The sequence below is a fragment of the Pseudonaja textilis genome, chromosome 6 (assembly GCF_049901715.1).
Source record: "Pseudonaja textilis isolate UNSWEBS1 chromosome 6, rPseTex1.2, whole genome shotgun sequence".
In the NCBI taxonomy this organism is placed as follows: Eukaryota; Metazoa; Chordata; class Lepidosauria; order Squamata; family Elapidae; genus Pseudonaja; species Pseudonaja textilis.
Genome location: NC_141995.1, coordinates 27,750,018 through 27,822,106, shown reverse-complemented (window position 1 = coordinate 27,822,106; position 72,089 = coordinate 27,750,018).

Genomic DNA, 72,089 nt, shown 5'->3' with positions numbered 1-72,089 from the left:
CCTCTTAGGCTGAATGGTCTTGGTCTAATTTTCTGGTGTTCTGACTTTTCTACATTATCTGTGGCTGGTATCTTCAGAAGCTGAACATGCTCCTTTGAAGTGTACTTACTGGAATTTCACAGACAACACAAAGGTAACTAAATGTGCTCTGTATTTAAATCTGGCAAATTGGTCTCTGTTTGGAACATATCACAGGAGTGAAAGAAAACTAGTTCCAGATTGTTTCCTTGCCTAAAGAGACTTCTGTCCTTCCTTAAAAATTTGCCAGATAGAAAGATAGAAAGGCAATAAAATACAAAAATGTAACTAAAAATAATAGCTAATCTTAAATTTAAGGTTAATAAATATACAAGTAGAAAATATGTAAATAATTTCTTAGTATTGCTGCCTCTCTATTTAAGGTCAGGAGCACTGTTCACAAATAAATTTTGCATTTCATCTGGAAATAGTTTTTAAACTTGGTGATAAAGTAAATTTCCACAGAAATATGGAAGGGAATATGCAAAGAAATATTATATTTAGTGATCAATGATTTTCAATACTGAGGTTCCACTGTGTAGTTCAACATTGTAGTCAGGATGGGCCATTTGAAAAGCTACATCCAAGCTAAAAATGGGGGGGGTTTCCAAAGGAAAATACTAACAACAATAGCAAATGAGGATAATGCTAAAAAAGTATTGAAACTTGTTTAATGAAGTGTTTGACAAAATTCATTTTATATGATACCTCATTAATTAGAGGTAATTGCTGGCATCAAAAGTTCTCTATAATAAACAAACATTTGGATGTATTTCAACAAATAGACCTTTTCATACTATGGGATTCAATTCACTTCAGATAATCATGTGTAACAACTCATATAAAAACATTTTAAAATTAATGTTAGTTCTATGTAAATAGAATACTGATCATTCCTGAATTCCAAGACTTTAATTTTCATTTGTAGATTTGTAAATGTTACATTTTTCACATAAAAGCTATTAAGTTGATGGCAGGAATAACAGGGGTGACACGAGTGAAACTTCAGCAAGCTTTATTTAAACAGAATAGAGTGGCAGAGGCTGCAGCATGCTAACAGGGTGGCCAGCTGACAGGCAACAGCTGATGCCGCTTGACAGTTCCCTTTTATACTCAGCTGTCAAGCAGCTCAGCCAACAGGAATGGCCCACATTCCCACTGGAAATAAGGGAGAAAGTCCACAGAATGCAATACTCCTTTCTCCCAGAACATAGCATGCATAGTCCTTTAAGTAGGCAGGGTGCTTTCCTGACCTACACAGTTCAGTCTGGACTGTCAAGGGAAGAGGATCTTCTGCTGGGCTCTACTTCTCCGTAGGGGCCAATGATGGAACCTTGGCCTTGAGCATCTCAGGACCTGGTGTCAAGGTAGATCAGCTTTGATGTCAGATCTGGGAAGTCTCTGGTCTGATTTCATCAGGCTGGCTACCTGAGTACTCCAACACTCCCTTAGATGGTCAATATGGCATCACCATATGTGGCCTTCCTGGAGCTGGACCCTATAGGATTTGGGGCCTGTCACTGCCACTATTTGGCCTGGCACCCACAAGGGATGACCAGTGAAGTTTCTGGCATAGACTAGATCATTTAAAATGAAGGATCTGGCCTGGCTAATGGAGGCTAGGGGTGCAGATGGAGCATAATTGGGGTGAAGCCTGTCTAGGTGAGTTTGTAAATGGCAGCCCATTAAAAGTTCCACTGGGATAAAATTCTGACCTATCCATCTCCCACTTCAACATCCCAGTTACATCTTGTTGCACCGTTGTTAATTTGCTAACAATATTTCCAATTGTCTCATCTCTTTGTTTATCTTTCTCCTCAATTTTTTGGAGTCTCTCCTCCTGTTTTGCCATCATCTGTTGAAAGTTTTCAATTTTTTCATCAGTCTTTGCAATTCTTTGTTCAATACTCTCTGTTCTTCGGTCAATGCTTGTTTTGAGTTCTTTTATTCCTTGTATAATCATCGCTAGATCCATTTGTACTTTATCTTGCTTCGCCATTATTGATAGTCGTCCTCCAGTTGATGGAGAAGCAGGAGCAGAAGTTGAACTGCCAGAAGGTAAAGTTTTCTTACTCATTTGAATATTTTACCCATTTTATATTTATATTTATATATTTATATTTATTCCAAACCATACCAATTAGGCTTGGTAAAGATTACTTTGAAGATTTAAATAAAATTGTGTTGAAGTTTATATGGCAAGGTAAGAAAGCCAGAATAAAATTAAAACTTCTGCAAGAGGCTAGAATTAGAGGAGGTTTTGGCCTTCCGAATTGGGAGTTGTATTACCAAGCGGCAAATTTAATGTGGGTTAAGGATTGGATAACATTAAAAAAGACTAGATTGTTGACACTAGAGGGGCATGATTTATTACTGGGATGGCATGCTTTTCTGTGGTATAAGGGAACTAAATCGCAGGGCTATTTTAGAAGGCATTATATAAGGGAGTCTTTATGGTTGAATTGGGAGAAAATTAAGAGAAAATGTTATTTGAAAATCCCAGTCTGGTTATCAACTATTGAAGCCTTTTCTTATCCTATAATATATGAGAAGGAACAAACAGTTAGATATGGGGAAATATTGGATGAAAAGAGTGAACTTAAAACAATGCAAAAACTAGAAGAACAAGGCATAAAGATGAATTGGTTTTCATATGCGCAAATACATTCAAGGTATCTTATAGATTCTAAAGCGGAGGGATTTTATGATAAATTGACTGATTTAGACAGGATCTTGACAGGTACTGATGAAAAAATGATTAAAAAATTATACACTTATTTGTTGGAAATTTTATTAGAGGAACAAGTTAAAGAAACGATGTTTTTTGGGGGGAAGAATTTTGGATATGGGATTGATTTGGAGAAATGGGAAAAATTGTGGTCTCAAAATTATAAAGTGACAATGTCAACAGCTTATAAAGAAAACTTGTATAAGATGTTTTACAGGTGGCATTTTCCCCCGACAAGAATTGCAAGAATGTTTAAGAACAAATCTGAAAAATGTTGGAAATGTCATCAGATACCTGGCTCATACTACCATATGTGGTGGACTTGTGAGGACGCTAGAAAATATTGGACTAAAATCCGCATATGGTTGGAAAAAATGATAAAGACACATATAGACTTGAAACCAGAGATTTTTTTATTGGAAATCTTACCTGATATATATAATAAAAATTTGAAGTATTTGATTGTAAATATATTAACAGCGGCTAGGATTGTATTTGCTAAGAACTGGAAGAGTGAGAAAATTCTATCAGAAGAAGAAATTATTAAGAAAATATTGGATTGTGCTGAAATGAGTAAATTGACATTTGAAATTAGAGAACAAGAAGATAAACAATTTTATGAAGTTTGGGATCTTTTTATCAATGGTTAGATAATAAAACATAATGATAGAATATTTGATTTAGCATAAAAAAATTTTCTTCTTCTTGATATTATCTTTATAAAACATTATCAAGGTAGATTTGGTATGATCTTATGATTTATTGCAAAATAAATTAAGCAAATTATAGTTATCTCGTTAAAATATGAATTAACAAAATTATAAATGATTTTTTTCTAGTGATGATATTAGGTTATACAATTATTGATTGATAATATGAGCTATTATGTAATATAATTATACTAGTGACTAGGAAATGGATGCACAAAAAAAAAGTGGTAAACCAATCGATGCACTGTATGTAAATTTATGAAGAAGGATATTTTTATGTTTTTTGTGTTACGTTTATGTTTATTTTGTTATGTATGCTTATGTTTGTTATTAAAAAATAAAAAAAAATTATTTTTTAAAAAAAAGTTCCACTGGGGAGCAGTTAGTGGCAGCACTGGGAATTATGTGCTGTATTAGCAAGCATTTGGCCAGCCTGGTGTGCCAGTCAGTAGGCCCCAATCTACCCAGATCTACCAATCTACCTACCTTGACTGATCTGACAGTTCATTCATCCTGTCCATTCGATGTAGGGTGAAAAGAGGCTGTCAAGGCGTGTCTAATTCCTTGATTAGCAAGAAACATTTCAAATGTAGTAGAAATAAATTGGGGGCATTGTTTGACACTAATACGTCAGGGAGGCCATTGTTGGCAAAAATTCATTGCAAGGCCTTGATCATTGCCTCAGAGGTGGTGGAAGGCATCAGGGTGGGTTCCAGCCATTTTGAGAAGGAGTCTTCCACGACCAGGAAGGTCTGCCCTTGAAAAGGGCCTGCCAGGTTTATATGGATCCTTGAAGGTGTTAGTCTTAGTGTTTTCCCATTCTCCTGGGGTGGCAGCAGGAGGGGCTGGCCTGGTGGCCTGGCAGGGCAGACAGGTGTCAATCCAATTGAATATCTGGGCATCCATGCCAGGCCACCACACATAGCTACATACCAATACCTTCATTATTCCAGGATGCCGCTCGTGTAAAACTTTTAAGACTGGTACTTGGGAAGCATCACAGACTAAAATTAGAGGAAGGTCTTTGTTAAACTGGATGAGAATGCTGTGTGAAGTCAGTAGCATTTTGACAGTTTTTAAAGAAAAAGCTTCTTTGTGGCCCCACTTCCAAGGGGCTTGCTTATCTAAAAGTCTATGCAGAGGTTTTGTAATAGAAGCTTTGTGAGGTAAAAATGAAGTGTAAAAAATTAGTAAGCCCAGAAAGGATTGTAGCTCTGTTTTGTTTGTTGAAGTTGAGACATCATGGATGTACCTTTGATTTGATATCCGAGAAAGTCCACTTGAGTGGCAGCAATGGTGCATTTTTCTCTTTTGAGTTTGAGTCCTGCTCTTTAAAAACAAGTTAAAACTTCACATACATGATTGACTGTGGTTTGTCTGTGGCTGATATGAGTATGTCATCAAATTAGGGGTGACTCCAGGGATGCCTTGTAGCAACCATTCCAAAAGGCATTGAAAAATTCCTGGGGCCACGCTGACTCCAAATTGTAGGCACTTACATTTAAAGGCACCCCTATGAGTGATTGTGGTCTGAACCTCAGCAATGAGGTCATCTACAGGGAGCTGTTGATAGTCCTGTGTCATATCCAACTTAGCAAAAAGAGTCCCTGGTTCCAAAGAATGCAGCAAATGTTGGATAACAGGAACTGGGTAAGCTAATTTGCATAAATTTGTTAATTGTACATTTATAGTCAGCACAAATTCTTATGCTACCATCTTTTTTGAGAGGAGTGACAATTGGTGTTTCCCATCTGGACAAATGCACAGTTTCTAAAACTCCTTGAGAAATCAGCTTATTGAGTTGTTTGTCTAGCTTGGGGCGAATTGCAAATGGTACTCTGCGAGGGTTAAGGCAAATAGGAGTAGCTTGGGGATCCAGATTGTAAGAAATAGGGGTTCCCACATAGCACCCAAGGCTATCACTGAAAACATCAGCAAAGTCACTGAACAAGGCATCAACCTCCTGGTCATTAATGGAGTGTATGCCTCCCACATGTAGGCCAAAGGAGGGGAACCAATCTAAACCCAGCAAATTGGGAAGGGATCCATCCACTATAACCAAGGGCAGGCATCCCTTAATGTTTTGAAATTGAACTGTAAACTTGTCTTTCCCGATGACTAAGATGGGTGGGTCCTGGTAGTCTTGCAGGGAAAGCTGGCATTCTTGGAGCCTTTTCTTGGCCATGTGGCGAAGGAGGTGCTTCAGGGTGCTCCAGGACACAATGGATAGTGCAGATCCTGTGTCCACTTCCATTCTGCAAGGCTTGCCTTCCAAGGAAACAATAACACGTGTTTTGTTAGAATTAGAGTGTTTGTTAAGTGACTCAGCTTGATAACAAGTAAAACAGTCTTCAATTTGTTTTTGAAAATGTTGTGCTGGTTGGGAAGGAGGCATCTTATACAATATATATATATATATATATATATATATATATATATATATATATATATATATATATATATATATATTTGTTTTCTGAGGTTCTGGTTTATATGGATCTTTGTTGTGTTTTCCCCGTAGATTCGAGTATCAGAAGTTTGATGAAGTCTCATTCATCATCTTCAGGCTTCTGTCTCCGGCTCTGTGCTTCTCCGGCACAGAGCCGAGACAGCCTGAGATGATATGAGACTCATCATCTAGATACTCGAATCTTCGGAGAAAACAACAAAGACTATATATATATATATATATATATATATATATATATATATATATAATATATATATATATATATAAATCATCTTATGCACATTTTCTTTATATGCTGTTGATATTGTCATTTTATAATTTTGAGACCACAGTTTTTGCCATTTCTTTAGATCAATCCCATATCCAAAATTCTTCCCACAAGCAATCATAGTTTCTTTAACTTCTTCTAGTTTAATTTCTAATAGATATCCATACAATTTTTTAATCACCTTTTCATCAGTACCTGTCAAAATCTTATTTAAGTCAGTCAGTTTATCATAGAAACCTTCTGTTTTAGAATCTTTATCATACCTTGAATGTATTTGTGCACAGGGAAACCAATTCATCTTTATACCTTGTTCCTCTAGTTTTTGCATAGATTTAAGTTCACCCTTTTCATTCAATATTTCACCATATCTAACTGTTTGTTCCTTTTTGTATATTATAGGATAAGAAAATGCTTCAATAATCGATAGCCAGACTGGAATTTTCAAATAACACTGTCTTTTAGTCTTCTCCCAGTTTAACCACAGAGACTCCCGTATATAATGTCTTCTGAATTACCCCTGTGTTTTAGTTCCTTTATACCATAGAAAAGCATGCCACCCCAACAACAGATCGTGTCCTTCGAATGTTAACAATCTAGTATTTCTTAATGTTATCCATTCCTTGACCCACATCCAATTTGTAGCTTGGTACAACTCCCAATTAGGCAAACCAAATCCTCCTCTTATTCTAGCATCTTGCAAAAGATTTAACTTTATTCTCGCTTTCTTAACTTGCCATATATATTTCAACACAATTTTATTCAAATCTTCAAAGTAGTCTTTTCCAAGTCTAATTAGAATTGTTTGGAACAAATATAAAATTCTGGTAATATATTCATCTTGATTGTTGATATTCTCCCTATTAATGACAGTTGTAAATTTTCCCATTTCGCCAAATCTAGTGCTATCTGCTGCTTAAGTTGGATATAATTATTCTCTTTTAGTGTACTGCATCTTGCTGTCAAATATATCCCCAAGTACTTGATCTTATTCATGACCTGGATTTTCAATAGATCTGGCAGTTCTTCCTTTTGTCTTGATAACATATTCTTTGTCAGGATCTTTGTCTTATCTTTATTTATTTTCAAACCAGCCACCTTTCCATATGTCTCTATCTTTTCTGTCAATTTGGATGCTGTTTCTAGTGGGTCTTCTAAAATGAAAACCAGATCATCTGCAAATGCTTGCAATTTAAATTCTTCCTTTTTAATTTTCATTCCTTTTATATTCTTTTCATCTCTAATATTTCTATTTAGCACTTCCAAGGTTAACACAAACAACAGAGGTGATAGTGGGCACCCTTGTCTTGTTCCTTTTCTTATATTGATAGAGGGCAGAGCTGGCGTCAAAACAATACGGCATGCGATCTTGGAGGTCTGAGATCGCTGCCAATATCTTTGCTCCTGGATGGTCCAATTGGATCTAAACCACCCCAAAGAGATGGTGAAAGTAAAGAGTGCATCCTGTCGATCCCAGAGATACCACAAAGTCCCTGGTAGATCCAGAAGAAGCTGTTTTTGCCAGCAGCAAAGAGGCATCTATTAAAGCTGCTGAAGTTGGGACAGCTCCGAAACAAAAGAGAACGGAAAGAGAGAGCGTGCTGGTTTGGTGAGAATTTTTTCTTTATTCTAAGATTTGAAAGGACACCCTAAGGAAAAGAAAGAATCTGTAAAAGTTTTGACAGAAGTGACTAAGCAGTGATTTTAAACAGGAATATCAGAGTAATATATATATATTTTTCTCATTGCTGGATTTTCTACACACGATCTTATATTTTGAATCTGGACTGGTTTTTTTCTCTTCTTCTTTTATCTATTCTTTTTCTCCTTTGTCATTTTATAATATTCTAGGCTAGAGACTCCCTTTTAGCTATGTTTTTTGAAATATCTTTTTCTTTTTTTAATTAATTCTTATTATATTTTGTTTGGAAAAGGAGGGGGAAAGTGAAAGCAAAAGAAACTTTGTAACACTGCCAACTAGAGGCTCACTTTTGACCAGACAAAGCTGAGAAAGAACTGAGACTTCTTTTCAAGGACATTGCTATTTGATAAGATAGAGGGAAAAGCATGGGAGAGTATTATTACAGGTGCTCTTCTGGATTTCTATCAACAGCTGGAGTCTTGTGTTGAAGCTTATAGGAAAAGAAAAGGTGATAAGTCTCTGGAGAAGAGAGTTATAACAAGAGCCATGGATAATTAAACAAAGTGTAGTGTGCTCTTTTTATTTTTTCTAAGCTGTGCTACCCCTCCTCATCACTTTACTTTTTGTAATAGCTATTTGGATTTTTGGCCCTTTGGAACTTGTCTTTGTTTTTGTTTTTTTTCTTGTCTTTGGAAGTTAAATTTCTACGCTTGCTCTTTATTTTAAAGGAAAAGCTTTAGTATTAATGATTTTTTTCCTTTTCTTTTTAAGGGAGTAGTCTTTTTTTTTCTTTTATTCCCTCCCACTCCTTAGTATTTTTCTCTTTCCATCTACCTTCCATATTGGTTTTTTTTCTTTTGTTTATTTTTCTGGCCTTTTTTTTTCTTATACATCCTTTTATATTTGAGACCTGCTAATTCGATTAAGGTGTTAAAGAACCGGAAGAATTTTCCCTTTCTCTTTTTTAGCTTTTTATTTTTCACTTTTCTGCCTTTTTTAGGATTTTACAACTTCTTTTTTTTGTGTGTTTATGGTCTTTTCCTTCATTTTTGAATTTTTACTGCTATCTAACTAATCGATTGAATTAAGGTATACAAGAACCTGAAGAAATTTTTTTCCCTTTTTTATTATTACTATTTGGCTTCTTTTTTCCTACTATTTCTATTTGGAATTGCAATTGGTTTTCGCAATTGGGTTAAGGTCAAGAAGAACCTGAAGATTTTGAATTGCTCGAAATGAGTAGGAAATTAACAACCCCTGGTTCCTCAAGTACTACTTCTTCCTCTCCACCATCTGGAGGGCAACGTTCAATACAGACAATGTCATGGCAAGAAAAAGAACAAGAAAAAGTGAACCTGCAGATGATTATGCAAGAAATTCAAAATATTCAAACAAGAACAGAGAATATTGAAAAGAGAACAGAGAACATTGAACAAAGAACAGGGAAAACCAATGAAAAGGTGGAGAACATCCAACAAATGATGATGAAATACAATGAGAGACTCCAAAAAATTGAAGAAGAAGATAAACAAAGAGACAAGAAGATTGGAGATATTGATAACAGATGAACTGTGGTTGAACAAGATAAAAGTGGTATACTGAGATGGGAGATGGACAGATCAGAATTTTATCTTAGATTCCAAAAAATAGAAGAAGAAAAGGGAAAAAGCCTAGCTGAGATAATGATAAAAATATTGGCTGAAGCTTTGGAAATAACTGAAGAGAAGATGATGGATGGAATAGATGAGGTCTATCAAGTCTTCACAAGATATGCAATGAGAAATAGCTCACCAAGAGAAGTTCACATTAGATTTACAAAGAAAGCCATTAAAACGCAAATATTGCAAGTGGCAAGTGAGAAAACATTGAAATACAAAGACAAGGAGATTGTGGTCTTGAAAGAAGCACGCAGAAGAGTAAGAGAGATGAGAAGAGGATATTGATTCCTGACCAAAATGCTACTTAAAAAAGAGGTGAATTATAGATGGCTGATCCCAGAAGGTTTAATTTTCACATGACAAGAACAGAGATATAGAATTGACTCAATTGAGAAAGCTGAATCATTTTACACAGAATTTTTTGGAGGGAAAGAGAAAGAGGCAGAAAAAGAAATTTCACTAATTGAATTCCAAGAAGATTCTCAAATGATGACTGAAAAAGAAGAAGGTGCAGTAGGTGGAAAGGAGGAAGCCAAAGAACAATGTGAACCAAGATCTATGAGAGCTGTTAAACCTAACTACAAAATATAACCATGGAAGAGAAAAAAATGATTACAATTAATATAAATGGACTTAACTCAGCTGTTAAAAGAAGGAAAACCTTCCATCAATTAGAGAAATTAAAATTTGATATAATCTGCCTACAAGAAGTACATATTAAAAAGCAATATGAACAATTGTTGATACAACCAAAATTAGGGAAAATATTCACTTTCTTGACACAATGCAAGAAAAGAGGAGTGGATTTATATATTAAAGATATTATCCCAGTGAAATTGATTTATACTGATGATGACCGAAGAATACTAATGGTGGAAATAATGGACAATAATACAAAAACACTCCTGATTGCAATCTATGCCCCGAATGACAATCAAGAAGAATTTTATTAAAAAATTACATATGAAAATAATTGAACTGGACTATGCTAATATAGTTATGATGGGAGATTTTAATGGAATTGTAGACAATAAACTGGACTATACAGCACAGAAAACAATTAAGCAAAACAGAAAGACCCTCCCTAAATCTTTTTTTTAAATGGTAGATGAAATAAACTTAAAAGATACATGGAGAGAAAGAAATGCTAAAACCAAACAATACACCTTCTACTCAAATAGACATTTATCATGGTGCAGAATAGATATGATATGGATGTCAACAGAACTGTTAACTAATATTCAAGAAATAAATATTGAAACAAGTACTTGGGCAGATCACAATCCAATGACAATTAAATGGAAAGGACAAAGAAGAAGATCTAGATGGACGTTAAATAATACTATTTTAAAGGAAAAAGACTTCACACAGTGCATGGAGAAAGAACTGGCTTTTTTCTTTAGAGAAAACAAAAAAGAAGATACATTAATCCAGAATGTATGGGATACAATGAAGGCATATGCCAGAGGCTTGATAATAGACTATACAAGGAAAAGAAATACCAAGAAAAAATTAGCCTATAAGGTATTAGAGGATGAGTATAAAGGACTTGAAAAAGAGCTACAGAAAATGCCACAGAAAAAGGACATTAAGTTAAAAATGGATATAACTAAACATAAAATGGGCCTAATAGAAAAAGAAGAACTAGCACAGAAAATTAGAGGTGCCAAACAGAACTACTTTGAAGATGCAAATAAACCAGGTAGATGGTTAGCATATAAATTGGAAAGGAGAAAGAATCAAGGAAAATATTACAATTAATAGATGACCAAGGCCAAGTTTGCTATGGCAGTAAAGAGAAGAAGGAAATCATACAAGACTATTATGGGAAACTATACACACAAGAGAACATTGATGAGGAAAGAGTTAAACAGTATTTACAGAACGCTAATCTACCCCAGATACCTAAAGAGATTGAAACAATGTTAGAAAGCAATATAACGATGATGGAATTAACTGAAGCACTCAAGAAGCAAAATAATTGAAAGACACCAGGCCCACATGGACTTCCGGCAGAATTTTACAAAACATTACAAGAATTGTTGAACCTTCCATTGCTAGAAGTTATGAATGAAGTTATGTTAAAGAAGAGGATACCTAAATCATGGTCAGAAGCTTATATTACATTTATTCCAAAAGAGGAGGCCGATCCATTACAAATCAAGAACTATAGACCTATTTCCTTACTAAACACAGATTATAAAATTTTTGCTTCAATATTGGCAGAAAGACTTAAAAAATACTTAAACAATTTTATCCATCCTGATCAATATGGATTTCTGCCAAGGAGACAAATTAAAGACAATATGAGATTAAACTTGGACACTTTGGAATATTACGAGGCACATTATGAAAAACAAATTGCTTTGATATCTTTAGATGCACAGAAGGCTTTTGATAATGTGAATTGGCAATTCATGTTATTACTGCTGGAACAGATGGGCTTTGCTAAAAAATATATTCAAGCAATAGAAGCTATATATCATAAGCAAACGGCAAAGGTAATGATAGAGGGAGAACTGACAGACTCTATCGGTATAAGAAAAGGAGGCAGCTATTATTATTTAGTGTATGTGTTTTACAACTTCTGGTCTGTTGACTCCTGGAGTGGGGCCATGATGTTGTCACAGGGGGTCTGCAAAGGCTTGAAGAAATATTATGATTTAAATTTTGAGTTAAGTTTTTGTGGTCCACGATGTAGAAGAGGTTGAGAAGCACTGGTGTATGATATATCATACATGGACTAGCAATATATATTAAGAGATAGCTGAACACATAGGATAAATATGTGGTTTTAAACCTCATTTTCCAGATACCTATTAAGGAAACACATATTTGCCTCTCCTGTCCTGGTATAGCTGCTTAGAATTTACTTCTGTCACCACCTTAGTTGTCAGATGCTTTCCTATAATGCTGGTCTATGAAAGAGATACACTGTAATTGCCTTCCTGCTATGCAAAAGAATTAAAGAAAAAAACATTGTAAAAAATATTGGCCTGCCTGATAGCATAGCCTTTTCTTTTTCCTTTTGGAAATACACAAAACTCTCAGTGATAACTAAAATCAGTCTTTTTTATTTATTATCACACACATACACACATACAGAAACACAATATACTTTAGATGAAACATGATTTAGAAAAACAAACACATTCCATATTTTTGGCAACCTTATCTTCTTGAGCAAGCTAGGGATGGATCTTTCCTTCCAAATTAGATTTTGGCTCATAAGAAGCTAATAAAAAGCAAAGTAAATCCTTTTGGTTATAGCCCAAACAGAATTTCCAACTTGTAAAAAATAAAAACAAGAGACAATAAGACTTAAATAGGGCACCCAAACAAAGGAATTAAAACAATGCAGCTTCTGAATAGAACATTTGTCTATTTCTTAGAGTGAATTTGATTTGAACAAAAATCCTCTGCTTGCTTTCATGAATTTTTCCAGCTTTTTGTCAATTTCTCCTTTTATTAGACAAGAGACTAGAGAGAAAATCTTCTCTTTCTTTCAGCTTCCCCAAGGTCCTGCTTTCAGTCTGATGAGTGTAGGTTGGTATTTATTACAAACTCAAACTCTCTTTTATTTATTTCATATATTTCATAATGTTCTACCAATGAAAAAGCTTTGAATTCCTTTTCCAAAAATGAATTCCTTTTCCAAAAATGAAAGCAGTTGTAAAATCAGCTTCCTGAGGACTGCTGGGTCTCTCTTGGAAGTGAGTATAGAGATGTGCTACATAATTTTACTGAAACTATTTTGATGTAACCTAATCTATGCTATACTTCAATCATTCCATTTTTGAATATTTCCCAATACATTATTAGCTAAGCTTTAAGAAAAGAGTTACCATTGTTCTTCTTTATTGAACTTTGAGACCTCAGTGCTCTCAGTTTTAATCTTTGTTTGGGGTAATGATTTATTTTAATTTCTATTATAGTAATTAAAAGATAGAAACCTAGAAACCAAGTTTATCACAAAGCCACCAACACTACACATATTCTTAGTTTTAACAGTAACCATTCACAGTCACACAACAAGAGTTGCATCAGAACACTATATGGCAGTATGATAGTACTCGACAAGCTAAACAACTGGAGAATAGGTATGCACTTGAACAATTTAAGAGAATGGGTACTCACAAGAATTTATTACAAGATGCTTGTGCAACACTTAAGGGAAATAAAAGAAGAAAAAAGATATAAGACGAACTATATGGCACATCCTGCCATACATCAAAAACATTTCACAAGCAGTAGAACTCGGCTTCCAAGATCTGAAAGTGGGCATCACACACCATCCAGGAGCTACTGTACAAGGACAAATCATGCATTGCAAATATTTCTAATATCTACCAGATCCCTTACATGGATTGCCATTGTGACTATGTAGGACAGATGGGGAAGAAAGTAACCACCAAATTGCAATAAGATAAGCAAGCGGTCAGAGGAGGAGACCTGAATGAACAGAAAGGAACATTGTAAAGAACAGAATATTATTAAAAATATTTTTTTTCAATACTTTTTGTGACATTTATAATGAAATAATATATTTTCTCACCACCATTGGTTTTCTATTCTGATTGTGATCCATTTGCCGGAGGACATACAGTATTTAGCTTATGGGCTCAGATTTAGCAACCATTCCTTATGAATTAAGATAATGGGACATCCTGAGGAATAACCTACTGGTGAGAAATTATAAGAATGAAGCAATGGTATTATATTATTTTGTTATTATAGTATTCTGTATAATACAGAAGCCTTATGATGACAGATGAGATTTTGCCAAAACGTTGCTATAACTTTAAAAGCACAACTATAATGATGTGGGAAATTACTCGAACAAAGCTGAATACCATACATGTAAGTACCCATGAAAACTTAAGAAAATATATACATACATACATACATACACACACACACACACACACACACACACACACCCATTAGATTAAGATATAAGATCAAGAGTATCTTGGCATCGTTTCAGCGAGGTCCCACTCGCCATCCTCAGGCTGGTGCTTTCGGCTTCGTGCCAGTGCAAGTAGTGTGTGATCAGAGCTGCCGTCTCTCTATAAATACTGGTGGAGGCCTGGTGTGCTGGGCTGGTTGGCTGTGCTGCTGCCTCTTGATTGGTTGATGGAGTTGATGTTGGTATAATGGCCTTGTGAGTTTTGTTGTGGAGATATCCTGGATTTTGTGCTGTAATCTCCTGGGTCGTTTGTTTTGTAGTGATCTTTTTTCCATTAGCCTCTCGTGTTTTAACGGCTTGGGTAATGGGTTGTGTGATGGCCTTGCAAGTTCTTTTGTTGTGGTATCCTTGGCCTTGTGCTGTGATTTCCTGGGTCATTTGCTGTGTTGCAACTTCTTGATTTCTCCAGAACAAAATGCTTAGCCGATGAACAACACCAAAAAAACGAACTACACACTCTCACCAACGTACTTACAGCCAATGGATTCCAAAGAAAGAAGATTACCCACCTAATCCAAAAAGAAACCCCAACCAAAATCCAAGACAGAGAACAAGAAAACGGCAAAGCCCTCCTCCCATATATAAAAGGCACTACAGACAAAATTAGCAAGATCCTCCAAAAACACAACATCAAAACAGCATTCTGCACAAACAGAAAAATATCCACCATCCTAAGAAACCCCAAAGACAAAATCGAATTAGAAAACCAAGGAGTATACGAAATCCCCTGCACTGCCTGCCCTACCACATACATTGGACAAACTAACAGAAGAATAAATGCACGCATTGAAGAACATAAGAACTCAATCAAAAAAGAAGAAACGACCTCTTCCCTGGTCCAACACCTCAAAGCCACAGGACATGAAATTGATTTTAAAAATACCAGAACTATCGCCAAAACCGAACACTTCAACAGCAGAATAATCAGAGAAGCCATAGAGATAGAAAAAACGCCCACACAGCATGAACAAACGAGATGACACCTCCCGCCTTCCAGCCATTTGGAAACCCTCCCTCATGAACAGACGAGTACCTAACATGAAGAAGGACACCAGACCCACACCCATGAGAGCCACACAAGATGCCACAACCACACTTCCATGTAGAAAACAGACTCTCACCCACTCAGAAGATGAGACACGACCATGGACCAGAAGCTGCACTACAGCTGCATCACTACCCACTTCAAACCCCTCCGAGCCATACATGAAGCAAACCGACACCCACTATGAAGATGCAGCAGGACCACGAACTAGAAGCCAAACAGCAAGATCACAACTCACCAGCTCAAATCCCCCAGCAACTAAGACTAACCGGAGCACAACCAAGCCCCCACCTGAACAGAACACGCCTCCAACCAATCAGAACACGGCTAACCCCCAACCAATCAGAACACAACCAAACCCCCTACCAATGAGAACACACCCCACCCAATCAGAACACAGCCAAGCCCCCACCCAATCAAGTCCCACCCCACTGGCAGTTAAAAGGAGGAAGCAGCTGCAATCTCACATTACTCTGAGAAGCACAGAGCCGGAGACAGAAGCCTGAAGATGATGAATGAGACTTCATCGAAACGTTGCCTAGATACTTCGAATCTTACGCGGGAGAAAACCCGAACAACCAAAGATCCATATATATATATACATACACATACACATACATACATACATACATACATGCATACATATAAACAAACCAATGAACAAAGCTATAAGAAGAAGGGCTTTTTTATGTTGTCATTTACTTCTTACAAGAACAGTCCTGAACAATAGCACTCAAAAAACAAAATGTGCTTTAAGTTACAATTCTACTTATAAAAGTTTATTCTTAGCTAACAGGCTACTATACCAACATTGAATGATATGATATGTTGCTACTTCCTAATTAATAAAATAATAATCAAAGTGGTATTAACAGTTTTACAATGGGTATTATATTTACAGTAGATAGCATTGTGTGCTTTGGCTAAGAAAAGAAAGTTGTAGTCCAGTAATCATTTTACTTTGTTGTTAACATTTTATTCATTAGTACTCACTGATCAATCAACCTAAGGGTAAGACTTCATGCCAGATAAAGTTCAGTAATTAATACTTTGGTTACCACTAACATTAAAAAAAATATTCCTTTGCCACCCATGATTTTTTTTTTAAAAAAATGGGAAAATAGTAGAGAAAATACTATTAAGTCAATATCAAACATGTTTGCACAATTAAAATGAGCATTATCAACACAGTGGTGACATTAGACCCAAAGCTGTTGATTAATTAAATAGCCAATGGGATATAAACTGCTGAAAGCTCAGCCTTGAAGGCAACCTTCACTGTTGTTAGCAGAAAATAACACAACACAGCATCAACACATGGGATGGCTTGTAATTGCTTGGTGAAAAAAACAAAATAAGAATGTTGTACTTACACAAACTTAATTGCTCCAGAAAGAAAACCAAGCAATTATCTCTATAGTATAAATTAATCTCTGTTCTAAGTGTGAACACAAGGCTCTTTGTGTTAGACCCCAGTATTAAGATCTTACAAGTGGGACAATCAGAATAGATATACACTTTTCTCATTGTGTTGTAAATATTGAAAATCCATCTGTAACAGTAATAATTACCAAATAATGACAAGCTTATGCTACTTTTAAAATGTATGTGATTGATAGATATTGTTGACCTATAAAAGAAACATAATTTGGAATTCTTGGAAAGTAGTAAAACACAGAGTTTTAAAACATTGCAAATTTTCCCACAAAGTACTGTATGAATCATTTTATTCAAGCTGCAAGTAATGTATTCAGTCTGTAAGAAAAGCAACAATTTGCTTGAAGGCTATCAATTTATTTCAAAGAAGCCCAATAAAAAATTGCTTCCAATATCAGAATGTAATAACAATATAATGAAATAGCAATAATAAAATAAAAAATAGTGTATGTTACTTTTATATTAACTGATTCCTTCCAATTTAAAATTGAAAGGATATTTTTATAATTTATAAAATATGACAGTTAAAATATAAAAATTACAAAGCTACAAAAATAAAAGAATAAAAATAAAAATTAGAAACTGCAGAAAAATATAGAAAGTAAAATAAATAATTAGAATATATCAAAGAAAAAGAAAAGAAATATATAAAGAAGTGACTTCCCTCTTCATCATAACCAGTATAAACAATTTTAATTACTCTTTGTATCTCTTAAAATACAATGAATGGTCTCTTTGAAGTTATCCACATTGCTTTTTTGGTTTTCCATTTGCATATCTTGTGTAATTATTAAGACATCCTGTGGTTTCATTTGTATATGTGATGTAAAATTATTGCAGCTTGTTATTTTTAAATCCATTTTCAAACCAGGTTCAGATTGATGGATAAAACCTGTTCATCTTCTAAAATATATTTTAAAGAACATCTGTCTATAATGGCAGACACTTTTAAGATTAACTTCTGGATCCAATGTTCACAAATATCTTCAATACATCCAATGTTAAAATATTTGGCTCCATTTTGTATTTGCAAGTCAGATTTAATTGTTCTTTTCCTTGAATTGTAATTTTTAATTGCTCCTGGTATCCTCAAGTATCCAAAGTTCAAATTTTCATCCTATCATATTATCGTTTAAGATTGCAAAACAACAGTGTTTTTCCCAAGGGAAGAATTCTTATGATTAATTTCAAAACCTTTTTTCAAATCCATCCCTTAAACATTTATAACTTCCAAAATCAAAATTCTGATTGTGTCTTTTCTGTTCATTATTTTTTAAATGTCTATAAACTTATCTTTAAAACTTATTTTGCTAAGAATTAAAGGAAACTCACCTGCTGCAATTATAAAGCTTGTTGATTGAAAGGTTCTTAATAGTTGAAAAATAGTTAAGAAGCAATTTCCAAAACTATTAAAAAATGAGATTCAGCAGGAACTTCTGTCCATTAAAGCTACATTGTGGTGGTGGACTTTATGAAAAACTCTTGGTTCTCTGATGTTGTCAACCCTGAAGTTGATCTGACAGAGGCCATTTTAAGGCTTAAGTGTTTGAGGCTTCATTGGAGTTGAGGGTGTTGGGGATAGAGATAGCTGGGGCTTTGTAGCCCAAACAAAATACTTTCTCTTGGGAACCAAGGACATTTCCACAGGTGGTCAGAGAGAGGAGGAGTGAAGTTACCAGGCAACCGGCATGCACCTTGATTGGATTTTCTGGCTGTTTGTTGAAGGGGAAAAACTTGTACTTTTAACTGGGTGAAAACTGTGGGAACATTTAGAGTTGTTTTTCATCAGCCTGTGCCAATATGATATGTCCAATAAATCTATTCTTTGAAGAACCTACTTGCCTCAGAGTTCTATTTGCTATGGGCATATTACTTGGAAACCTGAGCAACTGTAGAAATGTCAGTTCATGCTGTTTATGCATGAAGAGCAGCTGTTTTCAGTGCAAGTGGACAATCTGAAGATACTGGGCTCACCAGAAATTGCCATTATACTACTGATCTCACTGCAGTGCTGTCACTGCTCTTTTGGAGTCATCCAGTTCAACACGAATCCTTACCTGAAGTTCTAAAGGATAGTGAAATATTGATGTTATCAAAATCTGCCTGGAGAGAGATATTCAAAGTTTACAAATACATATTATTATTCAAAGCAGACAAATTATTATTAATAATATTAAAAGGAAAAGAAATATGCCTCAAAAGTTTTACAATTAATTATTAGGCTTTGGTTTTTACATTTTCATGAAATCCACTTAGAGGCATTTGGGAGGCTGAGCTCTTTCAATCTGCTTTGTCATTCTTCTTTCATTCTGTAGAAAATTGAATATTTGGGACTATGCTTAGCTAGGAATAAGTCATCCTTCTTCTCATAGTTAAGATAATTTTCTTTCTTTTAAATTCTTTTGAAAAGCAATTTAAAGTTTCTCAAATATGCAAATCAATTAGTTTAGAAACAAAACAATTACAGTAAAGTCTATATCATTTAATTCAAAACTAAATGCAATTAAGTTCAGAAACATCTAGGTAAATAACTATGACTGGAATAATAATCAATTTGATTTTTTAACTGTTTGATAATCTTTCTATTTTTAACATTTACAATAATTTGCAGGTGGTATAATTTATTATATAGTTTAAGACTAAAAAGAGATAAATTCATTAGTTTGTTCAAAATTATAATTTTTATCCTTGTAATGCTTATTTACAATATATTGCACTGAAAAAAAATCCTTAAGGGTTCATTCTATTATAGAATAGGATAGAGTAGGATATAGATTATTAATTTAAGATATGGCAGAGTTTTAAGTTTCAAGTTACCAAATGCTTTCTTATTAACGGTTCCTCTTTGTAAATTGTTATCACTGCAATCCCTTAACAGCACTTTTGTCTTCTGTCCCATTCTAATGTGTGTGTATGTGTGTGTGTGTGTGTGTGTTTGTGTACACACAGAGAGAGAGAGAGAATATTTTAGTATTTATTTTATTTGTCAATCACTTACAAGAAACAGGTATAAGAATAAACATAGTTTTGAATACATGAGATAGATACTCATAAGAAAAATAAAAAGAAACAATAGGACAGGGATGGTAGGCACGATTGGTGCGCTTATGCACACTCCCTACAGGCCACTTAGGAAGGGGATGAGGTCAATAGTAGATAGTCTAAGGTTAAAGTTTTTGAGGTTTGGGGAAGAAACCACAGAGTCAGGTAGAGTATACCAAACATTGACCACTCTGTTGCTGAAGTCGTATTTTCTGGAATCAAGTTTGGTGCAATTAACCTTGAGTTTGTATCTATTGTTTGCTCTTGTGTTGTTATGGTTGAAGCTGAAGTATTCATTGACAGGTAGGAAATTGCAATGTATGATTTTATATACTATATTTAGATCGTATTGGAGGCGGCGTAGTTCTAGGTTTTCTAGGTCTAGAGTTTCAACTCTAGTGGCATAAGGTATTCTTCAATAAGTAGAGGAGTGGAGAACTCTTCTTGTGAAATATTCCTGGACTTTTTCAATTGTGTTAATATCAGATACATGATATGGGTTCCAGACTGATGAGCTGTATTCAAGTATTGGTCTAGCAAATGTTTTGTATGCTCTAGTTAGTAGTGTGATATTACCAGAGAAGAAACTATGTAGGATTAGGTTAACAACTCTTAATGTCTTTTTGGCTATGTAGTTACAGTTGGCTCTAGCACTTAGATCATTAGAGATGAATACTCCAAGGTCCTTGACAAAGTTTGGATCCTCAACAAGGTCTTGATTATTTAGCTTGTATTATATTTTCTGGATTTTTTTTGCCAATATCTAAGACAGAGCATTTATTTGTTGAGATTTGAAGTTGCCATTTGATTGACCATTCTGATACATAGTCAAGGTCTTTTTGGAGGGTAGTAATATTGTCTGTGGTGTTGTATACAGGCTAATTTCCTGCCTTGCTTTATTCCCCATGGTACAGGACTTTGTGTTAATAAGGATGAGAAGCAAAGTAAATTAATGGTTAGTCCATCAAGTTTATTTCTTCACTATGATCTCCAAAAAGCACCTTTGATCTTGAATTCTCTTTGATCAACTGTAGAATGGTCCTCAGTTCAGTGAATTAAATTGTCCAGACTATGTAAAATCTTAATGTAAAAGGATTCCTGCTGCTTTGTGTTTGTGATAATATCTATATTAATGCAATTAGCCTGGAGTTACTACCTTGCTAATTATATCCTAATAGAAAATACACTCATTTTCAAAATATTACCACTTTTGTTCAAAAACAGTATGAAACCCATACCTAATCACCTTCACTTCTGACAGCCACAAAATGCCAACAACCAGTAATTGTTTCCCATGGTTGAAGAAAGAGTGAAGGAAAACCAGAGCTTAAGTTTACTAGCTGCTGCAGCTGCTAGAATAACAAAAATCCCCTTACTCCCACCTCACAAATAAGCTAAAGAAAATAAATTACTAGTGTCACCTTATCCCAGTTTCCATTACATGTGCGCATTTGTTTGGCAAGTTACAATAAAATACAGCTGCTATGAGGAGAACCTACCAGGGTGCAAAGGCACCATTCTCTGTGTAATGATTTTAAAATTACAGTTGACTATGAAACTGAAAGAAAAGCAAGTTGCATTTTAAAACTGCTTTTCATAATAGCGCTGGTCATGATTATTTATTGCTGTGGTAGGGAGAATGGAGGAATGCAATTGGGATTGTTCTTAATTATTTTGGCTGTTCATAAATCTTTGCAACACTTCTTAGACAGGGGTGGGATTCAGCTGGTTTGGGTTAATTGGATGTTAATTTTACAACCAGTTCACCGAACCAGTAGTTCCTAAGACATGCCTGATTCTGGCTCCCAGGTAAGTGCAAGAGGCTTGCTAGGCCCAAAATGGGGCATGAGGGGGTACAGTTGCCCCGTTTTTGCTGCCAGGAGGCTCTAAGGAGGCTTGCTAGGCCCAAAATGGGGCACAAGAGAGTGCAGTGGGCCAGCCATGCCCCATTTTTGTTCCCAGAAGGCTCCAGGGAGGCTTGCTAGGCCCTAAATGGAGCACAGGGGTGGAAAGAAAGAAAGGAAGGAAGGAAGGAAGGAAGGAAGGAAGGAAGGAAGGAAGGAAGAAAGAAAGAAAGAAAGAAAGAAAGAAAGAAAGAAAGAAAGAAAGAAAGAAAGAAAGAAAGAAAGAAAGGAGGGAGGGAGGGAGGGAGGGAGGGAGGGAGGGGAGGGAGGGAGGGAGGAAGGAAGGAAGGAAGGAAGGAAGGAAGAAAGAAGGAAGAAAAAAAGAAAGAAAGAAAGAAAGAAAGAAAGAAAGAAAGAAAGAAAGAAAGAAAGAAAGGAAGGAAGGAAGGAGAAAGAAGGAGGGACAGGACAAAGAAAGAGAGGGAGGGAAGGGAAGGGAAAGTTAACAAGATATGGATGGATGGATGAATAGAGGAAGGGAAGGAGGGAGGGAGGGAGAGAAAAAGGAAAGGAAGGAAAGACCACAAACTCTGGCACAAGACACAGCTTCAGAGAATACTTTGAAACAGCACAGCAATCCAGGGCTGGAAGTGACCTCAGAGGTCATCTAGTCCAACCTCCTGCTCCAAGAGAATTGTTAAAGTGAGTTTCTCTCTTTTGACCCACCCAGTCACATGACCACCTAGCCACACCTACCAAGCCATGCCCACAAAACCAGTTGTTAAAAAATTTGAATCCCAGCCATGTTCTCAGGTGTACATTAGTGAGCAAAGTAAGCAGGAATGAAACTAGCAGGAATTCTATTGGCTCGCCATTCTTTAGTTAGAGAGCAGTTCACTGCAAAAGCACCATGGTGTTGCTTGGAGTTAAAGATAGATCCCTAAGCCTTAAAAGGCTATTTATTCATATATGTTTTTTAATCGAAACAATATACTGTAGGTAGAGGAGAGATTAGTAGTTGTCTTCTATTCAGGAAAGTGTGATAAAAAAGCTCAAAAAATCAATGGAAAAAATGACTTTGCTACAGCATCAGCATTTTAAATTATTGCAAATAAAAATACTAGATTTGCCTCAGTTTCAAATGAACTACAGATGAAATAAATTTGCTTAGCCCTGCAACACACTTCTAATGTATGAAAGGCTTCCATGATTCCACTGGTGCAGAACTCTCAAGCACCTCAATAGAACCACAATAGAAATGGAATCAAAACTCAAGAATTTTTGACGAACAATTGAGAATTGCAGAAATATCTACTCAAAATAAATGGAATCTCCTTAAACATACAAAAAATATTATGCTTATTGCTCCTAAAAGCTTTCAGGGAAATGATAGTTGAAATAAAGATGAGAGAGAAAAAGAACTGATATAATGAAGTTCCTAGTAGTCCATACTTTTATCGGAAGAGTCTGTGATTGTTTGATTGGCCTACAAAACAAAAGTATACATGTTAGGAATGAACTTCAAGAACAATCAACTGAAATTGTTAGCTCTATAACACCCAATGGGCCACAGCTCACCATCATCTGAAGGTTTGAAATTCCTTAGGAAACAAAATATAAAATACTCTTATCAATCCTCACTGTAAAAAAACTATGACCTTATTCACAGATAAGCTTAACTGGATCAAAGAGAAAGTCAGTCCATCATGTAGATATCAACAGATAGGGCTAACTAGTGTTAACCTAAACTAACTCCCAGGTCACTGGGGATAAAAGTACACATCAGTTATGTCATGCAAACAGGCACAAAGGATTGAGTGTAGATTAAATTTTCCAGCAAACTCTAGTATTGCCCTGTGATACATTGAGGAAAAAACTCCATTCAATTCTATCCATATTAGTGACCCCAAGCAACTGGAACAATGTTGAAAATGACATTTATTTGCCTCACAAATAAAATGCATGAATTCCTCATCTTACAAAGCACAGCCATATTCGACATTATATTTGTCTAGTTGAATTCATCTTTCCCAGACTCCATTACCATTGTAAGAGAATATCAAGTTTATCGGTCTGATTGCGAAATCCGTAGAGGAGGTGGAGTTGCTATATTCTATAAAAAGTCTCTAAATCTAAAAAAGATTCAAATTATACAAGAGCTTGCTCTTCCCAAAACCACGGTCTGTGATCTGTCCTTAAATACCTCAATCCGGTTCTTACTTTGCTATTGAGCCAACCACCTCTAAAAGATCCTAATGGGAAAGGCTATAGTGATGAAGTTGTTAAGGAAAACCTCTTCAACACATTCTTCAGTTCAGTTTTGTTAACAGTAATGGCTCATGCCCCTCATTTCCTAATCGAACGACAACTAACTGCAACGATCTACAAATTGACTTTAGTGAAGATAATGTAAAAAATGCACTACACCACCTTAAACCATCCTTATCTATTGGCCCTGATGGGTTATGTGCATTCTTCTTTAAAAAGCTCTCCACTACCACAGCCGAACCACTAACCATAATATATAAGTTATTATTCAGAACCAGCTCTTTATCAAATCTATGGTCTTTAGTAATGGTCATCCCTCTTTTCAAAAAAGGTGACCCTTGCTTGGTTGAAAACTACAGACCAATCTCATTGTGTTGTGTCACGTGCAAAGTTATGGAATCAATTATTAATCAATGCATTACCTTCAATAAGAGTCTAACAATTTACTCTTCAATAAACAATTTGGTTTCAGAAAAAAATTGTCCTGCAATTTGAAAATTCTACACTGCAAAAACATATGGACTACACTTCTCAACCAGGGTAAAGCAATAGATGTAATTTACATTGACTTCTGAAAAGCATTTGACTCAGTGGTACATGATAAACTACTATTAAAATTAAATTCTTACAACATTTCTGGATTCCTTCACAAGTGGATTACTGCCTTCCTGACAAACAGGCAACAAATAGTAAAAATAGGAAACACCCTATCAAACCCTGCACCAGTTATCAGAGGCGTCCCACAAGGGAGCGTTCTAGGATCCACACTCTTTACACTCTATATAAATGACCTTTGTGATCATCTTATTAGCAACTGCATCCCCTTCGCTGATGATGTAAAACTATTCAACACCACCGTCAATGCTACTGTCCTTCAAAAAGACCTTGATTATGTGTCTGAATGGTCTAACAATTGGCAACTCCAAATATCTACCAACAAATGCTCTGTCCTACACATTGGTAAAAAAAATCTATATACCAAATACAACCTAGGCGGATATGACCTTGTTGATGACCCTCACTTTATCAAGGACCTTGGATTTCTCATATCAAATGATCTAAGCACCAAAGCAACAGTATTGCCAAAAAGGCTTTAAGAGTTGTAAATTTAATTTTATGAAGCTTCTCCTCTGGCAATACTGTTTTGCTAACTAGGGCATTCAAAACCTTTGCTAGATCAATACTTGAATTCAGCTCTGCTATCTGGAATACATACTGTATATCTGACATAAATACAATTGAGCAAGTCCAGAAGTATTTTACCAGAAGAGTACTACATTCCTCTGTTCACAACAGAATACCCTACAGCACCAGACTTGAGATTTTTGGCTTCAACAACCTTGAACTACGCCAACTAAGATTAGACTTAAGCATAGTACATAAAATCATATGTTACAACATCTTACCAGCTAATGAATATTTCAGCTTTATCAACAACACTAGAGCACACAACAGATAAAAACTAAATGTAAACCACTCCAAACTCAATTGCAGGAAGTATGATTTTAGCAACAGAGTGGTCAATGTCTAGAACTCACTACCTGATTCTGTTGTCACCTGCTCAAACCCACATTCCTTTTCCCTCAAACTAACCTCTGTTGACCTCACCCCATTCCTAAGAGGTCTGTGAGGGGCGCGCATAAGCACACAATTGTGCCTAGCATCCCTGTCCTATTGTCCCCAATTATTAGTTCCTATTTCTTGTATTTAAACTTATATTTATTCTTGCTTCTGTTATATTGTAAGCTTTTGATAACTAAATACATAAAAATAAATAAAATGTTTTTTTTCTTCTAGAACATTGGCAACTATGCAAGAGAAAGTATAATTTTTACCCTACTTAAGTATTAATATATGAGACAACTGTAAAGATCAGTTATTTTATACAAATATAGCCTATAAGTCCTATATATAACACAATACTGAATTACTATGTATTACTGAAATTACTATGTAATTTTATTAAAACAAATAAGCAGTAGTCTTTTTCAAACAGAAATGCTTTACATAATACCAAAAATCCTAATCTAATATGAATCTAAGACAATTCCCAGATTGTGAATCAGATTGAAATGGGTATTGATATTCCATCCAAGATCAAAGATAGAAGTTCTATTTGGTCTTATAAGAATTGAGCAAAAATCAGTTCCTTTTCCCTAAATCTATGGTCTCCAGATCCTTGAACAGTAGCTTGATAACAGTACTTAGAAAGTCAAGAAGCAAGACATACAGCTGAGTATAATCAGCATATAGGAGCTTCTGTGGTGCAGTGGTTAGAGTGCAGTACTGCAATCTACTTCTGCAGCCAGATGCCTACAATTTGGCAGTTCAAATCCCACCAGGCTCAAAGTTGACTCAGCCTTCCATCCTTCTGAGTTGGGTAAAATGAGGAGCCAAATTGTTGGGGGCAATATGTTGACTCTGTAAACTGCTTAGAGAGGGCTGCAAAGCGCTATAAAGCAGTATATAAGTCTAAGTGCTATTCCATTGCTGTATTGATAATCCCAGACCCAGATTTTATGGATAATCATGAATATGCTAAACAGAAAGGTATAAAGCGAGAAGTCTGTACCATCTTACAAATGAAGAATCATATCTATGGTTGACTATCAACCATTGAGAAAGATGGAAAAAATAGTAACAGTACTGCCTTCCACACCCAGTCCCAGAAGGATACTGTCAGCAGATCCATTGTGTGATCAAGCATCACAAGGATAGAATTGACATATATCCTGACTCTATCAAAGGCATTTAACAAATGCAATCATGTTTGATGCAATCACATTAAGGATGTCTTAGTATGGAACCATAACCTGAAATCTGACTGGAATAATTTACTTCCTTCAGGGTCTGGTTCTGTTGTCTGACTACCATGTCAACAACCTTCCCTAAAAAGGGAAGACTGGGTGAAAATTGTTCAGAATGTTGGATCTAGGTTGGCTTCTTGGGATGGGGAATGTTCTTCACAACTGAGGGAACTACTTTATCATTCAAAGGAGCTGATACTGCCACCTGGACACAACCACAGGTTTTTAGCAGCTTCAACCATTTATGTGGTACTGGATTTCATACAGGAAATAGGAAACCAACCTTACTGTCTGAATGACCCTATCTACTTTATTAGGACTACAGACTTTCCTAGGGAAAGTCAAAAGGTCATGCTCAAGACAACTCAGCTGGCCTTGCTCACAATGGTTCAACTTTGAGCAAGTTTATTGTTGGTCATTTTGCTGCTTTTTAAAATTTTGCTATTTTTCATATTTTACTATAAAAACTTTATGATGTCACTAGGAATCATGCTGAACTTGAGAATATTTTTACAGTACATATTTGTTTGTAATTTTAATGACTGTTTTTTATTAATCCTATTGCTAAACAGTTTGAATGATGGACCAAAAATCTCTAAATAACTTTTTAAATAATATAAATAAATAGTAAGCAGAAAACAGCCTTTATAGTTAATTTAGGAGGTAGGTAGTCATATTTTTGTACATCTTTAATTCGTTTAGATCCCTGTCATTTGTTGAATTTAAAATGCTTGATAAAATACGTTGCCTTATACAGATTTTATTATACATTAAAAAATATGGGGGAAAATAAGTACTTATGAAAGAATGTTCAAACGTAAAGAAGATTCATAGTATTATAGGAATTAAGTGTTGGAAAGGATATTAAACATCACAATCAATTTTGTTTTTTAAAGAGAATTTGAATTGAATTGAACTGAATTGAATAAATTATTTGGCCAAGCATGTGTCTAGTTGTTTTGGCCTGCAATGCCCTTTAGCATCGTCCCGAGAAGAGATGAAAGTTTATGTCAGGATGTGGGGTGTATGCAGGTATCTTCTCAGCCCTTCTTCTGATTCACACAATATACAGGTCTTACAGTATATGGAAGGCAAACTGGCTGCTATTGTTTTTTCTGCAGTCTTAACTATTTATTGGAGTCTGTACTAGAGGTGGTATTCAGCAGGTTCTGACCAGTTCTGGAGAACTAGTAGTGGAAATTTTGAGCAGTTTGGAGAACTGGCAAATCCCACCTTTGACTGGAGATTTTACAGTATCCTTTCCCTGCCATGCCCACCAAGCCATACCCACAAAACCGGTAGTAAAAATTTTTGAATCCCACCACTGGTCTGTACCTATCCTATTTGGTTGCTGTCCAAAGTAGACAGTTATAGAACTTCAAATGAAAGACTCAATAATTTATCTATAAAACTGTATCAATAGCTCCAGAGGTGTCTGAACTTTCTGAGTTGACACAGGAAAAAACATTCTTTGTTGTGTCTTTTTAATGATGATTCTAATGTTAAGTGACATTTCAAGTCCTGGAAGATTATAAAACCCCCAAATCTGAAGGATTTTATTGCTGATACTGTGCTGTCAAAAAGAGTTAGAGGTCCTAAAAGCTACTCTCCTTTCTACAGATTTAAGCATATTCAGTTCCAGATTGTTGGCTGCATCACAGGCCCAGTTGTTCAACCTCCCATTAAATGCAAACTCATCATTGTCTTGACTGAGACCAATGACCATTATATCACTTGCAAACTTCAGAACTTTAACAGAGAGTTCCATTGAGGTATAGTCATTGGTATATACAGAGAAGAAAGAGCAACAGAGAGAACACACAGCCCTGAGACCACCTGTGCTAACTGCTAGTTCTAATTTTCCATAGATTCACCTGTTACTTCCTGTCAAAAAACTGATTGTCTACTTACAAGTATGAGCAGGTACAGTGAGGTACGGGTACATTTTTATTTAAGAATAACATTGTGTGTAAAGCTATGAAAGGCAACCTCTAAATAAGATTACTTATAAATAAAATAAAAGTTATTTATGTTGGAATTCCTGTGACAGTATGTTACTTCTCTAAATATTAGAAGAGAATTCAGGAAGATAAGAAATTCTATATTCAAGCTATACTGCATATTGCTTTCAGTGATATAAAATTTGCTGACATCACACATTTAATACTCATCCTAGAAATGTTCAGATCTTTAAAGTGTTATTACACATATTCTAGTGTATCCATAAAACTACTGAGTTGAGCTTGCAGTCCCTAAAACTCAATTTGCATGTCATATTATTAGTATTTTTGAGAATTTCTCTTGATAATTTGGGGGATTTAATCTACTGTTGGAGAAGGCAATGAGGGCTTCCTTGGGTTTTTATTGAAGTATAGGACAAAAGGAATATTGTAGCTCACTGCATATGAATTATACAATGAAAATTAGGATATTCACTCATACCTTTAACCACTTTGCTCAGAATATGTTCAAGAACACCATACTACAGCCAAGAATTTTTCAGGAATTCTCTTTCCAAATAAATTTTTAAAGCATATTTTAAACAGTCTGAACTGATAGGAAAATAATAATAGTTTATTATTTTGTGTCTGAATATAAAAACAGCAGGAAACAATTTCCGTTTTAACTATAGTCTCCAGATGCGTGACCATATTAAGTAACAGGGTTGTTTCTTATAGCAATGAGTCTTCTAAGAGATCTAAAAGTCATATTTTGTCAATGTACTTTTTAAAAAATCCATAAATGTATTAGTATTATTAAACAGCACAAATAAGCAGTAATTTTAAACTATGACTTATAGCACATTAATCCTACCTCTAGAATTTTGAAAAAATAAATAAATTCGTTAGTTATGCATCTGTACAGAGAAGTATCTGATTTTGTAACTATGATTCCTCCTTCAGACGAAAGGTTGTTTTATCTTTTCAACTGTTTTAAGTAATATTCTTATAATACAGTATTACAATAAAATGTTTTGAAATACAGAATATGAGTAGATTAAAATAAATGATTTATTATCTAGTTTAAAGGAATACTGGGCTTAATTCAGAAATAAACTGTTCAGAAAATAATATATTTATAATTTATTAAAAGCAAAGTTTTCTCCTAGCAATGAAAATGTATATACTACATAGAGCATTTAGCTTGGGAATGTACTGTTAAATTTTATAAGTCTGGGCTAGCAGCTTTTGACTTCTTTGTTAATTATATATTCTGGCGCTGGATAGAGTGTCAATAGCAAAATAGTTCCTGATAACTTCACTATTTTCCATCAATATGCTTCTTTCTATATCTTAACAGCTTGGATATTGATTGAGTTCTACTTCCTTCACAATATCTAATATTGAAATCTGATTAATTTACCTATTCTCATTTCCATAATTGATAATTGATATTGAAAAACAATATAACATTTTGATGTTGGAATATGGGTAAAGTGTAAATAAGAAATATTGAGAAAAGGGACTTTTCTGAAAAATAAAATGAGCCACTATTAAATATATTTTTGTGAAAGCAGTGAATATTTCTGCTTGTAAGAGCAATTTGATTGGGAAGTAGTTGAAATGTATAAGTTATTCTGTTGGTTTTTCTCCTTGTGATATTGACTGTTTCTCTATTGTTTTATTGTTTCGATGCTTGAAATGGCAGTGCTATGATAGTAGGTTATTATGTTCTTGTTGGAACTTTGCTATAAATTTGATTAACTCAGTGAAAACATCTATTGAAAAGAATGAACAGTGTGAGAGAGAGATTCTGACTTCTTATTCTTCTTTGAGAGCCAGATTTTGAAGAAAATCACTGACTATTTCCTAATTTCTTACTGGCTTTCTCCTAGAGTATCGAGACTCATTCATAAGAGTAATGATCAATGATTAAAATAATTTTAAAGCAAGAACTTTATGAATCTGTTTTAGTTGAATAGTCATAAAAATTCAAACCTTGAACCCAGAAATGTCACTAAGCTTTTGTGTCCTTGTTCCTTTTGCCTCTCATTTCCTGCTGTTGAAATATACTGTAAATGGATGCATTAGATCACACATTCATAACAATAACACGTTAAAAATCAACATTTTATTCTATATTTATTCAGTACTGAGTATTTATTCAGTACATTCAGTTTTTTTTTTCAAAAGTAACTTGTCAAATTAATAATGTATACTACTCATATCCTAATTTAAATAAACCATATCTGTTATCTTTTGAGATCTAACAGTAAATTTTATGCTTTTCTTGCCTGAGCACACAATTATTTTAATAATATGTTGATATACAAGGTTTTAGGGGTTTTTTTTTGCCTTAGCCAAGCATCAATACTTTTCAGAGGTGTGATCCAACTCCTGCTGATCCTTCAGTTAAGAAAAATTGCAAAAGAATTCAGCAGGAGCTTAATAAGGAACTGGCAACAGGAACTGAACATTATTATTGGAACAGAAGTGATGATCTGCAAATCCATGCTATCATATTTTTTTTATCACTTTTTCTTTTTTACCATAAATATTACAGAATCTGTACAAAGTAGAAATATTATATTCCTTTACAGTGTCTTATTATACAGTGATTTTTATGCCACATAGTCATGACATTTTCCAGCTTACTAATTTGCTACAACTTGAGAAGAATTCTTTCTGCTTAGCCAAAAGAAAGCACCACAAGTGTTATAGCATTTGCTTCATAAAAATATATATAATAAAACTATTCAAAAATGTATAGTCTCTTAAATACCTGAGACTTAATGAAACTTAAAGTTTGGAGACTGATGGGATTTGTTTGTTTGGTATGATTTGGTGATTTACCACCAGCCCATCAAGTACTTAGAAGGTAAAGGCTGGGCAGCATAAGGAAACAATAACTAATGACTTAAAAGCCAGCCATCAACACACCCCAATCAACATCTAAAAAGTCACTTACAATAGGCACTATAAATACCACATAGAGAACAGCATACATTCTGCCAGAAAGAAGTTCCCCTAAGATAGGGTCCAGCACTCATTCAAAATCTTGGAAGACAAAACCTTTGGTCCCAGTGACTGACCCAGACTGGATCCTGGTTTGCTTTTCCTTATTTACAGTCTGGTACACAACTGTGATTTTGCCTATCTTTTTTCAAGATCAGCCTATTCAGCTAGGTACTGTCATTGTCATCGATAACAATTATGAAATGAAGTATTTCTCTTGAGAAATACCCAAAGACAACTGGATTCTGAGTTTTATTCAAGATATTTTGCTTCTCATCGAAGAAGCTTCTTCAGCTCTAATTAATTAATGTAAATGAAAGGAATTTATACCCTCTGCAATCAGCCAGTTGTTAACATTCTAAAGGGGTATTGAAACTACCTAGAGGCAAATCTGTATCCTCAGAGTCACCTGAATAAGGATGCAAACAAGTGTGGAACCATCTTAGGACTGTTGAGAGAATTGCACTGAAAAAGGGAGATAAGTAGAATCATATCTCTTCCCCTTTGTTGAGAAAGGGCAGCTCAATTTTAGCATAGATGGGCTCTTTCAATCACAGTGGCCCTTTTTGTCCAAAATGTGAACCTTTCTGTCTTCAAAGGAGTAAACTTTTCCTTCAGGTATAGAGGGATTGCTGAATTCTGTACTGGTGTGTTGGTTCTCTTATGTTGAACCATTCATTTATGTAGTTGTTATTTTGTTTCCCTAATGTACAAATCTGTACATGATTTGCTACATTGTACTAAAAATACATAACAATAAAATAATGTGCGTAATTGCTTTTCTTGTAAAACCAGATATTGCTTCTGATTTAAATTAGAAAAAACCTTTTAATATCTGTTAGATAAGGACTATGTAGCTTTTGCACTCTACCCATCAAAGTCAGCTGAATTTCACTACTCTATTCTGGATTTTTAGTATCAGTATCGAGATTCAAATTGTTTTACTACCGGTTCTGTGGGCATGGCTTGGCGGGCATAGCAGGGGAAGGAGACTGTAAAATCTCTAGTCAGAGGTGGGATTGGCCGGTTCTCTGAACAACTTAAAATTTCCACTACTGGTTCCCCAGAACTGATCAGAACCTGATGAATACCACTTCTGATCAGTATCTTCGATATTCTGCTATCAATCCGATATGGATAAGAAAATTTACAAAGAATCTCTTTTGTGTCTTCTTGTGACTTTATAACTTGTCAGGGTGTTTTGTTTTACTTTTCAAACATCTCTACTGAATTAATGAACTAATCTTCATATATAGCAGCAGAATTTATGGTTTTGTAATTTGAATTCAGTTTGAAAAGTATAAAAATGACATTTTAAAAATGTAAATAATGCAAATATAAAAGATACAGATATAGAAGTAATGTAAAAAATATGACAAACTTAAATTATCAATTATGTCTTTAGTTTCTGTTCTTGGCTTTGAATCTAATATGAGAGTGCCAAAAAATAGAAATATAATTGTAAATAATCCATAGAGTCACAGACAGATCAATGTATATATCATTCAACAAAGTCAATACACATCTCTTTTTGGATCATGGGAAGGTAACAACAGCTATACCAGTTATTTTAGCTGTCTTCATCATACAAATAACCTGTACTGCTCAGTTAAGTAATTTATAGCTAATATAGTGTTAGCATTATTACACCTGAAGGATCTTAGTGAAGTCCTTATGAGTATGTTGATTGTAGAAATAAATGAACATTTTTATAAAAAGGAAGCAAAATATAACATCCAGGACTATCACAACAAGTTTGTCGGTATAGTTTCCATTTCACTAAACAGAACTAAATCAGCATGAACCAAAATCTCAATGATATCTTGAAGCAAGAACTATTTTCATACCACATTACATAATAGACTAGGTGTGAAATTAGTTTTACAGTGAATGAACACTCTGAAGATTGTTTTTTTTTTTTTTGAAATCCAGTATATTTTCTACAAGGCAACATTGCATATTCTGTTTATGTTAGCTATAAGCAATGGGTAGCTATATACAGCCAGAATCTTGAAATTTCTTATCCCGAGTCACTTATACTTATAAAAATGTTATCTGATGCTATCAGAGTCCTCTAGAATACTGAAAATTTTCACTCAATATCACCATTCTCTATCCATTACCAAAATACGTTCTTATTCTTCCCATTGCACAGCAGTATTTCAAGGCAGTAGATATGAGCTCTTTATTTCTTCCTCCTACTCTCCACACTGGAAATTTAGCATAATACAACTGGATTATGGAGTGACTGAGGAATTGTTGGGAAGACCTGTGAGTAAAAAGAGAAAGAAGATAAGAAAAGGGTAAAATCCTCTGAGGCTTAGAAAAGCAATATGGACAAAATGTATAGGCTAATCTGTTTCAAATGAGTGTTGATTAGTCATCACTGAATCTAATTGTGTAATCTGTACATATAAAATATGTCACTTTGGAGGGATAATAATAATAATAATAATAATAATAATAATAATAATAATAATAATAATAATAATAATAATAATAATAAAACATGTTCATTGGAATGTAAAGGTTGAATCTGGCACATTTACAGTTACATATATGATCTTGATCTAGGATTATTTTTGATTTGGAATCTTGTTTCCATAATTTTGTGCTATAACTAATATCTACAAACAAGTAAAGAAGAACAAGGATAAAAGGTGAAGCATCTTGCAAGGGGAATACACAATAAACTTACTGCATTAAATTAACCTTTTAAAAGTATAACCATATGGATTTTTGCAATAATAGACAAGCAATTGAACTTAGAAATAACTGGGGGATTTAAAATGTCAGGTCACTAAACTTAGTAACAGAACTTCAAAATAAATCAGGAGGAGGAATAGCAATAATAGCAAAAAAACATTAACGTGGCTAAAATGAAAAGTAAAAGGTTTTAAAGAAAGAGATGGTATTACATCAGTTTTCATATGTATATAAACATATGTATATGTATTTAATTCAACCATGTTATATCAAAATGTTTACTTGGTATACCTGGTTATTTTTTTATATCTCATAATTAGAACTGTCTTTTGTGACAATAACTTTGTCTCATATTTCTTCAATCATGACAATCAAAAATATCTGTGCAGCTTCTAAAATAACCATTCCTTTTCTCCATTTTTTTATTTTAAGTCTAGTGAAAGTGATGTTATATTTAGGAAGTCACTCATTTATATGTGTGTGCTACACTGCAGGAGAAGAAACCCCTAATTATTTCCCCTTTCACCTCACTATCTGCTTTTCTTTCCACTTACTTCAATAAGAGAGAAAAATTCCAAGTTTGATTCCTTATTTTTTTGTCTTATTAGACTGCTTTTTAGATTAACTTTATTTTCTTGGACATGATATTGTTTTCAAATTTCAAATCTGAATTAGACAAGTGTATAAAAAAGAAGGCAGTGGCACAGTTGTTTATGATGCTGGAACTGCTGGCCAGAAATGGTTTGCATTCTGGTAGTTTGTGTCTTGCTCCATGAGATGGAGTGAGCTCCCATCACTTGATATCTAAGTCCTGCCTACCCAGCAGTTAGAAAGCATGCAATACTGTGGGTAGATAAATGGATACCACTTTGATGGGGAAAAACTGGCTGCATTTATGTATGTGGAAAGCAGAAGCGAGGCATTGTGACATGAGGTGGGTTAAGGTGAGACTGGCGGAGAAGCCTGGAAGAGCCAGCAACCTGAGCAAACTAAGCTAGTTTGTCCCCTTCAGTGTATCAAGGATAGATGCACAAATGCCAAACAGAACGAACGAGCAATTTAGGCTGCCAGAACTGCATTGTGAATCTAGCATGTGTTGATTTTCCTGACATTGTATGCAATATACTAAATAAATCTTCTGAATTTCATTTGGCACAATCTTTACCTGTCTGGAGATCCCTGATTCAGACTCCACTCTGATCAACAGCTTTCCTGTCTCCATCTATTTCCTCTGAGGATTTTTCCCCCTCATTCTTAACAATGAATAGTTGTTTCCTGGTAGCCTTTGGTTATAGAGCCTTGCAACTATGGTAGATTTTTCACATCATCACCTATTTCTGGAAAGCTCTTATCAGTCTACAGTTAACATCATCAAAACATCAGAATAAAATCTGTATTAGACTAACATTAATAAAATTATACCCAAAGAAAAATATTTTATCCTCCTAAATATATAACCATGAATATATCCATATTAGTTATATTGTGCCCTAATGGTGACCTTATATGTTGTCATAATGAGATATAGCAGAATCTGGCAACAGGTAACTGGATAGGATCTCTGTTATGAAGTAACATATAAAATTCCCCTGTTCAAGTGAGCAATTTTTAAAAGGCAATGCAAATAGGCATAGTATTTTTTTTCTGTCTTAGTGTAACCATGTGACTGTAAGTTCTGTTTAGCTAGTTATATGTGTTTGACTTTAAGAAGGACAATCGCTTCCAAGAAATCCTATGGAAAAAAAAAATCCTATGGAAGATTTTGGTTGTTTTCTTTTTCTATGTACATCAATTTACAGGAATTAAAGAAAAACTATTTACAACAGTATCCAAATTTTCCAGTTTATAACTTTTTGTCTCTCTCACAGGACTATTCCCTAGCAACAGCCCACTCTGTTGCTTAGCTACCAACTTCCTCTTTTCTTCTCCTCCTCCTCCCTCAGCATTTCACTAAGAAAGGAATGTCGGAATAGATGTTGAATGATATATCATTTCCCCCTGGATCTTTCGCCAAGTCTTTCTGAATCTGGGACTTCTCTGAAGTCTCCAGATATCTATTTCAGGCACAATTTCTCTCCATCCTTGACTGCCATGGGTGCATCCCACTGTCCAGATTTTCACATCCCACATTTCCCCTGAAGCCTCTGGTTGATGTCTTTTTCATGGAGTAAGGAATCGGTACATGAACACTGAACTGAACAACCTAAACTGGATCAGCACATGCATAGTGATGTCTCTCTGTAGCCACCAACTTCCTCACAGTCTTTCCAAAGACATTTGCTGCCTTGATGCCTAAAGGAACACACATATATCTGCAACATGTCCCTTTAATTTTCTCCCTACACCTTTATCTCCTTTTATAGTTGAAATCAGCAGCATGTCTTCCAGTAATTGAGAAGGTGGGTTCCCTCCAGATTTTAGTGTCCAACACCTGCATACTACACTTGGCCAATAAGAATGTTTTCTTCACCTGACTCATAATAGTCTTGACTAGCAGCTAAAGCAGTTCTTCTTCCCACACGACAGCACAGCTACACTTTAAGTCTATATCAGAGTCCTTTTCCTCCACAGTTTTTCTTCTCTCCTTCTGCTGACTCATGCCAGTACAGTAGCTAGTCTGACCATAAATCCAATATGCCATATTTCAAGTGGAAGAAAATAAAATTTATAAAATGTAACCAACAGACTAGGTATTGTCTGATCTATGCAGGCATAATCTGATTTTGCTGAATCTGCCCTGCAAAAGTGCTGGAGGGAAAGCATCAAAGCAAGCTCTAGGGAAGATTGTTCTATTTTTAATTATAGACATGGTTTTTATAGTATAGAAGCTGTGTACAGTATAGAAAATTATAATAGGTGAAATTTACCATCACTTGAAATTTTCAAGAAGAGATTGGATTGCCATTTGTCAGAAATGGTGTAGGGTCTCCAACTTTTATTTTTATTTTTATTTTAAATTTTTATTTATTTGATTTGTCAATCGCTTACAAGATACAGGTATAAGAATAAACATAGTTTTGAATCCATGAGTACAGGAACGGTAGGCATGATTGGTGCGCTGATGCACACTCCCTACAGGCTTCTTAGGAAAGGGGTGAGGTCAATAGTAGACAGTCTAAAGTTAAAGTTTTTGGGTTTGGGGAAGAAACCACAGAGTCAGGTAGAGTATTCCAAACATTGACCACTCTGTTGATGAAGTCGTATTTTCTGCAGTCAAGTTTGGTGTGGTTAACCTTGAGTTTGTATCTATTGTTCACTCTTGTATTGTTATGGTTGAAGCTGAAGTATTCGTTGACAGGTAAGTCATTGCAATGTATGATTTTATATACTATATTTAGATCATATCGGAGGTGGTGTAGTTCTAGGTTTTCTAGGTGTAGAGTTCCAACTCTGGTGGCATAAGGTATTCTGCAATGAGTAGAGGAGCGGAGAACTCTTCTTGTGAAATATTTCTGGACTTTTTCAATTGTGTTAATATCAGATACATGATATGGGTTCTAGACTGATGAGCTGTATTCAAGTATAGGTCTAGCAAATGTTTTGTATGCTCTAGTTAGTAGTGTGATATTACCAGAGAAGAAACTATGTAGGATTAGATTAACAACTCTTAATGCCTTTTTGGCTATGCCTAGCACTTAGATCATTAGAGATGAACACTTCAAGGTCCTTGACAAAGTTTGGATCCTCAACAAGGTCTTGATTATTTAGCTTGTATTTTATTTTCTGGATTTTTTTACCAATATGTAAGACAAATCATTTATTTGTTGAGATTTGAAGTTGCCAATTGATTGACCATTCTGATACATAGTCAAGGTCTTTTGGGAGGGTAGTAGTATTGTATGTGGTGTTGAATAGCTTTATATCATCAGCGAAGAGAATGCAGTTGCTCTTAATATGATCACAGAGGTCATTTATGTAGAGCATGAAGAGAGTTGGTCCTAGAACATTGCCTTGGAGGACACCACTGTTGACAGGTACAGAATTTGATAGGATGCTCCCAATTTTGACTGTTTTTTGTCTATTGAACAGGAATGCTTCTATCCAGTTATGTAGGTGTCCAGAGATGCCATAAGATTTTAGTTTTACTAGTAGTTTTCCCGTGTACCACTGAATCAAAAGCTTTACAGACGTCTATATAGATTGCGTCTATTGCTTTGCCTGATCAAGTTGTGTAGTCCATATGTTTTTGCAATGTAAGAGTTGCAGATTACAGGATAGCTTTTTTCTGAAACCAAATTGTTTATTGGAGAGTAGGTTGTTTGTCTCTAAGTGGAGGATAATGGATTGGTTACAATGACTTTACAGTTTACACCTGACTTTACAGGTGATGTAGCATAAGGAGATTGGTGTGTAATTTTCAACTAGGCTGAGGTCTGCCTTTTTGAAGATGGGGTTGACCATGGCGTGTGATCATAGTTTTGGCAAGGAGCTGGTCCTGAAAGATTTTTCAAAGATTATGCTTAGAGGTTCGGCTATGGCAGTGGATAGCTTTTTTTTTTTTTTTAAGTTTTTATTGTTTTTTGACATACAAACAAACAGACAAAACATAAAAACATCAGCTCCCCCATATTTATATACAAACAGTGAGTCGGTTGGTTCATCAGTTTTGTGCACTCATCTCATAGTCACAATTACAATTACCTTGTATAATAACTCTTATTGTCAATACAAACTTATAAATCATAATATCACTATTAAAAAAAGAAGTTTGACTAGACTTTTATTCGATCATGCCTTTGTGAGATAACTATATTTTAAGTAATTTATTCTAAAACAAATCATATAATCGTGCCAATTCTATCCTAAATAAGAGAGAAAAAAAAAAGAAACAGAAAACTATTATATAAATATAATATCCAGTACCAAAAAAGAGAAAAGAAAAATAAAATCAATATTATTCCTTATTGTCTAACATTTCTATTTTTGTATTTCATCATTCAACCATTGATAGAAAAGATCCCAAACTATATAAAATTGTTTATCTTCTTGCTCTCTGATTTCAAAAGTCAATCTACTCATCTCAGCACATTCCAATATTTTCTTTATGACTTCTTCCTGCAATGGAATTTTCTTTAGCTTTTTTAAGAAGTAGGCACATATTCCATCCAGCCCAATAGAAAGGGATGGTTTTAGATTGTGCAGTGCTTTTTTCAACAATGTCTTCTGTAAAATCGATATTTATTCAATCATTGTAGTTGTCTGTGATTCGACTAGGAAGTACTGGGCTTGATCCATTGCTGTTTACAAATACTGAACCAAAGAATGTGTTAAAGAGAATTGCTTTGATGGTGTCGTCATTGCAGTCTTTGCCATTCAGTCCTTTCAGGAGTGGGATGGACTTTGAGTCTTTTAGTTTGTTGTTTACAAAACTGTAGAAAGCATGGGTAGAATTTGTGCATAGAAGATTTTCCTCTTGTTTAATGTGATAATTAGTGTATTCAGTTTTTATCTGGTGGCATATATTTTTGTATCGACTTTTGATGTTGGCAACGTGACCAGATTTGTTTTTTCACCAAAGTGATCTCTTTTTGGATTGAAGCTTCCTTTTTGTTATGGGTAATCTGTTTTTTCTGGTTTTGGGAGTTGTTATTGGTACATATAGTTTGATGGCTCTAGTAAGAATATGTTGTAATGATCTTCAACAGTATTGCATCCAGTGAATAGAAATTGCCAATCAAGGGAAGAGAGATCGTTGTTTATAAGATCATAGTTGCCTTTTTTGAAGTTATAATTGCAGACTTTGTCATTGTGATGATTCTTTGTGTCGGCATATATTGAGACAAAAGTCAATCATGTTGTGGTCACTGTTGGAAAAGGGTTCTTTAATTTATATTCTGTAAATTGAACTCAAACTATTGCAGAAGATGAGATCGAGGCAGTTGTTAAGTCTAGTATTGTTGGTTACTAGTTGTTCCAGTCCCAGATTTGTTACTGCATTGTAGCAAGTTGCAAGTATGGGTTCAGTTGTACATTCATTTAGGGTCCAGTTAATATGAAGTAGATTGAAGTCACCAAGAAAGATAAAAGCGTGTGGGCAGGATGCTGCCATGTTAGTAGTGTATTTAGCTTGTTTACATGGTTGATGTCATAATCTGGGGCTCTGTAACATAGCAAGAACCTAAATGTGATATTTAAGGTCAGTTTACAGATAATGGACTCAGGAGGAGCAAGTTCTTGGGTAACTTGGATGTTTTTTGGATGTAAGGACTTTTTATAGAAGATAGCAACACCACCTCCTCTACGGATTTCATGATCAGATTGGTAAACATGATAGTCTCTTACTGATGGAGTCAGGGAGAGATGCATTGAGCCATGTTTCACAGACAAATATGATGTCGAATTTAGCCGTATTTAGTAAGAGGAGAAATTCAGGTATTTTATTTCCAAGGCTTCTTGCATTGAGTAGCTTGCATTTAAGGCCAGTTGTACTGTAGTTTGAATTGAGGTAGTTGGGGGAGTGTGTGCCTAGCCTTGGGTGATGGTGGATTTGGGCGGGGGGTTGGACGCGATGACCTACTAGGTCCCTTCCGACTCTGATTATCTGTTATCTGTCATTTTAATGAATGCAGATCTGTAAGGAATAAACTAAACCTCATCAAGGCGAATAAAATTCTTTGCTGACTACTGTATAATGTCTATTCTAGGCAGTGCTGTTTCCAGTCTCAAAGCAACGCTTGGCATATATTTCAAGGTTAGAAACAACAACAACAAAAAAAGAGACCATAGTAAATACCTTTTGTTCCCTCTGCATGTTCATAAGGAGCAAAACTGCAATCAAGTTCCAGTTGTGTCCCATAGGGTAGTGCAGCAGATTTTTCAGTGAATAATTTGTGTGTGTAATCTTAAAATAGAAGCACTGTTAATGGATGTGAAAGATACATAATTAAATTGAACATTTGTTGGTTCTGGAGAAATAGACTACTCCACCAAAATATTTGCTTGCTTAGTTGTTTGAATATCTATGTTTCAATTATAAGTTTTTGAATTGTGAAAAAAAATAGCAAAACATTTGCTTTTTGCTATTTGATCATCCTGACAACACTGGACCAGAGCCGTGAGCATTTTCAAGAGGATCAAGAGGATTATGGGACAGCTTCGACAAAGTGGGATGTGCAAAAAGGGGGCGGATCAGATAGTGCAGTCATGGTTGTCATTGTGATTCTTCTGACCATGTTCTGTTCCTTTCACCCCATTCTCTATTCCCTTCACAATGCCTGCATAAGTTTGATAGGCATTTGCCATGTTTGCCATCTTTAAAATACATACGTCGAGCTCTCTAGATATTTGATAAAAGAGATTAAATATGAATATTAAACAACAATACTTCCTTCACTCACTTTAAAGTTGAGATTCAACCAAATGGATTCCTTGTATGGTTGCATCTCATTCTGCAGCTTTTTAAAAAAATGTAATTTCAACATTAATAACAAAAAAAAAACCCATTTGTCATCAGTAGAATTTTTGAGTTTGTTCCATAAGTGTTCTTGTAAGAAAAATCAAAGAGATCTTTGCAATAAAAAAGCTATATTTAGTTGTAAATCGGTACTTCATATGTATTGATCTGCAAATGGTACAGAATCAAATAGCAGACTATTGTAGTTCTTCCTTCCCTGAAGCCAGGTTGATCATTTGCTTCAGGGAACAGAGTGCTAAATCTAATACTTCTAAATTTTTGCCAGTATTAATTATCCCCAGATGTAAAATAAACATTTTTGTTTACATCATGCCAGAATAATAACAAAATATTATAAATAATAAAAGAACATGCTTGTCCACTCTAGTAAAAAATAATATGGAGAGTGTACATTCAGTAGAAATTAGTGAGGCTGGACCAGAAATAACAACACACACAAACACTACAATTATTGCATACAATGTAAACACAATAATAGTGAAACTATGTAGATTTTGCTAAGGCACTTAAATTCAAATGGAGGGAATTTAACCAGCACCAAAAATGAATCATCCAGTTTTCAGATTATGGAATACGTGTGTGTGTCTGTGTGTGTGTGTGTGTGTGTATGTATGTATGTATGTATGTATGTGTATGAATATGAATGTGTGTGTGTGTGTGTGTGTGTGTGTGTGTGTGTAAATGCCAGAAGATGCTCACTGTTTTGCTTATATACCCTACCTACCGTTGCATTTTTCCCCCATCAAGTTCAAAGAGATAACTGATTCCTAGTAGCATTCCATTGTGGAGTGGATGAAAAGTTTTGTCATAATTTGTGGAAATGAGTTCTGCTATATCCAGTAAATGCTTGCTTCTGAATAATATGAAGCAGGTTTTGGAAATGCTTTATAACAGATGGTGAGTGAAATGACATTTGCTTTAATATAGCAAGGTTGTTCCTAAGTTATAAGCATTTGACTATTTCTAGCTGGAGAATATAACTTTTTAAAAGTTTTATATCTTCTATTTTGATATAGGTCTTTTTCCAAAATATGGCATGATTCACAAAACCCTTCATCACCTTCTTTCGTTTATTCTCACAACTCTGTGAAGGACAGTATGCTCAGAGAAATGTTTCAGTATCACTGAAGGCAAAATACTACTTTGAACCACTTTTTCTCATTTTATTTCAGACTGACTTTGCCTAATGTCCTTGCAACTAGAAACTCTAATCTTATCCTTTAGCATGTTCCTCCTCCTATAAATCCCAATTATCAGTCTTTTAGGAGAAAATTCAGGCATTCCAATTATACATTAATGGACTTCCTAAAATCTTAAATCATGCTATATATTGAAATTAAGAAACATGCCCAATGCAGGAACATGTATCTCAATTGTGGATAACTACACTTATAAATATGTAGACTAATGTAAACTTAAACATACAAATATATATTTGAAGCAAAACTAATATTTTATATTACCTGCATAAAGAAATTAAGATGTAATAAGCAGAAATCATGCAAAATGCATAGTAATGACAATTATCTCACATTAAACCAGCAGTTGATATTTAAGATCCTTTCACTTGATATATTTATTTATTACCCAATATGTATGTACTACTAAATTATAAAAACTCTTGATAGAAAATTATATTGCTAAAATTACAATGTATGAAATAATCCAATGAAATTTGGACAAGCCAGACACTATGAAAATGTTATGGTTTGCATTTTGTCAAGAACAAACAATCAAAATCCACACATGAAGAGTTCAATTAGCTATTTTATTTTTCATGCCTATCCTATAATACAGGAATCTTCTCACATACTATTTTACATTTGGGCCAGACTGGATAAGGTTCAACAGCATTCAAGGAGAGTTGGAATTTGCTTTTGTGTCTCCATAGAGATTTTAGATCAATTCCCTATTTGACACTTCCTTGATTCTCTGAATGTCTCTCCAGCAATAAGGACTATTTAATTCTGCTAATATTTATGTTATAGTTACATAACATTGAGTATTACTTAAAAATACTTCTTATTTCTAAATTTACATTTTGCATGTTGTTTAATACTTATAACTTTGCAAATTGTTCATTGTTGTTTTGAAAATATAAGCATGTATTACATTTCTTTTCATATACTGCATTATGTAAACTTTTTTTTGAATACATTGGTATACATTTTATCAGAGATGACAATTAAAGTTTGCTGATTAGCACCAAAGGAAAAATGGATTACATGCACCATTATTAGTGAGTATCATTGAATTTGAAGCTCAACAGGGCACTAAAATCAATATAAAGCTAATGACCAGATTCTGATTGACATATGTTAACAATATCACTGCAGGTTCTAAAGATACAACCGGTTTCAACATTTTTGAATGCCATGCCAATTTTGATAGTAATCATCTCTTAGATGTGTAGCTTAAGAGAAATAAATTCCATAGTTCTAATGATGAAATTGTGAAACATAGTGGATGTCCTTTTCCCAGCAAAACATCAGATTTCTCATGAGAAAAGGAAACAAAGCAAAATAAAACTCAGAATTAAAGAAAGGAAATGGAGTAAAATAGGACCAACATCTGTCTAGAACAGTGGTTGCCAACCAGTGGGCCACGGTCCACTTGTGGGCCGTGAGAAAATTTTGGTGGGCCGCAGAGAAATCTCACCACCAGAGCACGCCCCCAAAGCAATTAATCCAGGCTGCTCAGGAGCACAAGGCTGCACCACCCACATGGCCCGCGGGAACCCTCCCCACCCAATCACTCCTTACCTGGCAAACTTTCCTGCTAAATTTCTATTTTTCCTTTCCCCCCATCAGGTGTTCTGCTGTGCTGGGAGATTTAGATTAGATGGGAAGCAGGAAATGGTTGGATTTCTTGCTTTCTAGCTAGTCTTTAGATCTTTGGCTCTGCTTTTAAGTATAACCAAACCTCTCTTAGGACTGAAGGTTTGCTTGCAAGCAAATTCAATGCAGACTCATGGCAAGCAAATTTGAGAGACTGAGCTAGCTGATGGCAGATAGATAGATCACTGAATGATTTTGTGAGCAACTCAATCTGCCTGCTTTGGCTGATTTGGGGTAAAAGTTGCTCTTTTTTTATAAAAAAATGAATATTTACATACATGGTGTGTTGTGAGTTAATTTTGTGAGCTTGCTTGCAAGCAAATTTTATGTGACAGACTGAGCTAGCCAATGGCAGATAGATAGATTTCTGAATGAATCTGTGATTCTGTGAGAAACTCAATCTGTCTGCCTGCTTTGCCTGATTTGGGGTAAAAGTTGCTCTTTTTTTATAAAAAATTCAATATTTATATAAATATTTATAATATTTACATAGAAGCCATGCCCAGCCAGTCACATGACCACTAAGCCACACCCACAAATTAGGCCACACCCACAGAACCAATTAGTGGTCCCTGGGATCTAAAATTATGAGTTTGGTGGTCCCTGAGGTCCAAAAGATTGGCGACCCCTGGTCTAGAATAAAAGAAATGTAAGGGTAATGTCAAGATTCCTTTGGGTCAAATGTCTGAAGCCAAAATATGTTATCTTACAATACTAAAAATGTTTTGGAGGATATGTTTTCATATTCTAATTGATCAAATTAATATTTGATTCATCTTAAGCAACCTGCAGATTTTTCCATTTTTATGTGTAGATAAATTATGTGTTAAAGATTATGAAGTGTTTCTTTTAGAGAAAAAAAGGAAAGATTTTGTAGCTATAGGAACACCAGAGTGTATGAATATAGGTATCAGTGAATGTCTTTAGCTTTCGTTCATTTTTTTTTTAAAAAAGTTTATTTATTATACAGATGGCAAAGAAAAAATAAGCATATGTGATTCGTGATTGATTTTTACATTTTTCCCCTTTATGTCTTTTTAAGTTAAATCCATAGAGATTCATACCAGAGGCTTTTAAGGCATCATATAGAAAGTTCTGAAAGACAAAACTTTAAATTGTTTTGGAATAAGAGAACCTGTCTTTCTTAACTACATTCCTGAGAAATTCTGAATGGGACAAGTAGCCTCCTGCTGCTGAGTGCAGCCAATCTATACAATATCACCCGCTGAGCTTCCAATCAAACTGACACAAAACCTGTAATTTTTACAACAAAGGAAGAATTTCAAAATGACTTCAATTTCTTAAAGAAACTAGACAGCTTCCAGTGTTGCATTAAGCAAAATCCTTCTGAAAATATTGATGCATCTCATTGCATTACCATGCTAACAGTTATTGCATATACTGTAGTCAAACTGCAAGATATTATTCTGGGACAGTAATTTTGTAACATATACCCACATCCCTTTACCAGTAATAGCCCAACTAAGAACAAATAATATGATAAAGTAGAATGGTGTCAAGTGAAATAGGATATTGTGATGAATATTTGTTTGTTTTACAGTTTTCTTAAACTGATGATGCCTTCAAAAGATGATCTGAAGACTATAATGGAGAACATACTGTTTGTCATAAATTAATTCTCACTCTTCCCATTTGTTCAAACATATTGCAAGTGTTATACTCAGAGCTAGACAAGTGATCACTGTGGAAAAGTATGAAATATTATAAAGACATAAATAACTACATAGTATTGATTAAATATTTAGAAAACCATGGAATTTAAGAGAATAAATGATATAGTGATAAATAGTAACTGTACTTATCAATGATTAATGATAATTGTTGAGGTTTGGGAAATATTGTACATGAACAAAAATGTTTTCAAGAAAGACAATACTCACCCGTGGGCTTTTAAAGTGATATTTGCAATACATGCCATAATAAAGAAGAAAGCTGAATTAAAGAGGGAAGACTTTATTCCACATTTTATAGTACTATGGAAAATATGTTATTATGATTATTACAAACAAGGACAAGCAATAGCATATTGGTTAAAAGCAAATATCATAGCAGAAGTTATTTATTTGTCTTAAATATTCTTTAAGTATTTTATAATAGAATGATTATTTGAACATATGTTGATTCATTTGCAAAGGAAACCAGTAACTTTATTTATTTGTGTCTGCCTTTATTAGTTTTACAAATTAGTACTTCTATCCTGCCTTTATTATTTTTACAAATAACTCAAGATGGTGGACATAAATAACATACCCCTCTTTCTATTTTTCCCACAACAATAACCCTATAAGGTGAATTGGGCTAAGAGAGACTGACTAGCCCAAAGTTACCTAGCTGGCTTTCATGGCTAAAATGAGATTAGAACTATTCTACTTTATAGTCTTCTGCCTTAACCACTAGACCAGGGGTGTCAAACTTAATTTCACTGAGAGCTGCATCAGGGTTGTGTTTGAGCTCGAGGGTGGATGTGACCAGAGTGGGCATGGTCAGCTCAATATCACTCATATTGGGGGCACCTGTGGTAGCCCGGATGGGGCTGGGGTTCATTTTTGCTGGCAAAGCCACTGCAGGGCGGTCTGCTGTTTCCAGGGTGGCTCTACAGGCCAGATCTAAGCAACCCACAGGCTAGATCCAGCCTGTGGGCCTTGTGTTTGACACCGCTACACTAGACCAAATTGGTTCTCTGTCTGTATATTATATCTATATACTCCTAAAACTCTGGTTGTAATTTACATTAACTGGATGTAACATAGGACAATATTTTTGACCCAAGGTATGTCAGATGGGCTAAATTACAGAATTTGTACAAAATCTGGAACTTGTGACTTTTAAGGAAATGAAATTTGGGGAAGCTATGTCTGTTTCAGTACTTCTGGCTGCTGCTAAGGCAACAAAAATAATCTATGTAAAAATTAAAATATGTTTACATTTTAAAATCTCAGCAGCACCAGATTTGTTGCCCTTGTAGCTGTTAAACAAAATGTGTTCACATTATGGGTAACGTTGCCTTTTGGTCGAAGAGTAAAAAAAACAGGTTACTAATCATTTTTTCTACCTGACAATTTTTTTAAATGAAACATATTAATTTCTATAAAAGATACCCTATAATCAGAGGTGGTATTCAGCAATGTTGTGGAGCGGCGGAGATACGAGGCTGAGCCAGAGCAAACATTTTAAAAGGCTTTATTCTTCTGAATAAAGGGTTGCCGCGTCTGCCAGGCTAACTCGGCAGATCAGCTGGCGGCAACAGCTGATACCATTTGACAGCTCCCTTTTATAGCCGGCTGTCAAACGGTATCAGCCAATGGGAGCGGTCGGCGCTCCCGCTCGAACGGCGGACCTGGTTGGGAACTCCAACCAGTCCTATAGACACAACACTCCTTTCCCCCGGCCAGGAGCATGCGTAGTCCTGCAAATAGGCCGGTCGTCTGCGATGGCGGCAGGATCGTCGAAGTCCAGGCAAGCTGCTGGCTGGAACAAAGTCCTCGGCTCCGGGGAGCGTCTCAGAGGCTGTTGAAAAGCGGGCTCGGCCGGTGAGGTCCTTCTGCGGATCTGGTAAGCCTCCCCGTTCGGTTTGTCTTTGGCGCGTCGTTCGGCCAGGGCGGTAGACCGGCTCGCTCGGTTGTGAGTTCGGAGTCCTTTGCCGGTAGACCGGGCCCGGCTGGGAGTGCTCAGTGTCTCTTGAGTTGATCGGGGCCTTCAGGGAGCGTTCGGCGTTGGCTGGGTAGACCGGGCCCTGCAGGGAGCTCTCGTCGTCGGCGAGGTAGATCGGGTCCTGCAGGGAGCCTTCGGTGCTGGATGGCTGGGCTGAGTAGATCGGTCCCTTGGCGGTTGCTGGGCAGGCTGGATCATCGGCGTTTGCTAGGTAGGTCGGGTCGCTTGGTTGGTTGTGGGAGCCATCAGCTGTGCCTCTCCACCGCCTCCTCAGTTGGTCCATGTGCCTGCGCCACAGGCATCCGTCTTCCAGGAGGACTCTGTAGGATCTTGGCCCTGCAACTGACACAACCTGTCCAGGTACCCACAGAGGGTCCCCTGCATAATTCCTGGCGTAAACCAGGTCATGCAGGGCAAAGTTCCTGACCAGACTGTCAGATCCTATAGGGGTATCTGGGCAGTAATGGGGGTGTAGCCTGTCCAGGGTGGTCCTAAGGCGCCTCCCCATTAAAAGTTCTGCAGGAGATTTGTTTGTAGTGGTGCATGGGGTCGTATGCTGGCTCAGAAGGTAACGGGACAGTTTGGAGTGCCAGTTTTCCTGGCTAAATCTAGCAAGTGCCTCCTTTACTGACCTGACTACCCTTTCAGCCATCCCGTTGCTAGCTGGGTGAAAAGGGGCTGTGAGGATGTGTCTAATACCTAAGTTGGCAACGTACATACTAAACTCACAAGATGTGAACTGGGGGCCATTGTCAGACACCAGCGTGTCAGGAAGCCCATGGGTAACAAACAAACGGGTTAGAGCCTTAACAATTGCTTGGGTGGTTGTTGAAGGTAGTAGGGCCAAGTCTATCCATTTGGAATATGAGTCTACTAAAACCAAGAAGGTCCTTCCATGTACTGGTCCAGCCAGGTCGATGTGCAGGCGAGACCAAGGTCCCCCAGCACTTTCCCACCAGGTAGGAGTGGCTGCTGGTGGTGCAGGCCTGGTTGATTGGCAAGGTTGGCACGAGCTTACCCAGCTGGCGATTTGGGCATCCATGCCTGGCCACCAAACGTAGCTGCGGGCCAGGGCCTTCATCCTTACGATGCCCGGGTGGCCCTCATGAAGGACCTTTAGGATGGGTACACGGAGAGTGGCTGGGATGACCACCCTTGTCCCCCACAATAGACAACCCTGTAGGTTTGACAATTCTTGCTTGCGTATTTTGAAAGGAGTGAAGTCAGGAGTGCATTGTGTTTCCGGCCACCCCCTTCCCACCCAGTCCAGAACCTGGGCAATTACCCTGTCTTTTTTTGAGTGCGTTGCAATGTCCTCAGCTGTAACAGGCAGTTTAAGTTCATTTACTTCAAAAATGGCATGAATGGGTGCTGGGTCTTCGACTGGAACTGGCAGGGGGCAGCGACTAAGAGCATCTGCATGACTTAAGTTTTTTCCAGGGCGATGTACTAATTTAAATGAGTAAGCGGCCAGGAACAAGGTCCACCTGGTCATCCTAGGTGATAGTACCTATGAGGTTTGCTTGTCCCCTGACAAAAGCCCCAGGAGTGGTTTATGGTCAGTTATGAGTTCAAAGTGGTGCCCAAATAAAAATTCATGAAACTTTTTTACTGCAGCTACTGCAGCCAAGGCCTCCTTATCTATTTGGCTGTAGTTTCTTTCTGCAGCAGAGAAAGTCCTAGAGAAGAAGGCAATTGGTGCCTCAGAACCATTTGGGAGCCTGTGGCTTAGAACTGCCCCAATACCAAAGGGTGATGCATCAGCAGCCAGGACCAGGGGGAGTTGTTGATTAAATTGGATTAAAACTGCATCAGATGTAAGTAAGGATTTGACTGACTTGAAAGCGTGGGCTTCCCTGGGTCCCCAATGCCAGGGGGATTCTTTGTCTAACAGTTTGTGTAAGGGCTCTGCAATGGATGCTTTATGAGGAAGAAATGAAGCGTAAAAGTTCAATAGCCCCAGAAAGGCTTGGAGCTCCGTCTTGTTGGTTGGTGTGGGTGCCTCGTGAATAGCCCTTACTTTGGATTCAATTGGGTGAATGCCAGAGGCATCAATCCTATACCCCAGAAAGTCCACTTGCTTAGTGGCGATGGTGCATTTCTCCCTTTTGAGTTTGAGGCCATGCTGCCTGAACCTATCTAGGACTGCTCTGACCCTTTGTATGAGTTGAGATCTGTTAACTGCTGAAACTAAAATGTCATCAAAGTAAGGGACAACCCCTGGGAGACCTTGGAGAATCCTTTCCATGAGGGACTGGAAAATACCTGGGGCTACACTAACACCAAATTGGAGGCGTTTGCACTTGAATGCCCCCCTATGAGTGACTATGGTTTGCAGCTCAGCTGTGTGATCATCAACAGGGAACTGTTGGTATGCCTGGGACATGTCTAATTTGGCAAAGATGGTGCCGAGTTCGAAAGTGTGTAATAGGTGTTGGATAACAGGGACAGGGTATGCGCTGACCTGCAGATAAAGATTGAGGGTGGTCTTGTAGTCAGCGCAGATTCTCATGCTGCCATCTTTCTTGAGTGGGGTGACTATGGGGGTCTCCCATTTGGCAAAATCAGTTGGCTCTAACACCCCTTGCTTCAGTAATTTATCTAATTCTAAATCTAATTTTGGACGGATGGCAAAGGGCACTCTGCGCGGCTTGAGGCGAAGGGGAATAGCCTGGGGGTCCACAGTGAAGGAGATGGGGGTGCCAGAATAGCAGCCCAACTCATTGCTAAAAACATCAGAATAGTCTGTGAATAGGGTGTCTACTTCAGAGGTTGAGACAGCATGGATTCCAGTTATGCTAAGGCCGAGAGAAGGGAACCAATCTAGTCCCAACAGACTGGGGAGGGCACCATTAACAACCACCAAAGGCAAATGGCCTTTAAACCCTTGGAACTGAACTAAAAACTTGCCTTTCCCGAGGACAGGGATGTTCTTGCCCTGGTAGTCCCGTAGGGTCAGGTGGCATTTCTGCAGCTTCTTTTTTGAAAGTCTGGGGTGAATCTTCTTCAGGGTCTCCCAGGAGATGATTGAAAGTGCAGATCCCGTGTCCACCTCCATTCTGCAAGGCTTACCTTCTAAGAAAACAAAAATACTTATTTTGTTAGAAGTCTTGGAAGTGTGGTCTGCGTGGTAGCAAGTATAGCAGTCTTCCACTTGCCTTTGGAAATTAGGAGTAGGTTGAGGTCTCTGAGGGAAGGTTCACCCTGCTTGACAGATTCTAGCTAGGTGGCCTTTCTTCTGACAGTTTAGACAAATGGCATTCCTGAACCTGCAGGATGCTCTAGGGTGGGAACCCCCACAGCCCAGGCAAATGGGAGGTTGCTTGGGGGTGAAGTTGTTTCTTTGCCCTGCTCCTTCCTGAGAGGGCTTTTGTTGCCTAAAGCGGTTAATGTCTGTTGTGCCTATGGGGGTCTTCTTCAAGGGAAACTTCCTCTGAGTGAATAGTGGAGCTGCTAGGTCTGATAGGAGTTCCTTGAATCTCAGCTGCTGATTGGGCAGAGAGCTCAGCAGCTTGGGCTTCCTCCACGGCTAAGGCTAGGTTTAAGTCCTTTTTTGCTAGCAAACGTCTTTGCAGCCTAAGGTCTCTAACCCCACAGACGATCTGGTCTAGTAACATGTCTTCTAGGTAGTCTCTGAAACCACACTGTAAGGCAGCTGTCCTCAGAGCTGCCACATACTCGTTAATTGACTCTTCCTCAGCCTGTTTTCTGGTTCGGAAAGCATATCTCCTGGCTATCTGGGATGGCTTAGGTGAGTAGTGGTTGGAGAGGATCTCTTGGAGTTCATCCCACGGGACGCTCCTGATAGCGCGAGGGGCGACTAGTGCTGTAGCGGTGTCAAAAACCGCAGCCCCACAGTAACTGAGGAAGAAGGATATTTTCCTATGCTCAGCAGCATCTGTTAGATCGATAGCGTCGAGGAAGTAGATGAACCGGTTTTTGTATGACTCCCACGTTTCCTCGGCTGGCTTGAAGGGTGGGAATGTCGGGTTGGTGTTCATCTTGAGGCGGCAGTGCCTATCACCTCAGCTGCTGTGGCTTCGAAAATCGCGCTCTTAGAAGAGCATTTTGCGGCTGCGCCTGTCAGGCGGCGTCTGTCTCCTCGGCTGAGGAGGCTTTAAATTTCGCGCTCTTGGTGAGCGCCGGCGGCTGCGGCTTCAGCGCCCGGTGGCTTCGCTCTTTTTCAGTGACCAGCTCTTCGGATCGGACGTCTGGTAGCCTCTTATAGTATCCCACCTTCGTTGCCAGTGTTGTGGAGCGGCGGAGATACTAGGCTGAGCCAGAGCGAACGTTTTAAAAGGCTTTATTCTTCTGAATAAAGGGTTGCCGTGTCTGCCAGGCTAACTCGGCAGATCAGCTGGCGGCAACAGCTGATACCGTTTGACAGCTCCCTTTTATAGCCGGCTGTCAAACGGTATCAGCCAATGGGAGCGGTCGGTGCTCCCGCTCGAACAGCGGACCTGGTTGGGAACTCCAACCAGTCCTATAGACACAACAAGCAAGTTCTGACCAGTTCTGGTGAACCAGTAGTGCAAATTTTGAGTAGTTCAGAGAACCGGCAAATACCACCTCTGATTGGCCCCACCCTGCCTCCTGAGTCCCAGCTGATCAGCTGGGTCTTCTTTTTTTGCCCTGTACAGGAGAAGGGATCTGGAAAGCAGATTAGTGGGGTGGTGAGGGAATGGGATTTTGCACTATCCTTCCCCTGGAATGGGGTGGGAATTGAGATTTTACAGTATTCTTCCCCTGCCATGCCCTCCAAGCCATGTCCACCAAGCCACACCAGGCCTACCACAGAACTGGTAGTATTTTTTTTTTTTGAATCCCACCACAGAATATAATGTAATATAGAAGGCCATGTTGCTTATCCTCTTATTCTATTGCATGAAAGTGAAACAGCAGAAATTTCATAATAGGGAATTGTTCAATTTTTACCAAGGGTGCTTTTTCAAGAGGCAACTGGACTTTCTGTTTTTTCTTTGAAGACATTTTGCTTCTTGGATGAGAAGTGAAATATATTTAAAGAAAAAACAGAAAGTCCAGTTGCTTCTTGAAAAAGCACCTTTGAGACAGCCATGATCTAGATGACTGAGAATCTCCATAGACATTCAGTTCTGAAGACATGTCGTTACTGAATGTATTTAACAATTCATTCATATATTCAAGGCATTCCCCATGAATGCTGTTCCCCGTTGCTTATACAACACAGTTCTAATTATTTTTAAAATAAATTGACTAATTCCCCATTACGTTGATAAAGAACAGGTACTTTTTATTATATTTTAGTTCATGTATGTTTGGTTGCTTCATTATAGTTAATAATAATTTTCTCTCCTGGCTATAAGATTAGTTAAGGAATAATTAGCTCTAGGCCTTACATGCTTTTATAACACTTTATAGCAACCTGTTAGAAAATACTTCCCAAAATAATATATAAATTGCCTTTTGATATTATTCAGGGAAATACTGATGGACAATTTGAAAACAAAGAAGCCTTCCATAAAGTATTAATTGAACTTTAGCCAATTCCATTTAGGGTTGCCTGGTTTTTTAAAAAAATTGCCCAGGACCTCATTGTGGTCCTGTCCACCATTAAACCATCTTTCCAAGCAGTCGCCATATTTTCAGTGTCTTTCTTTCCACTTGGAACTCAGATGAACATTTCTTCCAACAGAGACAACACAAAAGTAACAAAGCAGATGCCTCTTAAATAGAAAATTGTTGCAACTGCTTTGCATAAGTGCATGGCATAAAATCAAAGCAAATTGAACAATTTCACTGAAACCACCAGTTCTGATTTTACTGTAAGGATACCAAACAATTATAATGATGAAAAGGAGCAAAAAGGATGCTATGCATTTATGAAGAAACACCTTTGCAACATTTCACACTATTCTTGGGGAAGTCAGAAATTTTCCCTCCTTCTTTTACTCTCTCTCTCATTCCTCTCTCTCTCTCTTTTTCTTTCTCTCTCTCTCACACACTTCTCCCACACAACAATTTCATATATAATATACCCTGACATCTCTGACATGTCTTTTTAATAATTTTAAAAAATGCGTTAGATAAATTCTGGAGTGCTTCATAATAAATTTTACAAATTAGTTTATAAAATAATTGCTTTAATGCTCAATCAATCTTCAGTTCTTAGATCAGATTAACACACTATTACTAGTATTATTTTAGTTTAAAATTGGCTAATTTTTATAGCTTTTTATTGAGCAAAATAAATATCAGCTTTAAACATTAGTGAAGCATTTTTATTGCATGTGTGGATTTTATTGCATGTGAATTTCTTTGTGGCATTTTTAAGATGTTAAAATATATTTTTATTCTAAGCATTCTTAAGAGACATATTTTAGAGTAAGAACATCAGATTACTCATGATATTCTGGTAACTAGATTGTTTTCACCAATTGTTCAAACTCTGACATTTCAATATAGGGGCAAATGATATAGTGTTGCTAGAATTTCCTTTCCACCCATATCAATCCTTGGACTTATTCATATTACTCTGTTAATACAATAAAAAATAGGCTACCAAATGTTATTTGCAGGAGAAATTTAACAGGGTTGTCCTGCATTCACCATCTATTCAGTGTAAATGTGACTTTTCCTGTGTGTTTTCCTAATGTAATTTTCACATTGTTTATTCCTTATGAGAGTTCAAGTGTTTCTGTCTGTTTTTCTGGGCCAATTTTCTGACATATCAGGTAATACAAGCAGTACAAGCATCCCCCAACTCTTGGACAGTCTGTGGTGCAACGTGGCATTGTTGGATGGAGAGAGACATGATGTCCCAGATGTGCTTAATTTGATTCAGGTCTGTGGAATGGGTGGGCCAGTCCATAGCATCAATGCCTTCATCTTGCAGGAACTGCTGACACACTCTAGCCACATGAGGTCTAGCATTGTCTTGCATTAGAGGAACCCAGGGCCAACCGCACCAGCATATGGTCTCACAGGGGGTCTGAGGATCTCATCTCAGTACCTAATGGCAGTCAGGCTACCTCTGGTGAGCACATGGAGGGCTGTGCGGCCCCCTAAAGAAATGCCACCCCACACCATTACTGACTCACTGCCAAACCAGTCATGCTGGAGGATGTTGCAGGCAGCAGAAGGGCGTCTTCAGACCCTGTCACGTCTGTCACATGTGCTCAGTGTGAAGCTGCTTTCATCTGTGAAGAGCACAAGGTACCAGAGGCAAATTTGCCAATCTTGGTGTTCTCTGGAAAATGCCAAATGTCCTGCATGGTGTTGGGTTGTAAGCACAACCCCCACCTGTGGACGTTGGGCCCTCATACCACCCTCATGGAGTCTGTTTGAGCAGCCACATGTACATTTGTGGCCTGCTTTTTGCAGGGCTCTGGCAGTGCTCCTCCTGTCCCTCATTGCACAAAGGTGGAGGTAGCAGTCCTGATGCTGGGTTGTTGCCCTCCTACGCCCTCCTCCACGTCTCCTGATGTACTGGCCTGTCTCCTGGTAGCGCCTCCATGCTCTGAACACTACGCTGACAGACACAGCAAACCTTCTTGCCACAGCTCGCATTGATGTGCCATCCTGGATGAGCTGTACTACCTGAGCCACTTGTGTGGGTTGTAGACTCCGTCTCATGCTACCACTAGAGTGAAAGCACCTCCAGCATTCAAAAGTGACCAAACCATCAGCCAGAAAGTATAGGAACTGAGAAGTGGTCTCTGGTCACCACCTGCAGAACCACTCCTTTATTGGGGATGTCTTGCTAACTGCCTATGCTTTCTACCTGTTGTCTATTCCATTTGCACAACAGCATGTGAAATTGATTGTCAAACAGCGTTGCTACCTAAGTGGACCGTTTGATTTCATAGAAGTGTGATTGACTTGGAGTTACATTGTGTTGTTCCCTTTATTTTTTTGAGCAGTGTATTTTAGTTGCTTCAATAATGGGTGGCCCTGTTGGCTAGAGTTGGAATTGCATCTCTTGCAGTTCTCAACTTTCAACTGAAGGCTCTGCCAGGATTTTGGAGATTCTAGCTCAGGGCTGTCAAACTCCCAGCTGAAGCACAATTCTCTCCCTTAGTTAGTGTCTTATAATGTACTCACTATACACAGCCACAAACACAATATTACCAACCCACAGAAATGACAACTTTTTTAAAATAAAAGTTTTATTTAAGTTTTCACAAAACATACAAATACAAATAAAATCTTTTTTTTGAGAACAGCATGGCCCTGGGTTATCACTTCTCCATACAGACATAAACTCAATACATATTTATCTTATACATTCTAATCCATATCTTATAACTATTTTCACATTTTTTTTCAATAGCTTTTCCCTTTCTTTACTTCCTATAGCCTTATTTTAAATTATCTCATTCCTTTCTTAATTCAATTACATATCTTTTTCTAATTTTTAAAATCTTTCTAATCAATGATTTTATAGTTTGTCTGTCCTGTTTACAATTTCATATTATCTTTTCTCATAAAACAAATTTTCTCCTGTAATTACTACACTGGACTGTGACCCCTTTGTATCTTTTTTCAAATCTTATTTAAAAATTTAAGTTACATCTTTACAGTTATAACATTCATTTTCTAACCTCTATTTTATAACACATACCTATTTTCAATCAAATTCTGCTTGGTACATTCCCTTAAAAATACACACTAAATTCTTAAAAGAAAGAAGTATATGTGTATATATATCTGTGTATATATGTATAACAATAGTAAATTGAATAATTATTCTATTCAAGTCCAGCTCTGCCATTAATATTAATAACAATCTTTTACATTTCTATTTCTTTTAACAAACATTACCTAGTAACATCAATCGTTTTTCACTTTAATCATCTATATTTCATATTTTACTTGTTACTGTCTTTAAATAAAAAACCAAACAATAGTTATTAACAGTAGCCCATAAAGTTATTATTCTTATTCAAGGTCATCTTGTCAACTGATAAAAAACCTCCATGTTCCTTTTCAGTTTTTTTTAAACGTTCTTTTTAAATCATTGAGAGCCTTATTCTCTTTACAAACAAATGTTCCACTACACATCAATAGAAATTTTTTCTATCACTTTAATCATCTAACATATTTTCTAACCCTTTTCTATTTCTAATATAACAATGCTATCCCATGCACCCTTGCAGAATCCTCTCCTTAAGTTAAATTTTAACCATTGTCTCTGTGTCTTTTAAATAGGTTTATACCTTTAATTATTGTACATTTTTCCTGTACCTCTATATCTTGTTTCTGTCTTTTGTAGCTTCTTTTCCTTTCCCTCTTCCCTCTCTTTTTCTCCCTCCCCCTTTTATTCCCTTTTCTATCTGATTCTTCCTTCTGTAATCCTCCCTTCTGCTTCTTCCTGATATTATGATTACTTTTCAAATTACTCTTTTTTTTTTTGGTTGTTGCTTCAGTGCTTAAAGTTTTTAATTCCCTTTCCCCTCTTTCCCTTTTGTACCCCGCTTAAAATTGCTTGGTCATTAAAGATGGCTTCTTTGTTGTCCCGCCCTTCTTGTTCTGCCAACGTTTCTTGTTGTTTTTCGTAGTTCAAGATCTCCATTTCTAAAAATTGAAATACGAAGCCAAAAGAGCCTCTTCCGTCCTGTGCTTCTTTTTGTTTTTTATATCTCATTTTTAACTCTTCAAGGACTGCTGCCATTTTAAAAAACTTTAAACTTTAAACTTTAATTGATTTTATTTTATTTCATTAGGATCCTCCATCCAAAGTTCCAGGAATCATCCAACAATTCAAAACTGTTTCTTGCTTCTTTTCTCACTTTCTCTTTCCAGGGGCTTTGTTATCTTATAACAAAGTTTCAGCTGCAATCTATCTTTTGCAAGCCTTGTTAAAATTCCACTTTTTTTTTTTTTTAAGTTCAGGTGGTCTCCTCCATTTTCCACTGTCTTTTTTCATTTTTCCCTCCACTGCTTTCTTTTTTTTTTTTCAAAAGAAAGTTTTTAAATTATCCAAGAATCTTTATCCTTTTGACACTTTATTTTCAGCTACGAATAGCCTATTAATGTCAAAATGGATTAGTATCAATTTCTTATTCGAATCTCTTCTTCTTAAATGTACCACATCAGTTAAAACTGTCAATGTTAGAGGAAAAAAAGCCAATTCCGTTTCCTTTCCCTTTCTATTTTGCAGCTTAAAATCTTTTTTAGGAATAGTATTAGTTTTTAAAATTCAGGTTCCAGGTACCTTAAATAGATGTTCTCCATTCAACCCGGTCAGCCAAACTTTCTCCTTTAAACTTCCTCCTGCACAATCTTGTCCGGTCAGGTTCTTTGAGGTGGCCATTTCTGACCACCTCTGCAACCACCTTTGGGAAAGGGAGTAATGGCTAGCCGAGGAGGAGAGATGCGGCTCTCCTCAATCCTGCTGACAGCTCCCCCTTCTTCACCACCTTTACGGGGTGGCTTCAGCCCTGAATCTGGGCAGCTCAGGGTGCTCCAGCAGTGAGCTCGGATCAAAACCACGGACGATCGCGATTTTGTCCATCACCAAAGAAGCCCAAACCGGAAGTCCAGAAATGAAAATTTTTTAATTAGTAATTTCTTTTTTGAAACAGACAGGTGAGAAGACACAATAGATAATAAATGTTCCAGTATGAGGATGTGATTTTCTGTTGTTTGGACTGTCTAACTTGCAGGCCATTGCCAAAGTGCCTCAATCTGTGCTGGATTTCCTCAAGCTTACAAGAATCATAAAATTGGAAAATTGAAAAAGATCATAGAGATCATCTTATCTATTTCTTTTTAATTTGCAGAAAAGCCTTTTAAACTATCTATGAAATTTGACTCCCCATGACAGGAGCAGTTTAAGAACATACTGCAGATATGTCCCTGATCTCACTTTGCATTCAAGTAGGCACAAAAAACAGTTTATTTCACACTTCTTTCTTTCTTATCTCCCTTTGATCTTTCGCTTTGTTTCCTGGTATGATTTGATTGCTTATTGTACCCTATGACTATTATTAAGTGTTGTACCTTATTATTCTTGACTCTTGATGAATGTACCTTTTCTTTTATGTACACTGAGAGCATATAAACCAAGATAAATTCCTTGTGTGTCCAATCACACTTGGCCAATAAAGAATTCTTTGCTATTCTAAAAAGCTAGATCATTTATGCTCCAAAATCCAACTTTTGTTTTGTCTGAATTGCAGTCAGCCACTCCTAAATTGATAATGTTATCTAAATTGAAGTGGAAAAAACGTTTTTTTAAGAAAAGGTAGTATGGATTGCATTTGGTATACATATGTTTATACTAATATTTGTGTGATTTATTGAGCAGGGCAGGGATTTATCAAATTGCAGATGATGAAAAGTCCATCTTCAACAGGATATTTTGGGAAAGGTTAATTAAAACTATTTTGTTTTCTTCCACCATTTCTATATACTCTGAGACTTCTTAGATCACTGCATTTATTAAAATTTAATTAATGAGCTAATTAAATATCATCAAAGAGTCTGGGTTAAGAGACAAAATTAATTATACACAGATCTCTGTGCAATTTTCTTTTCTTTTCTTCTTTTAATGTAAGTGACAGTTTATATCACTGTCAAACACACCATCATGTAAAGTAATGGTAGGTTCATATAATCATCTTTATATAGGCAGCCACCAGTATGATTCTTTTGATAACTCAGAATGTGCCACTTTGTTGTTTCATTGTATTGAAATACCTTAACAAGGTCATTTTTAAACATTCACTGAGTTATCATTACATTTATATATTATGAAATATGGGTTATAACTTCTTCTCCTATGTTTTTTAATTTTTGTAATGTGATGGTAAGGTAAAGTTAAAGGTTCCCTTCGCACACACATGCTAGTCATTTCTGGCTCTAAGGGGCGGTGATCATCTGTGTTACAAAGCCAAAGAGCCAGTATTGTCTGAAGACATCTCCATGGTCATGTGGCCAGCATGACTAAATGCCAAAGGGCACAGATTGCTATTACCTTCCCACCAAAGTGGTCCCTATTTTTCTACTTGCATTTTTACATGCCTTAGAACTGCTAGGTTGGCAGAAGCTGGGACAAGTAACAGGAGCTCACTTCGTTATGCAGTGCTAGGGATTCAAACCACCAAACTGACGACCTTTCTGATCAACAAGCTCAGCATTTTAGCCACTGAGCTACAGAATCCCTAAGTGATGGTAATTAGGTTGTAATCTAATTTTGTTCCAGTATTATTTTATCCTTTAATATGGGTTATTTACCATTCATGCATGCAATTCTTTATAGCCACCCATCTTACTACAAACGACTCTGGACGGTGTACAATCATGAAGCAAATCAAAACAAATTATTGTAATGGTAATTTGTTTTAATTTGCTTCATGATTGTACATCATCCAGAGTCATTTGTAGTGAGATGGGTGCCTATAACAAATTGAATGAATGAATGAATGAATGAATGAATGAATGAATGGTAAATAATCCATATTAAAGGATAAAATAATACGGGCACAAAATTAGATTACAACCTTCCAAATATATTTTATATATTTGAATTTTCTTCTAGCCCTCTATTTACTTTCAAAATAAAATCTTCATGTAGTAAGTCAACAAATTAAATTCAGTGACTTGATAAATATATGGTGTGCAAGAGTATACACTTTTTCTATTTACATGCATTTTGCCACTGAAAGAAAAAAATGATTGATTTATTATGTGTTATCAAAATGTGGTTGACTCTTTAGCAATGACATTGATTTTCTCCATCATGATCTGTCTATAACCTGGTCTTTCAAGTCTTCCAAGAATACTTATTGCCATTGTAACTGTCATTCTTTCAAGGTAGACAAGACTAATTAGGTGACTGGAGACTAAAACATATGAAGAACGGTTACAGGAATTGGGCATGGCTAGTCTAGTGAAGAGAAGGACGAGGGGAGACATGATAGCAGTCTTCCAATATTTGAGGGGCTGCCACAGGGAGTGGGGGGGTCAAGCTATTCTCCAAGGCATCCAAAGGCCAGACAAGGAATAATGGATGGAAACTGAACAAGGAGAGATTTAACCTGGAAATAAGGAGAAACTTTCTGACAGTGAGAACAATCAACCAATGGAACAGCTTGCCCTCAGAAGTGATGGGAGCTTCATCACTTGAGACTTTCAAGAAGAGATTGGACTGCCATTTGTCAGAAATGGTTTAGGGTCTCCCACTTGGGCAGAGGGTTGGACTAGATGACCTACAAGGTCCCTTCAAACTCTGTTATCTGTTAACTGTGAAGCCAAAATTTAAAAACTAATACTACTTTTATTATTAGCACTTCCCCACTCTCTCCCTTTATCTTCATGTGTTGTGGTTAGCTGGCAGCAGGTTAGCTGGCAGAAGGTGCAGATGGCTGAGGAGAGCAATGAGGGGCCAGGACCATAAGGGAGTGGACTGCTGCCTTCAGGGATTGTGGGGCGCAGTGACGAGGAGGTTCCTGAGGAGCCTGTGCCAAGTGTGCGTGAATGCAGGATGATTAGTAGAAGAAAAAAGCTGGAGCAGCACAGGCGATTCGGGAGTAAGGATGCAACATAATGGCCCCTCCCTCCAGGGAATGTAAGCCTGCTTTCAAAAGGTTTTTGCTTTTGCAGAAAGCAAAAACGTTCTAAGGATCCAGCATCGTGTGTAGAGACTTCGGCTTATCTGAAGAATTTTCTCAAGGCTTTTCTGGATGGACTAATTGGCTTCAAGCCATCTTTTATCTACAAAGAAGTTTATTTGTAGATTAAAGCTGTGAAAGTTTGTTTGTTTGACATTTTCTTGCTAGTAACAGGGGTGGGTCAGAACAGTTTGCTTTCTGCCACAAATGAAACTTATTTTACTGTGAGATGGAACAGCTTCAAGCAGAGAATGCTCTGTTGCAACAACAGCTGGCTTTCTTATCTAAGCAGGGAGGTCAGCTCCAGGCTCTTGCTGTTCCACCTCCTGGTTGCTGTGCTGGACAAGTTTGATGGCAGCCAAGCTATGTTCCCAGCATTTTTGGGACAGTGCCAGCTATTCATTAGCTTGACAGCAGAGGACTTCCCCACTGACCAGGATAAGGTGGGTTTTGTAATTAGCCTGCTCTCTGGCTCTGCAGTACCCTTGCTGATGCAAGAGAGTGCTCTGTTGAATGACTTTTGGGGGTTTTGTGGACATCTGAGGGTAATGTATGAGGACCCTATTAAGACCCAGACTGCTGCTCGTCATTTGAAAGACTTGCATCAGATATAGCAATTTTTGCAGGAGTACATCAGTGAGTTCCAGATGCTTAGCCAGGATTTGGCCTGGAATGAGGCAGCACTTATGGACACGTTCCAAGACAGACTGGCGGATGAGTTGCAGGATGAGCTGGCGCAAGTGGATTGTCCTGTGACCCTCAATGAATTGATTCACCTGTACCTGAGGATTGACGCCTGCCTGCAGAGGCAGAACCATTGCCATACTTCCTGAGCACCTCCTGTGGCCCCTGTTGTGCGTGAGACCTCGTTTCCACAGGAGGAGCCCATGGATCTAGGCACCGCCAGACCCTGCTTGTCTGTGATGGAGCACAACAGACAGCGTGTCAAGGGGTTGTGTCTCTACTGCAGGAAACCTGGCTGCTTCATGCCCCAAGAAGCAACAAGGGCTGTCGGTCCCAGAGCCTGCTTCTTGAACTCAGCAAACTCGTTCAGTTCCTGTGCCTGCTCCCCGAACCCAGAAATCCTTGTCAGGAAATGGGCGGAGCCTGATCTAGGGGAGACCCTGAGTTGGGCATGCACAGGACTTGAATCATGTCATGCAGACATGGATTCCGGACCCTCTTGGCATTTGATCCTGGCAACCCAAGTGTACCTTGGCCCATTCCCTATAGAGGGAGTGATCAACCCAGTCGCCTATCATCTGAAGTTACCTCACTCACTATGGGTTCATCGCTCCCTTTTGGTTCCCGAATGGCCGGCTTCTCCACCAACCTGACCCTTCCCTGCCAGCACCACGTCATGGAGACAGTTCATCAGAATATGAGGTCACCAGTATTTGAGACTCTTGGAGATTGAAAGGGCGATTTCAGTACCTGATTGAATGGAAGGGGTATGGACCGGAGGCATTTACGTGGAAGGATGGGACTTCCATCCATGCTCCAGATTTGGTGAAAGCTTTTCACACTAAATTCCCATCTCGGCCACATCCAGACTGTCAGACCCGGGGGAAGGGCCCTGCAGTGAGGGATAGTGTTGTGGTTAGCTGGGAGCAGGTGCAGATGGCTGAGGAGAGCGATGACTCTGATGAGGGGCCAGGACCATCAGGGAGTGGACTGCTGCCTTCAGGGATTGTGGGGGCTGGCAGCAGTGATGAGGAGGTTCCCGAGGAGCCTGTGCTAAGTGCGTGTGAGCGCAGGATGATTCTTAGAAGAGAACAGCTGGAGCAGCACAGGTGACTTGGGAGTAAGGATGCAACGTAATGACCCCTCCCTTCAGGGAATATAAGCCTGGTTTCAAAAGGTTTTTGCCTTTGCAGAAAGCAAAAATGTTCTAAGGACCCAGAATTGTGTGTAGAGACTCCGGCTTATCTAAAAATTTCTGTCAAGGCTTTTCGGGTTGGACTAATTGGCTGCAAGCCATCTTTTATCTACAAAGAAGTATATTTGTAGATTAAAGCTGTGAAGGTTTGAGTTGCTGCGTTTGTTTGAGATTTTCTTGCTGGTAACAGGGTTGGGCCAGAACATCATGAGAAAAATGAATGGAACAGAAGAATAGAATAGAATAGAATAGAATAGAATAGAATAGAATAGAATAGAATGGAATGGAATGGAATGGAATGGAATGGAATAGAATAGAATAGAATAGAATAGAATAGAATAGAATAGAATAGAATAGAATAGAATAGAATAGAATAGAATAGAATAGAACTTGAAGATCCAAAGTCCATCTCCCTGGAGACCCTATACCATTTCAGACAAGTGGCACTCTAGTGTCTTCTTAAAATTTCCATTGATGAAGCAGTCACAGCCTTCCAAAAGCAAGCTGTTCCACTGGTTAATTGTTCTCACTGTTAGAAAGTTTGTCCTTAATTCCAGGTTGCTTCTCTCCTTGATTAGTTTCCATCCATTGTTTCTTGTCTTGTGCTTTGGTGCTTTGGAAAATAAATTGACTACCTCTTCTTTGTGGCAGCCTCTCAAATACTAGAATACTGCTCTCATGTTGCTTCCTAGTCCTTCTTTTCTCTAAAATGACCATGCCCAGTTCCTGCAACCATTCTTTTTTTGTTGTTTATTTTTCTTTTCTTTTTTTTAAAAAAAAAATATTGGTTTTTTTTTAAAAAAACATAAACAAACAAAACATAAAAACATCAAGCCATTTTTCATATATGTACATACAGTGTGCCGGTTGGTTTATAAATTGTTTTGTGCTTCCATTTCATAGTCTTCAATTACAATTACATTGTATATGATCTCGTATTTTCAATCTAATATTAAATACATTGGTATCATTATTAATCAATCATTTGACTATACTTTTATTCATTCATGCTTTAGGAAATAATCATATTTTATGTAATTTGTTTTGTGACAATTCATATTATCATCCCAAATCTATCCTAAAATCATTTTGTAGATATAAGGAAAGAATACATCTTTATATATTTAGTATTTTCTAAAAGTCTACATATTTCATTACTATACTTTATTGTCTAACCATTGATAGAATAGATCCCAAATTTTATAAAATTGTTTATCATCCTGTTCTCTAATTTTAAATGTCAATCAGCTCATTTCCGCACATTCCAATATTTTTTAATGATTTCCTCCTGTGATGGTATTTTCTCATTTTTCCAGTTTTTAGCAAATATAATCCTAGCCGCTGTTAATACATTTACAATCAGGTATTTCAAGTCTTTACTATATATTTCAGGTAAACTTCCCAATAAAAATATTTATGGTTTCAAATCTATATGTTTTTTTGTCATTTTTTCCAACCACGTGTGGATTTCAGTCCAGTATTTTTTAGCATCCGCACAAGTCTACCACATATGGTAATATGAACCAGGTGTCTGATGACATTTCCAACATTTTTCAGATTTATTCTTGAACATTCTTGCTATTCTAGTCAGGGGAAAATGCCACCTGTAAAACATGTTATACAAATTTTCTTTATATGCTGTTGACATTGTCATTTTATAATTTTGAGATCACAATTTTTTCCATTTCTCTAGATCAATCCCATATCCAAAATTCTTCCCACAAGCAATCATAGTTTCTTTAACTTGTTCTTCTTCTAGTTTAATTTCTAATAAATATCCATACAATTTTTTAATCACTTTTTCATCAGTACCTGTCAAAATCTTATCTAAATCAGCCAGTTTATCATAGAAACCTTCTGTTTTAAAATCTTTGTCATACCTTAAATGTATTTGCGCATATGAAAACCAATTCATCTTTATACCTTGTTCCCCTAGTTTTTGTATAGATTTAAGTTCACCCTTTTCATTCAATATTTCACCATATCTGTTGTTCCTTTTTGTATATTATAGGATAAGAAAATGCTTCAATAGTCGATAGCCAGACTAGAATTTTCAAATAACATTGTCTTTTAATCTTCTCCCAGTTTAACCACAGAGACTCCCGTATATAATGTCTTCTAAAATTCCCCTGTGTTTTAGTTCCTTTATACCATAGAAAAGCATGCCACCCCAACAACAGATCATGTCCTTCTAATGTCAACAATCTAGTATTTCTTAATGTTATCCATTCCTTGACCCACATCAAATTTGTAGCTTGGTAATACAACTCCCAATTAGGCAAACCAAATCCTCCTCTTATTCTAGCATCTTGCAAAAGTTTTAACTTTATTCTCACTTTCTTACCTTGCCATATATATTTCAACACAATTTTATTTAAATCTTCAAAGTAATCTTTTCCAAGCCTAATTGGAATTGTTTGAAACAAGTATAAAATTCTGGGTAATATATTCATTTCAATAGTTGATATTCTCCCTATTAATGACAGTTGTAAATTTTCCCATTTCGCCAAATCTAGTGCTATCTTCTGTTTCAGTTTGATATAATCATTCTCTTTTAGTGTACTGCATCTTGCTGTCAAATATATCCCCAAGGACTTGATCTTATTTGTGACCTGAATTTTCAATAGGTCTGCAACCATTCTTCATATATTTTTGTCTCAAATCTTTAATCATCTTCGTTGCTCTTCTCTACACTTTTCCCAAAGTTTCAACATCATTTTTGTAAAATGGTGAACAAAACTGGATGCAGTATTTCAAGTGTGGTCTTAAAAGGTTTTATAAAACGGTACTCATACTTCACTTGATTTTGTGCCTATGCCACTGTTTATACAACCAAAGATTTATTACATTTTTTGGCTGTTGCCACATACTGCTGGCTCATATTTAAGTGATCATCCACTAGGGAACTAGTGAAGATCTGCCTGAGACTTTCAAATTACATTCCTATGCCAGAATCAAATTTATTTCATCTGGCTATTGTCTTGGTTGCAGCTTTTCTTCAAGGTTATTCCTTCTGCTCATCACAGTAACTGAGTTAACCACTTTGTTGTTGCTTATCTTCTTCTTGTCTTTCCTTCCATGAAGAGAAAATGCAGTACAGCAATAAATTTCTTTCTATAAAAATACATTTTATTTAAGAAAGTAATCATTTTTATTATACGCAAACCAAAATTGCTGACATCAACTGCACAGAAACCATGTGTCAGTGGAAAACAAATGCTAACTTAATTAACCTATGTTTCAGAATCATTCCATTGTTTAGCTGCATTTGTTAAAAATAAGGCAGATACTCATTTGAAATGAGGATAATAAATCTCTATAGAAGTTGTAACTCATTTCATTTTTCTGTAAAATGTCCAAAGATCATAAAGCATTCACTATTTTTTATCATAGTAGTGATTAATTGCAAATGACTTTAAAGAGAATTCTATCTGTTATTAAATTAAGTGCTTTGCGGAGGTTATCATTTCAATTTCAGAGCATCCGTTAATATAATTATAAGATGTTGAGATTCAAAAAGCCAAGCTGTAAGTGAAATAAGAAACAATGCAATCATTATCAGAAACATACATGTGTGAAAAAACCCACCAGATATCATTTTAGTAACATTGTAAAAAATAACAAGTATTTCAGACATTGGTTTGGCACATAGCAAGTGCAGGGTTTTTAGAATTGACAGGAATAAGGATTGTTAACAATATAGAAGAAAATTACAACCCTGCTAATTATCCTTAATGCCTTTATCAGCAATTATACTAAAAGTTTAGCTAGTGAAACTATTCATAGAATACACGGAGGCTTTGGTTTTATATATTACTGGATAATTTTGAGATTTTCTACAATTACTTTGTCCATGTCTGAAAGAAGTGATTGCTCACCCTGTTCTTAAAAAGCTCTTGCTAGACCCAACAGTTCAGAAAAGCTATTGCACTATCTCCAACTTTCTTTTTTTAGGGAAGGTTATTGAGAAAGTAATCAGACAGGACTAACAAATGCTAATGCTATCCTGCAACTTTTCAGAAGAAATGCTTCTCTTTCCTCTTCTTTTATCACCTAGATGCACTCTGATGCAACCAAGATACAAAATACTAATGCAGAGTTGCTCTGTAGCAGGCCTAACCCACTAAAGAAAATGTAATACAGCTGCTTGGTAAAGAACTGAAAGACCAATCCAAAAAAAAAAAAAAAAGAAGAAGAAGAAGAAGAAGCAAGAGAAACGAAAGTGGCAGATAAGAACATGGAGATGCTGAAAGAAAATGTCAGGAGAGAAATTTTAGACCTACATTTGTTTTCCCCCTTAAAATGTATCTAGCCAATGATATATCTGTCCTATAACACTGTCACAAATATATGATCAGAAGAGTAAGAGTATGATCACCAAGTGTATTTGTGCAGAACAGATGGCTCCATAGAGCTAACCATTGCATGCAAATCTGTATTTATAAAGGCTGTTTGCAAACAGATGTTCTTTTTCAATACTGGAATGCAAGCAACATGGAAAGTATTGTTCAAGTATCTGAAAGATAATACTACAGGGTGAAAAAGAAACATGTCAATGAAAATGGAACAGATGTAAGTAGCAAAAGTGATTAAATGGAACTTTCTAGGTATACAGTTTCAGCAAGCCCAAATTTATGCACTGACATTTACATGAACATAAGTTTAAGAAACGAGGACTCAGAAAGGGCATCTGGCTAGTAAATAATCAGCTCCATTCAGTTGCCTCAATTCCACCTCGATAGAAGGGATTACAGGGTCATTAAAAGAAAAAGAAAAGCTGAAGAAACTAGAAATTCATCTCACCAGAAATATATTATTTGTAATGATGATTGATTAATTAATAAATAAAATACTACAAATAAAGCATGAAATCTTGAACTAGAATATGTCCATTATATTTACATAATTAAGGGAGTCCCCTTGGGAAACAGGCAGATTGTACACAGATGTCTGAACGAGTGTCAGCTAACAGGTAAATATTTGTAGCCAATATATATTATGCAAGTAACATAAAGATGCTTGAAATATCTTTGTGTGTGTGGGTATGTGGGTGTGGGTGTGAGTGTAATTCTAATTACACATCAAAATATGATATTTCATCAGCTATTATTTAATGCATTTACATTAAACTAACTGAAGCAGGATAGAAGTTAAAAATTGTTTTATTTTTATAGTGGAGGTTTTCAAGCTATTGGCTTCCATAACTCTAAATCTATTTCTACACTGTGAAGTGCAAACATGGGATTGCTAAACTTTGAACATAACCTTTGTAAACAGTGAGATGTGAATGCCTTATATCACCAGTTCAACACCACGGACTGATCAGGACGACACCCTAAAATGTGAGACCATCATGATCTCAATGGTTTGTCGTTATTTTTGTAAATAACTTAAATAGAAATTGTCTACATTATAGGTCTAATTCAAACTAGGTAACATTACAAACTAGGCAACATTAAATTCAAAACTCTTAATTCAAATGTCTGCACATAGTTATTATTTTAAAGTATAAAGTAATAGTATTGTATGTACTGTATAGGTAAATGTGTAGGAATTTATCTATATGAATAAATGGGTAAAGTAATAGGAAGAGATCAGGCTAAAATAAATAAATAAATAAATGATTAATTTGTCCTCAAAGCAAAATTACGAATCTGTAGCCATCCAAATATTGATGAACTGCACCCAACATTTTTTTTTTCTCACAAGCCAGGCTAGATAAACCGGCTGCTGGCAATTCCAATTTTGCAATATTTTGGAGTTTGGAAGTCCATTTTATCTTATGTTAGTGAACCTTGCAGCCTAGCAAACTACTGGAAATGCAAGCCATCAAAAAGTGAAAACAAAAATGATAGACTGACTTTCTGTATTATTCCCACTGCTTCAGTTTACCAAGTGCTGATTAGGGAGACAGGAAGAATAATACAGCATTAGCATTGCCACTTATAATGCAAATAAATAAGTTGTCAAGCCTGCCCCATCTTTTACTAAAAGATTCTGACTGCAGTAAGGCTAGAACTAGATTTCCTGTACTAAAAAAATCCAGAAGGTTTCCCTCATCCCAGCCTTCCCCCTATGAGCAGTTCATTTTTGGCCAATGAAGATTTGTCTAGGTGTTTTGAGAATGCTTGGGGTAATGTTGAGATGTTTGGGGTAATTCACATTATTTCTCAGGGTGCATATCCTTGAGTGATTCTGAGCTTCTCTGTCAAGCTGTTTTTGTCAAGCTGTCATTCACCCCCCTCTATTTCCCATCACATACTGACACAGGTTTATTGCCCATTTGTTCATCCTCCTATACCCTTAGCCTTTGATGGCAGGATGCCAATGAGACACCAAGCTGAAGATGGCAGACCTGTATTGATATACACACAGATAAGTCCCCCCCACTCCCAAATACAAATCCATGGGAAGAAAATAATTGGAGACTGCACCAAATAGTTGACTATTTTAAGAGTCTAGTGAGAATACTGGGGAAAGTTTCAGAAGGAGGAACATGGTATTGTATGTATATGTATGTGCATACATGTGTGTGATCAGACACTGAATTTCACAAATCAGGAATTACTTTTGGTGCCAATATAATGACTGCTGTGCATGATATTGCCTAGCAACCAGGCAGAACTAAGCTAGGATACTTACTAGAAAGAAGTCAGGATACTCTTCTAGGATATTGTGCATTGATTTCATTCTGGAAAAAGTATTTTCCTGACTTCTGTTACTTTTCATTTTGAATCTATCAAACCTGTTTTTATTTTTGAAATAAAGCAAGAGAAGTTTTTCAAGTTCTTGAGTTTCTGGGTTCAGTATACTTAATTAGATATTCTGCTACCATTGAGGGCTCCCTAAAGATATTCAAATTAATAAATATAGATTAGGAACAGAAACCGAAGCTTCTGTTCCAGTTAGGGCATTTATTAAAATATATGAATGGAGTCAGCAAATGGAAAGTTCTGAAAATAAAAAAGAAAAACAGTGTCCTTTGTATTTATAATCAATTGTTTCTCTTTTAAGTTATGTGAATAGATGAAATCTAAACAAATGATAGTACCTTTCAGTTCCCTGAAAAAAAATGATATTTTATATCCTATTCATAAGGTTTAAATTTGCCTGGAGATTTGCTCAAATTAGGGTTTTGATTCCAGAATAATACCTAAAGTTTCAATAGTACATAGAATAGGATAAGTCTGAGTAAAGTTCTTAGTTACAGATGAAGAAGCAGATCATAATAATTAAGATATGGTCATAAATAATTCCTATCTGAGAAGGGACTAAAAGTTAGCAGATGAATTATTCACTATGAATAGTTTGCTTAAAACTAATTACAGCAATCAGTCACTAGAGAACTATTCAGATATGTCTGTGTCTCTGTGTGCACGTGCGTGTATGTGTCAACCCAGAAACTGGCTTGATGGTGGCCATCTTTCTGTTCTACTGGGGGTTTTCTTTTCTTCAAAGCATCAATGCTGACACAGAGTGGAGATGAGGGATGGAGAGGGTGTAGAGATAGGTGGGGTGCTATAACAAAACAATATTCTTTCCCTTGGGAACCAAGGTCATGTGTCCAGGTGTTTGGGAGGTGGAGACTGAAGTCACCCCATCTGGATTGTGTGCTAATTGGACCATGTGACTGACACCTCTGGGAAGTGACAAACTTTTACTTTTAATTGTGTGGAAAACTGGAACGAACTTGGATCTGGTTTTCATCAGCATTGTGCCAATTTGACATTCCCTAATGAAATGTTCTTTGAGGAGACATTGTGCCTCAGAGTTCTTTCATTTGGAGTTGTGTTACTTGGGACTCTGACAGTGTGTCAGTGTTTGTGTACTATATCAGGATATACAGCCTGGAAATTTGATTTCCAATAGTAAATTTCTTCCTTCCCATTTCCACAATAATCTATATAACAGCCCATAATACATTTCTCCCATATGCACATTTCCATGCACTGTTCTTTTAGCCCTTTTGCTTACTTTTTTTTAAATTACTTTAGTGTTTGCAACTTTTCATTAAATTATCTTTCATATACATATTCTGGATACACACACACGCACACACACACACATGCACACACACACACACACACACACACACACATTGAAGAAGTGAGAATTTCTGTGGATAAGT